The 60948-nt window shown below is 33.7% G+C and overlaps 3 protein-coding genes across 3 annotated transcripts; 2 read left to right on the top strand and 1 right to left on the bottom strand.

The window, feature by feature from the left end:
- The first annotated feature begins 419 nt into the window (after positions 1-419).
- Positions 420-2208, top strand: LOC123545999 (prothoracicotropic hormone-like). Its single transcript, XM_053550434.1, has 2 exons — positions 420-431; positions 1741-2208. Exons 1-2 carry the CDS (start codon positions 420-422, stop codon positions 2206-2208), a joined length of 480 nt encoding a protein of 159 aa, XP_053406409.1.
- An 8857-nt stretch (positions 2209-11065) lies between these two features.
- LOC123547795 (prothoracicotropic hormone-like) lies at positions 11066-17650 on the bottom strand. The gene is made up of 2 exons (XM_045335053.2): positions 17594-17650; positions 11066-12046 (listed from the first exon to the last, which is right to left on the bottom strand). Exons 1-2 carry the CDS (start codon positions 17597-17599, stop codon positions 11579-11581), a joined length of 474 nt encoding a protein of 157 aa, XP_045190988.2. The 5' UTR covers positions 17600-17650; the 3' UTR covers positions 11066-11578.
- Positions 17651-18190: 540 nt separating this feature from the next.
- Positions 18191-18697, top strand: LOC123545998 (probable myosin light chain kinase DDB_G0292624). Its single transcript, XM_045332185.1, has one exon. It carries the CDS (start codon positions 18191-18193, stop codon positions 18695-18697), a length of 507 nt encoding a protein of 168 aa, XP_045188120.1.
- The last annotated feature ends 42251 nt before the right edge of the window (positions 18698-60948 follow it).

Raw genomic sequence — 60948 nt, 5'->3', positions numbered from 1 at the left:
AAAGAAAAATAAAACGTCTACACATGTAAAAAGACTGAAATCAAATGTGTCACATCAAGAAAATCTCCTTAACAATTAAACAAACAGAAAGTCACAGCCTTTACAAAAAACCTTATCCACCAAAACTATATTCAAGATTCCAATTGAGTTGTAAATGACTATAATTAGATGTCACAAGTCTAGTCATATAACTTGTTTTATTAAAAAAGAATTCAACAGAAAAAGAATAGAATGATTTGTTGTTTATAAATTATATAGAAATACAATATCTGTAATGGAAAACATTTTTTTTCTTAGCATATGATGTTCCGCAATTTGTATGTTCATGAAATAAAAATGAGCATTTAGATTAAATTTATTCCCGTGTCCTCCATAGAAAAGACGAATACACCTTGACAATTCTCAGACCTTTAACGAATATGAAATGTAAGGTAAATTTTCTCAACAATTACGGGATTAATATAAAAACATTCTTATATTCTTGTTTGAATGCTCTTATATATTATGTTTGAGTTTTGCCAATTGTGTAGATGTATATGTAATTTCAAGCAATATGGTATTTGACAGGGGGATTTGAAATTTTCCAAATATTTATGATAAACGTATACCATCTGTGACAAGAATTAGTTGTGTGTCCGTTTTGTAGTTGGTGAGCAGTCAAAAGTGCATGAGTGTTCAACAAAATGTTAAATAGAGATAAAATATATTACTTACTATCAGAAACAGGAACATTGAAATTGTTTTAGGCCTCATTGTAGAACATGATTGTTGCATTTGTCTGTTGAAATCACTAGAACGAACTATCCGTAATTTTCTTGCTCAGAGTACACATATTCAACATGGAAACTGTGAACAAAGCTTTTTACTATATTTGTTTACTTGCTCATCAATATTATCAGGCTGATATAAGCAATTCAAATGACCGTATCAATTACCGTATTGCTTCTAAAGTTAATGAAATGATACTATATCAGGCTTTTAAAGTGCATATCACCTATACCTCGGAATTGTTAGGAATAAGGCCAGTAATTCGCTCGAAAATGTGCTTCCGTAGTGAAGTCGAGAGAGGTCCCTAATTTTCCTATTTTTTTGCGCAGTCGTGTAGAACGAGTGCTTAAACACACTCTTTCGCTGCTAAAATACATTCTGCATGGAACGAGAGATAGATTTAAACCGAAAGTAGGGGTTTATTGTGCGGGCAAGAGCAAATATGCGCTATTTTAGGGTAGTTGACCACAACTGACTTGCATTTCACTAGGAGCTGTTCAACCCCCTATTTTCTTTTCCCCTTTTCGTCAATTTATGATAGAAGTTTCATGAAAATAGGTGTAGGAAGAACCGATGTTCTATAAAGATACGTAAAGACGACCTGAAGTTGTCGTTTTTTATATGAAACAAAAAGGATTTGAATTAATTACTAATTTTCAACCTGTGAATATCTTTCTTTTCTCGTTGACGACTGATTTTGATTTATTACAGTTTTACCGTAAAGCATGTGCTATCTGTCATTTAAAATTCACCTTATATTTGTGTATATTTGTATGAAATACCAGCTTGAGGGCATCTAACGTGTCATGCATTAGGTCCTAATTTAAAGGTAAAAAGCACTTCTGATGATTAAATTGTTCATGAAACTAGTGGTCCCAAAAGACAGATAGCCTCTGTTTAAAAATGCTCATTAGCAAATATTTGGCTTGCAGTCAGTGTAATATTTAAAATTACCCGTATGACCTTTTTCAGGTTTTTGAACTGAGTGTCTTGGCTGCCATTGCTGTTCTCTTCAACAACCCAGCTATAGCAAAACCAACAGAGTTGCAATCACATCAAAACGAAATAAAACGAACGATTCAGTCTAACTTGGCTACAAGCAGACTATATCTACAGGGTCATACATCTAACAGAACGGTACCGGAATCTGACGCAGGATATCCTTTGCCTACTGACTGGCATTGTCTTTCTTTAACTCGATGGCGTGACCTGGGAGAAAACTATTACCCAAGATTTATAAAGCAAGAATTATGTACTTCAAGGCAATGTTACAACGATTTCTACACGTGCTTTCCGCAGTATTACCCATTAACAGTACTGAGAAAACGTCGTGATAATGAGGAATCACGTGAAGAAACAGCCCTTCCTCTGCAGCTCAGAGAAATGTGGGTGTTTGAAGTAATAGATGTGCCAGTGGCCTGTATGTGTGGAACAGGATAAATGCATTCCTAATCACCCTCTGGTCTTTAAACTTCTGGAATTTTAAACAAGGACACGTTAATGCTAGCGTCTTACATAGACAAACAGAAAACAGAACACCTATATAATGAAACAGAGAAATATGGTTTTCGAAAACAGACCACTATAACTGTACAGCAAAGTTTAACACTGCCGTGCACAAACATTTGGAACATTGTTAAAAAAATACAGAACTATTTATAAGTACTGATTATACTGTCTGGTCAAATTGCTTGTAATATTGACTATTTGAGTAAAATTACCATGGCGACAATAAACCCGAGGTTGAAAGAAACGTAAATTGGAATTCGGAAATTTTTTATGGGCAAACTTCTGAATTTAACGATTTCTCCTTAAATTCTGTCCCTTTTATCACTTACCTCATATTAGGTAGAAGTACCATTTTTTTTTGTTCAGGGCCAACCGCCATAAGGTCAAGGGCACTGCGGTCAGATAGCATGGTCATATTGGTAAAACTTTTATGGCAAACATCTCAATTTTATTATGCTGACATTATAATTATCAATTGAGCCGTGCCATGAGATAACCAACAAAGTGGCTTTGCGACCAGCATGGATCCAGACCAGCCTGCGCATCCGCGCAGTCTGGTCAGGATCCATGTTGTTCGCTTTTAAAGCCTATTGGAATTAGAGAAACTGTTAGCGAACAGCATGGATCCTGACCAGGCGGCGCGATGCGCAGGCTGGTCTGGATCCATGCTGGTCGCAAAGCCACTATGTTGGTTTTCCCATGGCGCGGCTCAATTAGTCATTGAAAGAGACAACCATCATTTTGTTTAAGAGGTCAAGGCCACTGGGTTCAGGTTTTATTAAAGTGTTCAAAGTTCATTCACTGTTTTCTGTCATTGGCAAACAGTTTTGAAAAGTCATTCACGCTCTGATTTATTTTGCTAAAAGACCATTGTCATGTTTGTTTGTTTTTGTTGGGTTTAACGTCGCACCGACACAATCATAGTTCATATGGCAACCTTTCAGCTTTCATGGTGCCCCTCCGTGCATTACCTGGTAGAACCACCGACCTTCTGTAAGTCAGTTGAATGGCTTCCTCACATTAAGAATTCAACGCCCCGAGTGAGGCTTGAACCCACATTGGTGAGGGCCAAGTGATACCAAGTCAGTGACCTTAACCACTCGACCATGGAGACCCAAGGATGGTCATATTTGTATGGAAATTCACGTGTTAAGTACTGCTTAGGTAAAAGATTGTAAACGTATCACAAATTTCAAACTTCCGTAACTGTTACCGTCGAAAATTATGGTCTAAAATAGATAGTTCATTCACTGTAGGCAATAACTTGTCATTCGAATTCCTTACATAAAACGTTTTCTGCAGACCAAGTGCAGTGTTACCTAAAATAGGTTTATTCGTTTTAAACAACGTAGGCAATTTTATTGTTTTCTATAATGTCGCAACGATATGTTTTTTACCTTTCAAAATCAAGTAGACCTTACTTATTTGGCTATTTTCTTATTTCATTGTACTGGTCCGTATACATCAGTTGGCTGAGTTACCTTAGACTTTCTTCTTCATAGTTTATTTCTGACCTGATTTCATCAAATAACTGATAAATACTTATAACTTTATCTTGTATAGGTTTTTGGCATTTTTAATGTCAAAGATATGTTTTGGTTTTCAATATAGGAAATAGTTCGTTATAAAGTACACTCACTATTCACATTTAGTCATAAATGATATAAAAAGGATTGTCGAAATTATATTGGATTCTTCCAGTAACTTATGTTTATTTTAGTTAAAGATATATAAGACCCTGAAATTCATAACTAAAAATTTAAAAAACTACTTCATAGCCAAAAACTAACACGCGCGTATGTATAAACAGAATTGTGTGTTAGGTTATAAAAAGTATGCACCTTATACGTATATGAAGAAAAAATCAAATATATACACATCGACATGTATCAAACTGATATTTGTTGAATTGTGCTCCATTTTGAAAATAAAATTCAATTATATACTCAGTGATTTACGGTTCCGTATATTTATTTAATTATTAAAAATTGTTATAACTTATTAAAAATACCGAACACTCTCTCTCTTGGCGTTTTTGTATTTATTATTATTGTTATTGTTCAAGAAAATAAAAGAAAACCCAAGTATTATACTAACGGTTCTAATAAACTGACATCTCTTTTAATCTAAGATATGTCACAAAACGTTATTGACCGGCTGTGATGTATGTCCAGGCGGCAGGTTACAGCATTTTTTTTTCTGTTTTCGAAGCGAAATAGAAAAAGGTTCGAGGTGTCATGTGACCCAAAAATTTGATTTGACTGTCCATGGATATTTTTTCAAATTAAAACACTCTCATGACGTCACTCCTTTGTACTCGCAGTACTGTAATTTTTTTTATATTGGACTGCTTTCAATTGGGCTCATTTGACTGTATTTTCCAGAGAACATGTCTTGGTCCATTGTGTTTATTCGTGGAAAACTGGATACTACTAGCAAGGTGTCCATTAAAACTAAATGACTACCGTATGTAAATGCAAAATATGAACTTTGACAGAATTTACACATTTGGTGAAAGATAAGATAAGATAAAGATGATTGCAGATTATAGTTAGCTCTTATAAGCGTGGTGCTAATGATACCTTCTGATACATCCTCTAGAATCAAACTGCATATAGTTTGCAATCCTCATATAAACATTATTATAGTTACTATCGCTGCAGTGAAATACTAAAATACTTTCACTGCAGTGTAAATATGATTGCCCTTGGCCAGTGATTGATTCTTATTTAAATTCAGTACATTATCATTGGATCGTGATAGTATCACTTTTGTAGACATAATCAGTATCTAACATTCACTCTTTCCCGTTGCGAGGTTATCGCTCTTAGGAAATGGTACAATATGGTGTTCAATTTATAAGTATAACAGGGATATATTAATGGAAAAGCATCAACAATTAAGAGTTAACCTGGGTTTAATTGATGAATACCATTTCTTAAGCATCATCTTTACAGTCAAAGAGGCATTCACATTCTAAAAATTAATTACTTCAGTATCTAATTAAAGCACATTTGCAATTATCGGATAGCGTCAATCGGAACGTTCAGTTTTTATCCAAAATATGAGCTGCATGTCACGTGCTCCTTTCTTGCCCGTGCAGTGCACGTTTTAAAAGCAAAAAGACCAAGAAATAATTCCATGATCAATTATCAGATTTAAATCTGACTTTAGTAACAGAAACAGTTCGTTAATTTATCATTATCGGATAGCGTTAATCGGAACGTTCAGTTTTTATTTAAAATATGAGCTGCATGTCACGTGCTCCTTTCTTGCCCGTGCAGTGCACGTTTTAAAAGCAAAAAGACCAAGAAATAATTCCATGATCAAATATCAGATTTAAATCTGACTTTAGTAACAGAAACAGTTCGTTATCATATGCTTAAAACATATGAAAATGTAACTCAACAGCGCGCACGAACGTGGTCGAAATGTCTGAGAAGGTAAAGTTCCGAATACGACAATAACGAATACAAAAATCGGTATTTCTTTCTATTTTAGCCAAATGAATATTCGAGATAGGTTTCAGTTATGCTAAAACATCAATGCATTTTATTGCTTGGTGATAAAATTGTGCGCTTATTAGGTGGAGAAATAAAATGCATTCAAAATGGGGCTGACTTGATCAATCGCACCGTAACAAATATGTTAAATATTTATATGGTTTTAACTTTCTTTAAAAAGCTGTTGAACATTACGTTTAACCTTAGTAATATATTACCAATTCGCCTACCCGGTCTCCAGCACTTTCAACGATTATAAAATAAAATGTATTATCGAGTATCGGACCGGCACTGGAAAAGTTAAGATGAAATTACTTAAGGTATCCGATCCACAAATAAGCAAGTTCTATATAACAAAGCTATTAAAATATATCAAATATTGATGCCTATTAAACTCATATAATTTGGTATCATTTTAAAGTGTATTGTCTACTGAAAAAAAATTACATTACAAAAATACGTTATAGATTTTTTTTATTATATTATAGTCTTTAATGATACTTCAACAGAAATTCAGTTAATACAGTGCAAGATTTATCACTTCGCAGTCAGAAAGCATGTCTGTAGCGATTCGTGCATATTATTTATAGTCATCTTATTTACTAATTCTTGTTCAGCTGACACAACACTTTCAAATGATACCTAAAACACATGGGGTCATCGAAATTTACTAATGCATCAGAATGTTGAGAAGGTATTTCAAAACTTGGTTTTTACGGGGATGTGGTTTACAAAATTCGTTAGATTTTGGGTCATGGTAATTTTCCAGCTGTATTTGGTAAAAATTGTAAAACGTTTTATTAAAAAAGGTTACGACCCAACTGATTTTAGACACGCCGTATGTTTAGTATTCAACCCGTTTACAGTTGGACACTGCGCTTGCCTCTTTGATTGTGTCTGACGGAAGAGGGGGAGGATTCTGTGATAAGCAGTTTTTAAATCCCACACCAGAACTGAATTGTTTTCTGGCCTCTTTCGTCGGGCCCATAAGTGTGTTTCTTTTGATGCTCCGTCTTCTGCAAAGGCATTAAGAGATACGTTTTTGGTTCTTAAGGTTTGTTTTTTTATATAATTATAAAGGAAAATTTTTTGTTTTACATGTCATGCCTTTTGTTTCCATTGTGTGTGCCTGAGGTTAATCTGGAGGGGATTACTTTTATTTACACTGTCACGTGACTTTTGAACATGGAGGGGGTAAGAGTGACGTTGGGTGCGCACCATAAACCGGTTTAAGCTTCCCAGAGGGGGATTTTGCCACTTAACGTTCCAAGGCGGTGCCCCACTGTGTTCCTTTATTTATTTGTTTTGTCATCGTAGGTTTCCTTTGTGCTGCGTGCTATGAGTTTCTTTTAGGGGAGGCTGCGTTCTTGGAACGTGACATTCCCTGTCTGATATGTATCCTTGCTTTTTGTCTTCCATTTTTATCTTTTCCTTTGTTGCTTGATCAAAGTATGACATATGTATTAATGTATGTATTTTAATTTTGGGAATTAATATGTTTAAGCTAAATTGGACACCTAATTACGCGTATATCGAGAGCCGAGCGTAAAACTATTGTATCTTGTTTTGTAATAATATACGGCTACAATAGTTTCGCGCTCAGCTCACGATGTATTGTAAATTACAGTATTTTTTTAGCTAAATCTGAATATCAGTAAGGCATGCAATGACGGAAAGTTTATTAAATGTACTAATTGATATCAACATTCTAGAATCCGGCATTAGTAAATTTCGATGACCCCATGTGTTTTTGGTATCATTTGAAAGTGTTGTGTCAGCTGAACAAGAATTAGTAAATAAGATGACTGTAAATAATATGCACGAATCGCTACAGACATGCTTTCTGACTTCGAAGTGATAAATCTTGCACTGTATTAACTGAATTTCTGTTGAAGTATCATTAAAGACTATAATATAATAAAAAAAATCTATAACGTATTTTTGTAATGTAATTTTTTTTTCAGTAGACAATACACTTTAAAATGATACCAAATTATATGAGTTTAATAGGCATCAATATTTGATATATTTTAATAGCTTTGTTATATAGAACTTGCTTATTTGTGGATCGGATACCTTAAGTAATTTCATCTTAACTTTTCCAGGGCCGGTCCGATACTCGATAATACATTTTATTTATAATCGTTGAAAGTGCTGGAGACCGGATAGGCGAATTGGTAATATATTACTAAGGTTAAACGTAATGTTCAATAGCTTTTTAAAGAAAGTTAAAACCATATAAATATTTAACATATTTGTTACGGTGCGATTGATCAAGTCAGCCCCATTTTGAATGCATTTTATTTCTCCACCTAATAAGCGCACAATTTTATCACCAAGCAATAAAATGCATTGATGTTTTAGCATAACTGGAAACCTATCTCGAATATTCATTTGGCTAAAATAAAAAGAAATACTGATTTTTGTATTCGTTATTGTCGTATTCGGAACTTTAACTTCTCAGACATTTCGACCACGTTCGTGCGCGCTGTTGAGTTACATTTTCATATGTTTTAAGCATATGATAACGAACTGTTTCTGTTACTAAAGTCAGATTTAAATCTGATAATTGATCATGGAATTATTTCTTGGTCTTTTTGCTTTTAAAACGTGCACTGCACGGGCAAGAAAGGAGCACGTGACATGCAGCTCATATTTTGGATAAAAACTGAACGTTCCGATTGACGCTATCCGATAATTGCAAATGTGCTTTAATTAGATACTGAAGTAATTAATTTTTAGAATGTGAATGCCTCTTTGACTGTAAAGATGATGCTTAAGAAATGGTATTCATCAATTAAACCCAGGTTAACTCTTAATTGTTGACGCTTTTCCATTAATGTATCCCTGTTATATTTATAAATTGAACACCATATGGTACCATTTCCTAAGAGCGATAACCTCGCAACGGGAAAGAGTGAATGTTAGATATTGATTATGTCTACAAAAGTGATACTATCACGATCCCATGATAATGTACTGAATTTAAATAAGAATCAAACACTGGCCAAGCTCACTCATATTTACACTGCAGTGAAAGTATTTTAGTATTTCACTGCAGCGATAGTAACTATAATAATGTTTATTTTGAGGATTGCAAACTATACGCAGATTGATGCTAGTGGATGTATCAGAAGGTATCATTATCACCATGCTTATAAGAGCTAATTGTAATCTGCAATCATCTTTATCTTATCTTATCTTTCAGCAAAATGTGTGAAATTTGTCAAAGTTCATATATTGCATTTACATACGGTAGTCATTTAGTTTTAATGGACACCTTGCTAGTAGTATCCAGTTTTCCACGAATAACGCACAATGGACCAAGACATGTTCTCTGGAAAATACAGTAATAAGCCCCCATTGAAAGCAGTCCAATATTAAAATTACAGTACTGCGAGTACAAATAAAGGGAGTGACGTCATGAGAGTGTTTTAATTTGAAAAAATATCAATGGACAGTCAAATCTAATTTAAGGTCGCGTGTTACCTCGAACCTTTTTCTATTTCGCTTCGAAAACAGAAAAAGTGCTGTAACCTGCCGCCTGTACATACATCACAGCCGGTCAATAACGTTTTGTGACATATCTTAGATTAAAAGAGATGTCAGTTTATTAGAACCGTTAGTATAATACTTGGGTTTTCTTTTATTTTCTTGAACAATAACAATAATAATAAATACAAAAACGCCAAGAGAGAGAGTGTTCGGTATTTTTAATAAGTTATAACATTTTTTAATTAAATAAATATACGGAACCGTAAATCACTAAGTATATATGTATTGAATTTCATTTTCAAAATGGAGCACAATTCAACAAATATCCGTTTGATACATGTCCATGTTTATATATATTATTTTTTCTTCATATACGTATAAGGTGCGTACTTTTTATAACCTAACACACAATTCTGTTTATACATAAGCGCGTGTTAGTTTTTGGCTATGAAGTAAATTTTTAATTTTTAGTTATGAATTTCAGGGTCTTATATATCTTTAACTAAAATAAATAAGTTATTGCAAGAATCCAATATAATTTCGACAATCCTTTTTATATCATTTATGACTAAATGTGAATAGTGAGTGTACTTTATAACGAACTATTTCCTATATTGAAAACCAAAACATATCTTTGACATTAAAAATGCCAAAAACCTATACAAGATAAAGTTATAAGTATTTATCAGTTATTTGATGAAATCAGGTCAGAAATAAACTATGAAGAAGAAAGTCTAAGGTAACTCAGCCAGACTGATGTAATACGGACCAGTACAATTGAAATAAGAAAAACTAGCCAAATAAGTAAGGTCTACTTGATTTTGAAAGGTAAAAAACATATCGTTGCGACATTATAGAAAACAATAAAATTGCCTACGTTGTTAAAACGAATAAACCTATTTTAGGTAACACTGCACTTGGTCCTGCAGAAAACGTTTTATGTAAGGAATTCGAATGGACAAGTTTTATTGCCTACAGTGAATGAACTATCTATTTTTAGACCATTCGACGGTAACAGTTACGGAAGTTTGAAATTTGTGATACGTTTACAATCATTTACTTAAGCAGTACTTTACACGTGAATTTCCGTACAAATATGACCATCCTTGGGCCTCCATGGTCGAGTGGTTAAGGTCGCTGACTTGGAATCACTTGGCCTTCACCGATGTGGGTTCAAGCCTCACTCGGGGCGTTGAATTCTTAATGTAATGAAGCCATTCAACTGACTTACAGAAGGTCGGTGGTTCTACCAGGTAATGCACGGAGGGGCACCATGAAAGCTGAAAGGTTGCCATATGAACTCTGATTGTGTCGGTGCGACGTTAAACCCAACAAAAACAAACAAACATGACAACGGTCTTTTAGCAAAATAATTAAGAGCGTGAATGACTTTTCAAAACTGTTTGCCAATGACAGAAAACAGTCAATGAACTTTGACCAACACTTTAATAAAACCTGAACCCAGTGGCCTTGACCTCTAAAACAAAATGAAGGGTGTCTCTTTCAAAGACTAATTGAGTCGCGCTATGGGAAAACCAACATAGTGGCTTTGCGATCAGCATGGATCCAGACCAGCCTGCGCATCCGCGCCGCCTGGTCAGGATCCATGCTGTTCGCTAACAGTTTCTCTAATTCCAATAGGCTTAAAAAGCGAACAACATGGATCCTGATCAGACTGCGCGGATGCGCAGGCTGGTCTGGATCCATGCTGGTCGCAAAGCCACTTTGTTGGTTTTCTCATGGCACGGCTCAATTGATAATTATAATGTCAGCATAATAACATTGAGATGCTTGCTATAAAAGTTTTACCAATATGACCATGTTATCTGACCGCAGTGCCTTTGACCTTATGCGGTTGGCCCTGAACAAAAAAAAATGGTGATTCTACCTAATATGAGGTAAATGATAAAAGGGACAGAATTTAAGGAGATATAGTTAAATTCAGAAGTTTGCCCATAAAAAATTTCCGAATTCCAATTTACGTTTCTTTCAACCTCAGGTTTATTGTCGCCATGGTAATTTTACTCAAAATAGTCAATATTACAAGCAATTTGACCAGACAGTATAATCAGTACATGTACTTATAAATAGTTCTGTATTTTTAACAATGTTCAAAATGTTTTTTCCACGGCAGTGTTAAAATTTGCTGTACAGTTATAGTGGTATGTTTTCGAAAACCATATTTCTCTGTTCAATTATATATGTGTTCTGTTTTCTGTTTGTCTATGTAAGACGCTAGCATTAACGTGTCCTTGTTTAAAATTCCGGAAGTTTAAAAGACAAGAGGGTGATTAGGAATGCATTTATCCTGTTCCACACATACAGGCCACTGGCACCTCTATTACTTCAAACACCCACATTTCTCTGAGCTGCAGAGGAAGGGCTGTTTCTTCACGTGATTCCTCATTATCACGGCGTTTTCTCAGTACTGTTAATGGGTAATACTGCGGAAAGCACGTGTAGAAATCGTTGTAACATTGCCTTGAAGTACATAATTCTTGCTTTATAAATCTTGGGTAATAGTTTTCTCCCAGGTCACGCCATCGAGTTAAAGAAAGACAATGCCAGTCAGTAGGCAAAGGATATCCTGCGTCAGATTCCGGTACCGTTCTGTTAGATGTATGACCCTGTAGATATAGTCTGCTTGTAGCCAAGTTAGACTGAATCGTTCGTTTTATTTCGTTTTGATGCGATTGCAACTCTGTTGGTTTTGCTATAGCTGGGTTGTTGAAGAGAACAGCAATGGCAGCCAAGACACTCAGTTCAAAAACCTGAAAAAGGTCATACGGATAATTTCAAATATTATACTGACTACAAGCCAAATGTTTGCTAATGAGCATTTTTAAACAGAGGCTATCTGTCTCTTGTGGGGGAAGTGGGGTGGGGGGAGGGTGGGGGGAGTTGAAGTGCTTTTACCTTTAAATTAGGACCTAATGCATGACATGTTAGATGCCCTCAAGCTGGTATTTCATACAAATATACACAAATATAAGGTGAATTTTTGTAATGACAGATGGCACATACTTTACGGTGAAACTGTAATAAATCAAAATCAGTCGTCAACGAGAAAAGAAAGATTTTAACAGGTTGAAGGTCAGTAATTCAAATCCTTCTTTGTTTCGTATAAAAAAAACGACAACTTCATGTCGTCTTTACGTATCTTTATAGAACATCGCTTCTTCCTACACCTATACTCATGGAAGTTCCATCATAAATTGGCGGAAAAGGGAAAAAAGAAGATAGGGAGTTGAACAGTTCCTAGTGAAATGGCAGTCAGTCTACTACCCTAAAATTGGTAGATTTTCGCTCTTGTCCGCACAATAAACCCCTACTTTCGGTTTCAATCTGCAAAACTTGCCATATGGGTTATATAATTACGAAAACCCTCTAATTCCATGCAAAATGTATTCTAGCAGTGGAAGATTGTGATTTAAGCACTCGTTCTACACGAATTAGCGCAAAAAATGGGAAAATTAGGACCTATTTACTTTGGACTTATCTCGACTTTACTATGGAAGCACATTTTCGAGCGAATTTCTACCCTTATTCCTAACAATTCCGAGGTATAAGTGATATGCAGTTTAAAAACCTGATATAGTATCATTTCATTAACTATAGCAATATGGTATTTGACACGTGTATTTGCATTGCTTATACCAGCCGTATAAAATTGGCGAGCAATTAAACAAACATAGTAAAATGCTTTGTTCATAGTTTCCATGTTTTCTAAGCAAGAAAATTGCGGATAGTTCGTTCTAGTGATTTCAACAGACAAATGCAACAATCATATTCTACAATGAGGCCTAAAACAATTTCAATCTTCCTGTTTCTGATAGTAAGTAATATATTTTATCACCATTTAACATTTTGTTGAACACGTATGCACTTTTGACTGATCACCAACTACAAAACGGACACACAACCAACTCTTGTCACCGATGGTATACGTTTATCATAAACCTTTGGAAAATTTCAAATGCCCCTGGCAAACACCATATTCACGAGGGAGGAACTGTTGCACGAGACTCGGTTGTGGAGGATATCATGTTACAGATTTAGGATGCTTCTGTTACAGTATTCCTGGATAACGTTACAGCATCCGGAGGATAATAATAGCTGTCGGTATTTTGTTTGCCAAAGATGTGGTAAAGATTTATCTCTTTTTCCAAAAATAATTTTTTTTCTAGATCAGTGATATGCACGTCTGTTGAGACATGGCTTAACCTGCGAAACACAGTATATTGATGTCAATCAAGCGTTTTATGAAAAATTCGAAATTTTGATAGAAAAATATCTAGAAGAAATTGATTAAAAGATATTCCAACCGTATTTCATGCAAATTTGCATTGATTAAAACCCTCTTCAGGCATGGACTTATAAAACGAGGTAGAATAATTACTGTTGATCTATTATTTCGTGGTTTTATAGAATGTTGCAGTTTAGCCGGATATGTTACAGTTGTGGGGTGCTGCTTTTGAATGTGTTACAGATTTAGGATGATACTTTTTCCTTCTTCAGGATTCTGTTGTTAGATGTAAATACTGCTAAACAACATTTATTTTGTCATTTGAGGCAGTCAGACATGTACTAGAGTGGCGTTGCTGTAACGACGTTTAAAAAAAAACAGGAAAGTCCACCTAACGGGAGAAGATGTCGGTTGTGATATGTCAAGAACCACATATGATGAACAATTGATGATACAAGTTATGCAGAGCAAATCTCCCATCCCTTTTTCATGCAAATTGACCGATCGTTTGAACAATCTCTAAATACATCGGTTGTTAAATGTTTTCCATAACCTCTAAATAAATCACCAAAGATATCGCGGAGCGAAATCGAGAAATGTTTTAAGTGTGTATTTATTTATACTCACATAGATTAGTTACTTTCGTTCAAATGTAAAAAGAGAGTGAGTTACTATGTTTATAAGGTAACTCCTTATTTTTGAACAACCCGAATTTAATGTGCTCGTGTTCGCGTTTACGCAATGCCTACAGTCCTGAGACATGCCTTCTAATGGCGCACAGTCCTGAAAAGCCCTTGCCACCGTCATACACACAAAGACAAAGACGCATATACTTTTAGATGAAAATCCTGAAACATTATCCATTTTAACTATGAACTGCGTATAAAATCCTCTGTTAAATGATTTACGCTCCTAACTGTGACCAAACAGATTCAATGCTTCAAATTAGCCTATTTGATTGTGCATGCTTGCCAAATCTTCATTGCGCAGATGCAAATCTGCTTGTAGGCAGCTACGTACCTGCAGGCAGACTATGATTTGATGGTTGTTCCAACAGTAAACACGTATACATGTTTAACAAAAAAGAATCTTTTGTTATTTGAAATGAAGTTTTATTGCACATGTGCGAGTTGTCGTGAGAAAAGCCAATTAATTTCTTAAGTTCTCCTTTACTGATTCCGACAGGATATTTTCTTTTAAGCTTATTAGTAATTGAAATCGTTGATAAAGACACGCATTGCCAAGCATAAACAGGTACTATTTATGAAAGAACAGCTTATTAAAGTGCAAACGACGATTCAATGCGAATTGGTGATTATGGTATCATATACATTAGATATAGAACAATAGCTTTCCATTGAAAATGTTTATATATCATTTTATTATATATAGCTGTTGAATCAGATTTAGAATTTCAAAATTAGAAAAAAATGCACTTGGTATAATATATTTGTTACATCTTACAAAAAAATCCCGCATAATTCATGGTATCAAAATTTTATATGCTATCCTGGTATTGTATATTGTCAAAATGTATTCCAAAAAGTATCATCCTAAATCTGTAACACATCCAGAAGAAGCACCCCACAACTGTAACACTCTATAAAACCACGAAAAATTAGACCCACATTGATTTTTCTACCTCGTAGAGGGTCTTTATCGATGCAAATGAGCATAAAATATGGTTGAAACATATTTTAATCAACTTCTTCTAGATAATTTTCTATCAAAATTTCGGATGTTGTCATTAAACGCTTGATAGACATCAATATACTGTGTTTCACGTGTTAAACCATGTCTCAGCAGACATACATACCATTGATCTAGAGAAACAATTTTTACTTTTGCAAAAAAGAGATAAATATTTACGATTTTTTTGGCAAACGAAACTCCGACAGTGATTTTTATCCTCCAAATGCTGTTACGTTATCCAGGAATACTGTAACAGTAGCATCCTAAATCTGTAACATGATATCCTCCACAACCGAGTCTCGTGTAACAGTTCCTCCCCCGTGATATTGCTTCAAATTACATATACCTCCTCTAGACAATTGGCAAAACAACGTTTTATGAGCACTCAAACATAATATACAAGAGCATTTAAACAAGAATATAGGAATGTTTTCATATTAATCCCGTAATTGTTGAGAAAATAAACCTCACATTACATATTCGTTAGTCTGAGAATTGTCAAGGTGTATTCGTCTTTTTTATGGAGGACACGGGCGGGATTAAATATATCTAAATGTACATTTTTATTTCATGAACACACAAATTGCGGATCATCATATGCTAAGAAAAATGTTGTTGTTTTTTTCTTTTCGACTACAGAGATTGTATTTCTATATAATTTATAAACAACAATTCATTCTATTCTTTTTCTGTTGAATTCTTTTTTAATAAAACAAGTTATATGACTAGACTTATGACATCTAACTAGTCATTTACAACTCAGTTGGAATCTTGAATATAGTTTTGGTGGATAAGGTTTTTTGTGAAGTCTGTGACATTTTGTTTATTTAATTGTCTTTGGAAAAGCAGATTTTCTTGATGTGAACACATTTGATTTCAGTCTTTTCAGATGAGATGTGTAGACGTTTTTTTTTCTTTCTAAACTGAAACGAAGCCATGCCGGAAAATTTGAAAACAAACTGGTTAAAATTGATTGTTATAGAAACAATTTACATTTCATATTTTAAAATCCGGTGGTACATATGTGCCAGAATGGAATTAGTCAATGAAATAAATTAACAATATAATAAATGTTGTAAGCTGATATAAGATACTCGAAGTTTGAACGTCTTCGGTAGTGTTATTATACGCATCTTGTTATTTTTAATATATTTTTACGATAAATTGTTGATACACCTTTAAAACCTTTTAAGAGAATTCAATAGTTCCTTACACTTTTCTAAAATTCTTTAGGCCATTGTACCGTAGTAACCGATGATGCAAACCATTTTACAGACAATATGATGGAGAAACTTACTGAATTGTTAGATATAGCAAATATCAGTAATTTAAAGAAACTACTTTTATATCGTATAGCAGCATTCAAACAGAGGCAAAATGAATGTATAAACACTTTAAGAGTAACATAAGTATTAATTTTATTATTTTGCTGTAAGCCAAATTTTTTTTTTAAATATGTATGGTATAATGATTTGCATTTATGCGTACGCATGTACATTGTAATTTGTTAATTTGTCGTTGAACTGTTATATTGAAGTCTATTTATGTAACTAAATTTCTGTACTGTTCTGTTAAAAAAACGAACTACTCTTTCTTGTACTCTTTAGTGCTGTTGCTACTGCATAAATGTTTCAAATATGGCGAATAATTTGCAGCAAAAACAGACATTTCCGTTGATTTAATATATACTCGGCGTCACTGAAAAGTTACCACCCTAATGGTCCTGATATATTAAAAATCGCATTTGACTTGTTAAAAGCACCACACGATTACATTTCTGACGCAACTGAGACGTCACTGGTGTAAAGTTTTTTAAATTCGATGAACTCTATTTGAGGCACGGGCTGCACGTGCAAAATGATATTTTTTCGAGCAATGTCGACATGTACGAACATTTTATCGCAAATCATTCATCGCACTTGAAAGTTTGTCGACAGACTAAAAGAAATACGTTAAAAAAGAATATCTTTGCTTAAATGCCACGTTTAAGGCACGATCAACGCGATCGGGCCATTGGCATGGTTGACGCCGAACTATGAAAAAGTGACCTCGCTGTTGCATAAAAAAGTAAAGAGGTATATATTAAGTGGTAATTTTTTCAATGACGCCCAGTATAATATTTGGATGTTAACCATTATTCTAAATTCTTAATTAATTCGCTGGGATGTGTAAATCTGTATCCGAAGTATAAACCCTAACTATCAGTAAATTTAATGTTGCTACTAAAATAAAGACTAAAACGTATATATATCTAACATTACTGTTGTTGTACATAAGTAGTAAAAAAAAGTGTTTAAACTAAAAATATAGTGTTTAAACTAAGTGTAAATTTGGGTTTAAGTCGTGAGTGAAACAGTTATATAAGAAAGAAAAATAGTACCTGCATACTGTCGATATTACACACCTCCTGATATGTGTGGCGACAATTTCATTCTGCAGGCACATTGTCGTCAACGTTGCTTATATACTACGTTCTAGATAAAAAAAAATCTCGTTCAGCTGAAATTATGTGAAATATCAAACATCTATAAGAAACTGTTGAGGTGAAAGGTGTAAAATAGCAATATAAAGGAGAATATTACTTTCCAAGGATATTATTCGCTATTATGAAGGATAAAAAACCAGAGACAGTTGCTTTAAATTGGTTACGTCTGGAATAATTTTAATGAATATTATCCTGAAAAGGAACAAATAAATAAAAGTACAGATTAATAAAAGTACTTTACTACGGAAGCCCTGGAGGGACATTTTAGTTACTTCTTATGACTTATTTGTTATGACTTATTTGTTATTACTTATTATTTATTTGTTACGTACTTAAAACGCGGGAATACATTCAAAATGGAGGAAGAGTCCAGCTTTAGGAACCCACCCGATTTAAACATAAAGACAGAGTAAAGAAATAGGAAAGGGGGCATTTGGTACTGTAAATGAAGGGCGTTGGAATGGGACTAAAGTTGCTATAAAGGAGATTGTTATGAAGAGAATAGAGATTGCAAAACCATTCATTGACCGTGAACTTTGTGTACATAGAAATTTAAGGCATCCAAATAGTGTACTGCTGATGGCGTATGCCTTAGCAAGTGATCAGCTATACCTGATTTCTGAACTTATTGAAGGATGCACATTGGATAACTGTCTCTTCTGTAATGAAGAAAATGCCATGACTATGTCAGTGACATTGACTGTTTCATTAAAGGTATCACAATCCATTGTGCACTCACAAGATCCAATAATCCTTCACAGGGATATAAAGCCGGAAAATATACTCGTTTCACAAAATTTCCATGAGGTAAAGTTACGTGACATGGGTTTGAGCAAGCTCAGGAGCATGAATACTGTCATGACAACTATGGCTGGTGGGTCCTCACAGCCTGGCACTCCTGCTTACCAGGCATCCGAGGTGATGCTGGAAAGAAGCAGCTCAAATTTCAACCACAGATGTGTGAGCCTTGCGTGTACTTTGGTAGAAGTGATGGTTTAAGTACCTGTCTGGAACCCCTCAGAGGACCAAGTGCAGTACATATTAAACAGAATGAAATTGAAGGCAAAACCTGGATGGTTTAGATTTACTTGCAAACATTGTTGATGTTGATGATATCATGGGGAAAATATACACCATCTTGGATAAGAGGTTAAGTTACAGTGCTAGCGACAGACCACAGACACTTGAAAAAGTTGATTGTTTTCATTGTTTGATATTAGACCCAAATTAAAGTTACTGTTGAAACAGGTGTAAAACCCCAAGAAAAACATATTATGAATTGGATTGCAACTTTTATGCTACAAATGGGACTTTTCTAGAAAAACATAAGACTTCATTTTCGCAACAACAAACAGTTGGCAGTGGCATAGCGTTTAAAAATTATAAAATGATTTGTTTGTACAGATATATTGAAAAGGGTAATTTGTACGCAAATACGTTGAGAACACTAACATTTTTATAAATGTATAAACATATTTATAGATTCTGTCAAACGTTTTCTTTTCTCTAAATAGTTAACGCAGCTGCATGGTACTCAGTTCTAATAACAGGCGATATTATCAAACTGATCATAAATAATCTTTTTCATTATCAATATGTTTTTTTTCCCAGTTATTTTATATGTGAGGAATTGTCATTTCAAATAATTCATTTTGATCGGAATAAATTTTTATTGTTCCCCTATCTCCTACTATTTTAGAGCACATTTGCGAAAAATTGATATAGCGGTTTATCAATATGTTTAGTTTTATAACTTTGTTTCGATAGATCTCTAAATCTTTAGGAAAAGGAAGATCTACTAATGTTCAAGGTTATTGGCCTAACGCTACGGAAATGATCTATTTTAGTCAAAATGTATATATCATTTTTTTATGTGTTCCAGACCTAAATGAAAAACAGGAACAGGCTTACGTAAAACATGAAAATGCCACTTTAACTGGAAAAAATCAGAATTCTTTTCCTATCCGCCAATACCTATTTAAAACTATTATATCTATTGCAAAGGAAGAATAATACATGCGTATCAAATACGTATTTTATAAATAATATAGAAACGTTGAAAATTATTTGCTCCGAAACATGAAAGATAGAAATTGTTTATTATTAGTGACATGTGTGTTCATATTACAGTTATAATTTACATATTTGCAAAAAACACCCGGTCCAATAGACCTATAAGTCAGCTTACTTTATTAACAATATAAAAACAGATCTAAGTACTATTAAGTGTATTGTTTGTTTAAATATATGTTCAAATAAGAAACGAATCATTAACTGTAGTCATTGTTGAACTTTAATATGATGCATAAACCATTTACTGACGTATCTCAATTGATGACGTAACCGATAAGAGTAAACACCGTCTTATAACTGAATCAGAATTCTGCCTTTGAAATGTATCGCAGGATTAGTAAATTCCCACCATACCGGTCTGCAGTATACGCTTGATAAGTCTCACAGAAAAAATCTATTTTATATAACCAAACCAGCCAAGAAGACATACTTTTTGGTTGTACTGTCAACTGTTATATATTTGGTCATTCCAGTATATTTGACACAAAGCGATATTACCTATTAGCATTAATCATAGTATTTCATTTTGCAAGAAAGAATTTTGTAATTATTTAACAATAGTTAGTACAACATTAATGACCTATTATAATAATATTTCTTCATATTTTTATATTAATATAACACTGGCAGATTAAGTGACAATGTGTTCAATATTCAATGTACATCAACAAGAGCAGTATCCAGTTTGCATTGTTTTCCGTTTAAACTGTATCCAGAAAGCGTGGGCCGATACTCGTAATCTTGTTTTATGCAGCAAATTTTAGCCGCAAATTGTATGCAGCAAATTATTGTAACAAAATTGGCATCTTGGCCTAATCTGTAACTTTTAATTTTTATGTATGGCATTTTGGCCTACTCTGTAACTTTTCTTACATCAAAATCATTCTATAACCTTGGGCAAGGAGTTGAAACATTGTAGTATATAGACTGCTCTTTAGTTCAATAAAAGTGTCTTTTAAATGAAAGCAAAAATGTTTTATTAGCTGCAGTGTACAGACTGATATTGTTTAAGAAGACAAGCCTTAGGCTCTGTGATCGGTTTCACTTGTCATTATATAGATTCTAAGCTTGATAAGGATTCAGATGGCGGCAATTATTACACATTATCAGTTGAAATTTTCATTGGCTGCGCAGGGTTGCGCAGGTTCGAGCCTTTTTGTAACATAAATTTTCATTGGTTGAAAACACTTTCGGCATTTTTGTAAAAGGATGTGTCTTTCCTGCGTAAGGTCACTCTTACTTTGACTTTACGTGTTTAACCTGTTGTTTTAATTCATACTTTTGTGAATAAAATTGAAAAGGAAAGGACACTTATATCTTCTTGGTTTTTTAGGTAAGAATATTTTGTTATTTTGTTTGAAATAATGCTTACTTTTTAAGGCACTGGAATATGTTATTACTGAAGAAGTCAATATGTAAGTTATGTTACACATTTGGATTTTGTATAAGTAACCACTTTTTAATATGGTATAATGTTGCAATGTGCTTAATTTTGTAGCTTTTGTTCAAAGAAACATTCTTATTAAGTGATAATAATGTATGTAATATATTAAATCTATTTCTAAGCCCTGAGAGCTTTATTTTGTAAAAGAACTGAACTTTGGTTTGAATGGAATGCGACTTAGCGATTATCTACCTTTGGGTTCTTATCGCTTTAGCTTAATTGATGGTTACCATTCGGAATATCTCTAAAAATTTATCCAAACCCGGAAATCAGTAACTTTTTTAGAAGATTTTAGTTAATTTTGTAAAGAATATGCTAGAATTTTGTAGTACAGATAAATTATAAATGTTGCAACATTGAACAGTTTAATGTAACTGAAATGATGTTAACTGAAGCTACCTGATATAGCAGGTTGCATGAAATTTGGTACATATTATGTTGATTATGATGGTTTAAAACTGTTTAAATTATATATTATGTATCATCAGACTCTTACTTTGACTTTACGTGTTTAACCTGTTGTTTTAATTCATACTTTTGTGAATAAAATAAAAAAAGGAAAGGACACTTATATCTTCTTGGTTTTTTAGATACCTTGGAAGAGGATCATTGTGAAGGTCGGTGCAAACCGCACAAAACTTGGTGGGTACAGAGGTTCATCCTGCCCTCTCAATTAGCGAGTGAGCGGAATGGTATTGACGACAAGACCATCAGCCGTCAACGTTGTTCAAACTAGATCGCACAGCGCCAGTTCATCAGCAGCCAGTTCCACCACAAACACAGACACAACATCGCACAGCGCCAGTTCATCAGCAGCCAGTTCTGGCACAAACACAGCTTCAACATCAACTAATACGACAGTTTCAACAGCTGCGATAACACCAGTACGCAACATGGCCGCCAGTCTACACATGGAATATTTCAATGGAGAAAATGGGGAGGATATTGAGAAGTTCCTCAAAAGGTTTGATCAATATTGTACTTGTACAAACATTAAAGATGATCAAGCGGTAGCACAGCTAGCGTGGCACTTAGGTGGCTTTGCCAGACTTTATTACGAAAGTCAGTCACCTACACCAGCAGCCCTAGACCAGCTTAAAACCTTGCTGACAAACAAATTTAAATTGGAAAAACCTGTAAATCTGGACATTTTTAATATGAAGCAAGAAATTAGTGAAAATGCCGAACAGTTTCTAACTCGTCTGGAAGCAGAAACATTTAAGACAAATATCAAAGATGACTTGCAAGTGCAAATCGCATTGAACGGATTACACCCAAGTGTAAGTTCGACAATATCTACACATGGGCCGAAAAATTTATCAGATGTGAGAAACTTAGCTAGACGTTTGACTAATGTTAGACATACAGCACCAGTCGCTCCGGTGATCCCTAATGTCGCTGACCTGGGAAATACAATGAACATTTTGACAACCGCTGTATCCCAGCTATCGACCATCATGACGAATTCGGAACGATTCCAGCAACCGAGCCAGGGAAACAGTCCACAGCATCGCCGCCAGCAAGGAGACTCGAGTGAACAAGCCTGTTCAAGATGCGGAGGTAGGTGTACTTCAACTAAATCTTGTAAGGCATGGGGTAAAACTTGCAGTAAATGTGGCTGTAAAAATCATTTTGCTAATAAATGTCGCACTGGTCGCGACAAACTTCAGAAAAATCAAAATGGTTCGAGTTAGGGACTCACGCCTATCTGCAGGGGAGATAATCTCAAACCAGTGGATGGGCACAATGATAGAAAGTCTGTGGTCAAATCACCAAAATGTTCTAAAGATGTACAATGTCAAACTGACTTTTCTATATAAAAATGTGCTTCGCTACATAAAACAAAAACTGGTACAAATTCTATGAAAAATAAAAGTGCTAAAAATGTGAAGCCCCAGCAGGCTGAGGTAAATGCAAATTTTTCTGTTGAAATGGTGAAAAATACAGTGACAGCATCTGTAAATAATTGTAACACTAACGCCTTAATTGACACAGGTGCCAATGTTTCATGCATTAGTAAGGTATTTCTTGATAGGGCTTTTGTAAATATGAAACCTAAGTATGTCAATCAAACATTTCAGTCAATTAGAGGTGTAGGTGGCACTGTACATCCTGTGTCTGGGACAGTAAATATTGATGTTGCATTTGGAACTACAAAATTTTCACATTACTTTTTAATTGTTGAAGACTTACATCATTCTTTGATACTTGGACATGATTTTGTAGACAAATACAAGTGAAATGATGATTTACCTTCAAAGTTGTTAACCATAGCAGATATCAAAATTTGTAATCTAAAAACTGACACAGGGTATGCTAGAACTATTAGACCTGTCAAAATTGCTCGCATTAAGTCTGGTACTGAGGTATTACTGGAACCATTTAAATGTCTATCAAATCATAACATTGTTGGTGCCAAAAGTCTAGTAACTGTTGAAAAAGGAAAAACTGCCATTCAAGTAATAAATCCTACTGAAAAAGATGTTTATTTAAAAGGCAATAAAGTTTTAGCTGTAGTCACACCTTTCAAAACGGAGAACATTTTTAATGTATTCGAAACTGAAAACATAGTTGTTGAACAAAGTCAGAACAAGGATAGAACAAAAAATATTGAACACCATGAAATTTCTTTTGATTTTTTTTGTTCGAATTTAAACAAAAATGAAAAAGATATATTATTGAAAATTTTAAATGATAACAATGATGTGCTTTCTAAAGGTCCTTATGATTTAGGCAAAACTCACTTACAAACACATGAAATACATACTTAAGGAAGTAAGCCAGTGCGTACTCCTTATTATAAACGTAATCCAGAAATGCGTCGTAAAGAAGAAGAAATGATAAAAAATATGTTAGATCAAAATCTTATTAAAGAGAGCAATTCTGATTGGCATTCTCCAGTAGTCTTAGTTAAAAAATCAGATACTAAAGACACGGGAGAATATCGTTTCGCGGTCGATTATAGAAGATTTAACAAAATCTCAAAACCGATAGCATATCCTCTTCCTAGACTTTCAGATATGATAGATGCTATAGGCGAGGCAAACCCGCAATACTTCACTTCGTTAGATTTAGGCAAGGCCTTTTGGCAAGTACCTTTAAGTGAATCCAGCAAGCACAAAGCTGCCATTATCACTCAGAAAGGAATTTACGAGTTCCAGACCATGCCTTTTGGTCTATCTGGAGCTACTGCAACATTTCAGAGTTTAATGATGAAAATACTAAAACAAATAGCATGGAAATATGTATTATGTTATGTCGATTACGTAATAGTTTACTCAAGTAATTTTGATGACCATTTAGACCATATAAATGAAGTTCTTAGGCGTTTAAAGGAAGCCGGTCTTAAACTTTCACCACATAACTGTAAATTTGCTCAAGAAAAATTACATTATTTAAGGCACAACTTTAGTAAATCTGGCATTGAGGCTGATCCAAAGAAAGTTGAGAAAATTCAAAATTTAGTTCCGCCAAAGGATCAAAAAGGTGTAAAAAGTGTACTCGGTCTCACAAATTATTATAAAAAGTTCATTTTAGGCTACAGTAAAATTTGTGCACCCCTTTTTGAATTATTGAAAAAGGATAAAACTTTTGTTTGCTCTGATGACGGTCAAAAAGCACTAGATACATTAAAAACTGCACTAACAACTGCCCCAATTTTGGCATTCCCTGATATGGAAAAACCATTTATTTTAACATGTGATGCCTCAAAAACTGGGCTAGGATATATTTTAGGCCAACTTGATGATCAAGGACGTGAACGAGTTATAGAATATAGTGGTAGAGCATTGCATGGTCCAGAAAAGAATTATTCTGCAACGGAGTTAGAGTGTTTAGCAATTATTGAGGGTGTAAAAACATTTAAGGCTTACTTATCAACTGACAGAAAATTCACTATAGTAACTGACCATAAAGCATTAACAACATTAAATACAATGAATACATCTACGAATGGTAGAATAGCCAGATGGTACATGTTTCTTATTGGGTACCGATGTGAAGTTGTGTACCGAAAAGGGGAAAATAATAATGCCGACCCGCTTTCACGTTATACTGTAGAAGCTACCGCACAATCTAATGACACTGATAGAAATTTGGAAGTGAAAGATACTAATGTACGCCCTCAGGCGTTTGCATCAAACTGTATGAATGATAATGAAATTAAGCAACAATCAGATTTAGAGCTTAATGGTAGTGCATCTGAACCAGGGGATGGTCTGCGTTGATGTGATAAGAATTCACAGCCGCGGTCTAATCTCACTGGCACTGAGAGTGTGTGTCATCTGAGTGAAACAGAGGATAGTTTGCGGCTGTGTGATGATAATTCACAGTCACATTCTGATCCTGCTGTCACTAAGAGTGTATGCGGATTGAGTGAAACAGAGGATAGTTTGTGGCAGCGTATTGAAAATCTGTTGCCTTATCCTAATCTTGCTGTCACAGATAGTAAAGACTGTATGAATGAGCTGGAATGGGACAGTTTGGGACTGTGCACTGAATTACAGTCACATTCTGCTCCTGCAGCAGTTGCAGACAGTGTGGAGAGTATATCAGAGGATCTTTTAGAATCTTACAATGGAAAACTATGCAATCAGGAGGATAATATGTTAAATAATGTAAATTTAATGGAATCTGCTCCATCACCTTGCTCTGCTGAAACTGAAAATAAGGAATGGCTCCAAGTTACCATTGAATATGGCATGGATGAAAATGTCTGTTCATTGGAATTTGAATCTCCTGATAAAAAGGATAATCCTGATTCAGAAACAGCAGATGCATTTACAGACTTAATAGATCTACAAAAGCACTGTCCTGACTTTAAACATATCTATGAATATTTGGCTTCAGAAATCATACCTGATGATGCAAATCTTGAAATTCAGAAAGAAAACTTTCACCTTTTAGATGGAGTTTTGGTTCATTTCTTTCAAAATAGAGCAAAGAAAAAACCTTCAGATGAACGTTTTATTATGCAAGTGGCTCTTCCTAGAAAGCTTAGACTTAACATTTTAGAACAAATACATGACAATAATGGTCACTTTGGGTTTAAGAAAACTTATGGAGTCATTCAATCTAGATATTTCTAGAAACATATGTATCAGGATATTGCGGATTATATTAGGTCATGCGACATATGTCAAAGGGTTAAAAGGGATCCTACTGCATCAGCAACTCCACTAAATCCGCTTCCTGTTGTAGGACCATTTGAAAGACTTCACATGGACATCCTAGGACCTTTAACGAAAACTTCAGGAGGACATGTGTATGTTTTGGTTTGTGTATGTAGTTTTACACGTTGGGTAGAAGCATTTCACCTTAGGACACAGAGCGCTGCTGAAATAGCAACTGTACTTCACGATGATATATTTTGTCGCTACGGCGCAAGTAACACCATTGTAACTGATAGGGGTCGCAACTTCTTATCGAGGCTTTTGAATGCGATATGCGAGATATATCAGGTATCTCGACATAAAACTGCAAGCTATAACCCACAAGCGAATGGTTGTGTTGAACGTCAGAATGCAACCATTGCTAAGGCCATCGCCAAATACATTGACAAGGACCAAAGAAATTGGCACAGAGTGCTGCCTGTTGTTTTGATGGGCATGAGGTCTCATCCAAATACTGAAACATCAGGATTTAGTCCTTTTAAAATGCTCTTTGGAGGAGAAGTGAGATAACCTTTTGATGTTAATCTAATTCCAAAATACATTCTAAAACCTTAAAATAAATTTTTTGTAAATGAACTTTTAGAAACTTTAAAACTGATTCATGGCACAGTAAAAGCTAATTCTGAAACTACCCAAAATGAAAGTAAACAAAGACATGATGTTAAGGCTAAACCATCTGACTTCAGGCTAGCAGAAATGGTCCTCAGAAAAGTACATAAGCATACACCAGGGCTTTCTACCAAACTAGAGGAGAAATGGGATGAACCTTATTACATAGTTAATATAGGTCCTGGAGATACATACAAATTAGCAGACTATAGGACAAATAAAGTCAACAAATCCTTTGATTGTTCCCGTCACCTCAAAAAGTATTATGATCCAGAAGTTTATAGGCACTGCTTTAAGATGGATACTGAGGAAAACAATGATATGGAACTGGATGATGATGGCAATGCTGCTGGAAGTGAGGATCAAACTAATGATCCTGATCCCAAAGTCTCAGAAGAATCTAAGAAAGAAGAAGAAGAAGAAAATAAAACTTGTACATCACAATGTGGTGAAAATGAGGCTGATGGCATAAGTCAAAATACTGTTCTCAATTCCCCAAACCAGAATAAAAATAATATGTATGATTCCCCAAATCAAACTAAAAATAATGTGCAAAATTCCCCAAATCAAAATGAAGATAATGTAAAAAATTTACCAAATAAAAATGCTATTGAAGAAATCTCAGATCATTCTAAAAATCAGGATCAAAATTCTCAAAATCCAACTCAACGAGATAGTAACAAATGGTATGATGTAGATAGAATCATAAGACAAAGAAAAAGAAATGGGAGAAGACAGTATCTTTTACAATGGAAAGACAAAATATATCATGGCAAGATGAAGATGATGTCTCTCAAGAACTAAAGAGACAATTTTACATTACCCATACAAAGGATGGGAAAAGGCGAAAAAGACAGTATCAGTACTTTCATAAGCCTAAATCTAAAGTTCAACACACTTCAAATGAGTAAAAGTAAATTTTACATGTTTAGGAACTTTAATAGATTAAAATCAGCAAAAGTTAGTCTTGTGCTTTATATAAAATGTCATGACAAATAAGCCAAAACAACTGGTTCATAGCTGTTAAGAGCTCTCAGATGCTTATTGTTTCATACGTAGTCCTTAATGATGTAAAATATTATGTTTGGGACTTCTTTCAAAGTATTTTACATTTTTGGATCACAGAATTATGTCATACAGATAATTGAAAGAGTACTAAGTTCCACTAGGATTTATCCATTCTTGCTAAATATGGCTACTGTAGCTGTTTAAATATAACATTGTGTCCCTGTATCAGTGAAATATTGTTGTAGTATGTGTGAGTGTGAGTTAGTGTGTTGTGTGATTTCTTTTTCTCCTTCTGTACCTTTCTTACAACAATCTTTCCTGGTAGGATGTAATATTGTGCGCAGATATTGCTTCCATGGGTAGATAACACACAATTTCTTATATTTTTAGTTGAATGGACTAAACTGCTGCTGTTTCTGGTCTCTATTGTTCTGTGTCTCCATACGGTATCTGGTAGTCTTCCAAAAGAGCTGCAGCGACCGAACTATGGTGTTGTATTTGAGCCAGTCAGTAAAATGCAACAAGCCACTGAAAGCTGGATACATACTTTTGCATTAGAAATGCCTAATGGACACAATAAAGTGGACTTAATTGATTGTTCAAAAAACCATAAGACATGTAAAGTTATAAATGAAGTGTTGTTGGAACTTAAACAGATCAGACGTTCAAATGAAATCATGATAAACAATGCTGTTGATACTATTGAACGCTTGATACCAGAAAAACCTTTGACTCATAGTAGATCAAGGTCCCGTAGGGCTTTACTTCCTTTTATTGGCAAGTTGTCCAAATCTATTTTTGGCACTGCGACTTCTGAAGATGTAGAAATGCTAGCAAGGCATATAAATTCCTTAAATAAGCTTACAAGAAACATTGTAAATAATATACAACATCAGGACAACAGTCTTGCATCTTATATGCATACTGTTGATGACAGAATATCTAATATAGTGAATGGCTTGGAACAAAATGAGCTAGCTATACAAAACATGCAATCTCAAATATATAATTCTTTACAAAATCTGGAAAAGACTTTTTCTTCTATGAATGTGTTAGTTGTTGAACAAATTGAAAAATCTAGAAAGCTAGAACATGCTTTTGATGAACTTTTAATGGGAATTTATGATTTAATCAAGGGAAATTTATCTCCGCATATAATTTCGCCTTCACTTCTTAGTAATACCCTGTCTAAAATTCAAGAAACCTTAGATGATAAGTATAGAGGTTACTCTTTGATTTTTACAAATCCTGATGAAGTGTATAGGAATGTAGGTACCATTTTCACACGACAAGGCTCAACCCTGTATATATCTGTAAAGTCCCCCGTTTCTTCATTTTATAAGCCTCTGTCATTGTTTAAAGTTATATCTTTCCCTGTTCCAGTAAACAGTACATCTGATCATGCAACACAATTGTTAGATCTGCCGGAGTCTTTTGCAATTACTGATAATTTACAATTCTATGGCACTTTTAGCACTGCTGAGTTAAATAATTGCAAAACTGGCAAGATAATGCTGTGTAAATTCAATAAGCCTTTGTTTCCTATTACTTTTGATAGCTGTATTTCAGCACTTTTCAAAAATGACAAAACTCTTATCAAGGATAAATGTGATTTTAGATTTTTGTTGAACCATTTATCCTCTGGAATAAATCAGTTGTCTCATAGCACTATTTTAATATACAATGTAGATGTCATGGAATTTGACTGCAAATCTGACAAAAGAATGCAAGAAGGTTGCAAATTTTGCATCATGCATGTACCTTGTGAATGTTCTGTCACTACAACTACTATTTATATACCACCTAGACTGTCTGCTTGTCATAAGAATACAACTAGTCTGCTACATCCAGTAAATCTTGCACTGTTGCAGCAATTTTTTAATGATACCCATTTAAAAACAATTGATACTAATTCATTATATGAAAATCCTTTGTCTATTGATGTTCCATAGTTCAAAATTTACAATCATTCAATGCAAAATATTATTGCAAATGACAGGAAAACCCATCTAAGTCTTCAAAAGATGGCACAGTCTGCTAAAAACAATGCTATGGTTTTTCAGTCATTAATAGATCCTTTGCTGACTGGAGATATATTGTTAAATAACAACTGGCCAACCACAGATGACATAATTTTGTACTGTACTGCTGGTGTTGCAACAGTTTGCTTTATAATTGTGATATTATTATCTATAGAATTAAGAAAATTATTGATCACTGTGTCAGTACTACAAAAAAACAACTGTCCAACAGGTACATGCTGCCACCCTACCTTCTTTTGTGTACAATAAGCTAACCACAGAAGCACCATCTCAGTCTATTTTTGAAACTTTAGAACTTACTTTGGATCATTACATTTTAGCCTTTAGTATTTTAAATACAGTTTTAGTAGCTATTTTATTAATTAAGAAATGTACATTCAGGCACAGTGGCACACTGAAGTAACTAATGGTATAGCTTGTGTTCAGTTTCCATTGTACAATCTATCATTGTGCCCAAACTACTGGAAATTTGTGGTCCCAAAAGATATATCTTGTGTCCAGGTCCAAGGGTTATGGAAACCAACTGTAACATTTACATGGGACCAATTCCACATTGTGAATAAGCTAAATGAACAAGTATATTTTGTTGCACCACAAGTTAAAGAGACAACATGGCAATGTAAACAACTGCGGCGTATTATGAAAAACACATATACAGTGCATTTCTATGTGAAACACAAGAATCTATTGATTCCTATGTACTAACTTTCAAAAAAAAAATAAATAAAAAAAAAAAAATATAGAGATACCCATGCCTTGCAAATGTTGAAGTTGCACCTACAATGTAATTTATTTGTGTGTATATACATGTATATAATATGTACTTTTACAGTTAAATATAAACCTGTGTTATTAAACACTAAGTGAAATAAAAGCTGTCTTAAGCATCTACAGTGAGCTGCTATATTTTCAATTAACTGTATAGATCAGCCACCTGCAGATAAAGAGCACTTTTCATATAATGTCTGCTTAAGACAAATTTATAAATATGACTTATGAGTTTGTTTCCAGTATTATGAACAATACTGGAAGTTAACATGTTTAAAAGAAAAATTCAATGGTGGTTTAGCCATTAATTTATTGCCACTTAATGAATGAAAATTTGAACATGTCTATTTATATAAAATTTTTAGAATTTTTTTTTCCATATATTTCATTGTTTTTGTTTATTTTTCTTGTACATAATAGTTTGTATTGTAAGTCACTGAATGGAAATCTGAGGACTCCACTTTATAGGAGTAAAGTAAAATAGAGGAGGGGAATTTTTATGCAGCAAATTTTAGCAGCAAATTGTATGCAGCAAATTATTGTAACAAAATTGGCATCTTGGCCTAATCTGTAACTTTTAATTTTTATGTATGGCATTTTGGCCTACTCTGTAACTTTTCTTACATCAAAATCATTCTATAACCTTGGGCAAGGAGTTGAAACATTGTAGTATATAGACTGCTCTTTAGTTCAATAAAAGTGTCTTTTAAATGAAAGCAAAAATGTTTTATTATCTGCAATGTACAGACTGATATTGTTTAAGAAAACAAGCCTTAGGCTCTGTGATCGGTTTCACTTGTCATTATATAGATTCTAAGCTTGATAAGGATTCAGATGGCGGCAATTATTACACATTATCAGTTGAGATTTTCATTGGCTGCGCAGGGTTGCGCAGGTTCGAGCCTTTTTGTAACATAAATTTTCATTGGTTGAAAACACTTTCGGCATTTTTGTAAAAGGATGTGTCTTTCCTGCGTAAGGTCACTCTTACTTTGACTTTACGTGTTTAACCTGTTGTTTTAATTCATACTTTTGTGAATAAAATAAAAAAGGAAAGGACATTTATATCTTCTTGGTTTTTTAGGTAAGAATATTTTGTTATTTTGTTTGAAATAATGCTTAATTTTTAAGGCACTGGAATATGTTATTACTGAAGAAGTCAATATATAAGTTATGTTACACATTTTGATTTTGTATAAATAACCACTTTTTAATATGGTATAATGTTGCAATGTGCTTAATTTTGTAGCTTTTGTTCAAAGAAACATTCTTATTAAGTGATAATAATGTATGTAATATATTAAATCTATTTCTAAGCCCTGAGAGCTTTATTTTGTAAAAGAACTGAACTTTGGTTTGAATGGAATGCGACTTAGCGATTATCTACCTTTGGGTTCTTATCGCTTTAGCTTAATTGATGGTTACCATTCGGAATATCTCTAAAAATTTATCCAAACCCGGAAATCAGTAACTTTTTTAGAAGATTTTAGTTAATTTTGTAAAGAATATGCAAAATATGGATACAGTTGGTTAGTGTATACTTTATTTATGTAAAATTTGAATGAATTAATGCAGATTCCATATAGAATTTTGTAGTACAGATAAATTATAAATGTTGCAACATTGAACAGTTTACTGTAACTGAAATGATGTTAACTGAAGCTACCTGATTTAGCAGGTTGCATGAAATTTGGTACATATTATGTTGATTATGATGGTTTAAAACTGTTTAAGTTATATATTATGTATCATCAGACTCTTACTTTGACTTTACGTGTTTAACCTGTTGTTTTAATTCATACTTTTGTGAATAAAATAAAAAAAGGAAAGGACACTTATATCTTCTTGGTTTTTAGATACCTTGGAAGAGGGTCATTGTGAAGGTCGGTGCAAACCGCACAAAACTTGTAATGAAGATAAATTAAGGCAAAACATCAAGGTAATATACATTCTGCTCACTCACGTTGTTTTTGTAATAGAAAGAGCATTGAAACTCGAGGGTAAACGATTTGTACGAGAGGCGTAATTATGAAACAGAATCTTATGTTAAACTTAATTTATCAAGAAGAGCACGCTCAGTCATGGCACAGTTCCTTTGTGGAGTCCTAGCCCTTAGAGTGGAAAGTGGCCGTTTTATTGACGAAGACCTTGATAATAGATTATGCAAATACTGTACAAAAAATGAGATTGAAGACGACGAACATTTCAAAGGATTATCTAAGACTTTTAGCGAAACTCTTTTTCAGATGTTGATTTAATAAAAACATTATTAGTTAACTTTCCAAGGAAAACGGTTTTCTCCATGGAAACTTTTCACAACCTTCACTCCATACACAAGTTTTATCTCTCTCTCTCTCTCTCTCTCTCTCTCTCTCTCATAGTGTATTTGAGGATGAATAATACATGCGTACTAATTACTTATTTATTAAATAGTATCAAAACTCTGATAATTATTTGCAGTTTGCACCGAATCAAAGTGAGATAAGAAATTATTTTTATACGTGGCATGTGCATACTATAGTTGTAACAATAAACAAAAGTACAAAAAGCATTTGGCCTAATTGGCCATTAAGGCCTCGGTAGCCAAGTGGTTAAGTCCTCTGACTTCGAATCACTTGTCCCTCACCGATGTGGGTTCGAGCTTCTCTGGAGGCGTTGAATTCTTAAAGACATCAAGATGGCTTACGAAAGGTCGATAGTTCTACCCAGGTATCCGCCCGTGATGTAATAATGCACGGAAGGGCATCTGGGGTCTCCTCCACCATAAAAGCTGGAAAGTCTTCATTTGACCTATAATTGGTTTGGTGCGATGTTAAACTCAACAAAAACATAAACGCTTTGTTAATAACATAAAACTTTAATAAAACAGATATAAAGTTAGGTTTACTTCACAAAAGCGGGTGTTAAGTGCTGTGTGGCAGCCGTAAAATGTCGCCCGGATTTCATCTCAGTGTTGTTATATTTTATGGTCCTTCGGGATCATTGATTTCAACTCATTTAGATTTGAAAATTCAATGCTGCTTAAGCCGGTGCTAGGGGACGTTGACAGTGTTGCATTTTCCATTACTGCTCATGAACAGTCTCAATCAAACCAAGTCTGCAATTTTCACAGTTTGCCTTGTTCGCGGAACTTCCGAGAGATCTACTTTTCAGACTTCATTATATGTTTAACTTATGGTCATATAAAAGTCGAATCTGTAAGTGACGACAATATATCAACTGTAATACAATAACCTATAACATTTACTGACATACCATACTAGCACGACATAACAGAATAGAAGATTTAACGTCTCATATTTTGAAATAGCAAGTTTGATTTACGCTTAATTTCCTGTAATTTCTTTTTCCTTATTTGTGTTAATTTATACCTTAGTTTTAGTCTTTCTTGCCAGCATGTCAGGATTGTAGTACACATTATGTTGTCTATTTGGTCATGCTCGCTCTTGACTTTATCTAGAAACAGATCATGAAAGTGCGTGTATGCTGAAACACTTGAAAGATTTCAAAGTATATATTCTATTAAAATTCTGGCTGTTAAAATCTTTTATAAAACAAGTACATGTTAACATTTTGTTTTGTCAAATTTATGGTAAATTCTTATTCTCTACCATTATCATTTGTCTGGTTATTTTGCTGATTTAGTAGTGAGGATATCAGGTTTTTGTGTGTCTGTGGAATGCCAAGCATATGTTGAGTGGAAACCAGGGCTTCTATACATATCACGTTGTCTGCATGTTCATCCGGGCTCACAACAATTCATTTGGTAAGAACGTTATTTCTGAAAATACTTACCCGTTGTATATTACACGGTTTACATAAAACTGTAACGATGCCATCTTTTTAAAGTTCTTATAATTCCCACGAAAACAAGCACCCACCACTCACAAAACAAATGTTTGTTAATGTATGCGTACAGGCATCTGTTAGTGCGTGCGTAAATATGTGCGTACGTGCGTGAAATCTATAGTAAAACAAATAAACAACAAATAAAAAAGAAACATTAAGCTACACAGTGGGAAACCGCCTTGCAAAACACCAACGGAGAGCTTAATCAGCTCGCATTGTGTATCCCTTCCATGTTCCAAAATTACAAAACAGTATTAATAGAAGTTATCCCCTCAAGGCGAAACGTTTACATATGTATTTGAAACAATTCGCATAAAATGTAAAACACAAAAACGCTCATGTAACGATACATAAAGGAAACCTCTGGCAGACTGCTTTCATGCGTTTCAATTACATTCTGGTCATCAAGACAGTTTTAATTTACGTTTTCAAGGATCCAGTGAATATATAAAGAAATTTTATCGATTGATTTTGTAGTATTTAGGCAGTTATTAGGTGCTTTGAAAAACAGAAACAAAAACAGGATTTTCACGACCATGCCTAATTAGCAGCATGAACTGGCACATGAATAATTCCACTTTTCAAATATACGCCTAATAAACAGTTACATTTCAAACGTTTCCTTCAGACAAACATAAAGACCTGGTAATGTAATAGAAAATTCCCAGACTATGTTGGTTTGCTGCCAATTTTTTTCTGAGATTCTTTTTTTCCAAATAGGATAAACTTTTGTGAATCACAGTTTTTGTATATCATTCAACAATCTATTTATATATGCAAAAGAAATCCGATCATGATCTAAATTGTTTGGCTTATCTGAGCAAATCAAATTGCTTTTGGTCTTAAAGTTACAGTTTTTACTCAACTTACGTATTAAACTGAAAACATCAAAATTAATGCTGTGTTGGAAACAATATTTTTGTCTTTTATAATTATATACTTCGATTTCCCACAATCTAAAGAACGTCTGTCAATTGTTTGCGAATTAATAACTTAAGGTCTGAAATCATTAGTCCTCCACCTCTGATTTATGTGGGGAAGTTGGCAGTTCCTTGCGGAGAACAGGTTTGCACTGGTACAGAATCCAGGAATACTGGTTAGGTTAACTGCCCATTTTTATACGCCCGAAGGGACGTATTATGTTATGGTCCTGGTGTCCGTCTGTCCGTGCCCGCGAAATGATGGTTAAGTGACTTCATAACGGTACTTTCTCTTTGATGTCATTCATTCCGTTCTGTTTATGTGACTTTTTTCTCTTTATGTGACTGATAGAACAATAGAGAGAACAATGGGGGTGTCACATAAATACCGTTTCGTTAGAACGTCCGTCCGTCCGTCCGTCCGTTAGCAATTTCGTGTCCGCTCTGTAACTCTTGAACCCCTTGAAGGATTTCAAAGAAACTTGACACAAATGTTCACTACACCAAGACGACATGCAGAGTGCATGTTTTGGATGTGTCATTTCAAGGTCAAGGTCACACTTAGGGGTCATAGGTCATATGAGTGTGTTTCGTGTCCGCTCTGTAACTCTTGAACTGCTCGAAGGATTTCAAAGAAACTTGGCACAAATGTTCACCACACTGAGACGACGTGGAGAGCGCTTGTTTCGGATGACTAGCTTCAAGGTCAAGGTCACACTTAGGAGTGAAAGGTCATATGAGTGTGTTTCGTGTCTGCTCTGTAACTCTTGAACTGCTTGAATGATTTCAAAGAAACTTGGCACAAATGTTTACCACACTGAGGCGACGTGCAGAGCGCATGTTTTGGATGACTTGCTTCAAGGTCAAGGTCACACTTAGGGGTCAAAGATCATATGTGACTTTTCTTTGTGTATATTGCTCTGCATTGCAGTTCTCTTGTTTTTATTTTGCAGATCAATGTTTTTAATTACTTCCCATTTTTGTTACTATAAATAGCTTATTTTGAAACTTTTTTATCATTGGCCGTAGGGAAAAACCGAGACCACTTTTCCGTGGTACAACATGGATGGTATATCCAATTTTAGATGTATTTTGACATAACTTTACCTGGTAAGAATTTTTTATGGACTTAGAATTTTTTGTTTAGGAATTTCTTCTTTTTGTTGTTCCTGTCCTTTGGGCTTCAACAGTCAAGTTCTTTAAATTTTGCTCCCATCCTCTGATGTAACCCATCGGGCGTATATTGCCCCGCTTGGCGGCGCTCTTGTTACTTTGTGTTTTATAATTGTTTACCAATAGTTTGATGTTTCTTTTATTAAAATTAATGGTAAAATGAGTTCTCTGTAAACGTTTTGGATAGTGACTATCACTTTGAAATTTGTCTCTACTTGAGCTTGAGGAGATAACATAAGTTATACAAAATTTATAAAAAAGGCACGGTAAAAGTTGTTTAAAAATTGCAAAATAGTGCAAAACATGGTTACCTTTCAGAATATACCAAGCAAAGGCCAATTTGGAAACATTACTATTAGTGATCTAATACCTTAAAGTGAGGACAGGAAACCAAACACATGTATACTATTAAGCTTTAAAGTGAGTCCATTGTAAAAACGAGTTACTAATTTGTCATGAAAAGTGGTGACAAACTAAATAGGTATATATAACTCAGCGACATTTTGAGGAATGAAACATTAATATTGCTATTTTTATTATTACAATTTCTTTTCGTTCTAACTTATATCGTTTTATATGGTTAGAATAGGTTTAAAACATGAAAGCCCCATACTGGTGGCGCTGAACCGGTTCGAAACATGACATTCTCATACTGACGGAGCGGAATGGATCACAGAACGATAGCCTTGTAATGATGGCGTAGACTGGATTCCCGACAAACTGGTTGAGCAGTATGGTAGCATCATACTTATGGCGCAGAATTTGTAACAACTTGACAGTCTCAAACGGATGGTTTTGAGTGGATTCACAATATGAAAGCCTCTATCTTATGGCACGGAAAACGTCATACTGATGGCGCAGTAGGTTCACACTATGGCAGCCCTATACTGATGGCGTGGAATGGTTTCACAAAATGTTTAAACAAATCCCATCAGACTACATATACCGCCGATCCTGAAAACAAACAGAACATGTTAGAATATTTTATCAAGATGAAGAAAAAAACTGAATAAAATAAAATTGAAGAATAGAGAGAAGAAAATATAAAGTGGATGGTTTATAAGATATTCAGAATGTCTCTCTCATACTACACAATAAGACCTGACATGGCAAATTAGTATATTGTCCAGTCAGTTTCAATATACTGGTATTCCAGACACGAAGTCTAAAAGAGATAATCTTGATATGGGTGGCATCAAATTAAATAAGTGTAAATTAAAAGATATCTAACTATAAAAAAAGTGAAAGATATACATATCTGTGGTTTTACAACCTAAAACATTTTACCTTCTATTTCCTGTAATTTCTTCTTCCCTATCTACAGTAATTTATACCTTAGTTTTAATTTGCTGTATTAATGATAATAGTCATAATAATGATATCAGTCTTTGTTTGCAGCATGTCAGGTTTGTTATACATGTCATGTTGTCTATTTGATATCAAGCTCGCTCTTGAATTCATCTAGGGTGAAAACAGTAAATTAGGCAAGAACATTAATTTACGAAAATGTTTATCAATTACATATTACGCGGGTTGCAGAACATATTGTCTGTGCATTCATTTGTATGTTTGCTCTAATTGAAATATGACAAGAATGCTAATGTGCATTCTATTTTAAGCAGGTGTTATGCATTATTATTTTATGCTAACTGATGTACTGTATTCTATCAGTGAGATATAATCCATACCACTCACTGTAATTTTCCGATCTATTTGTACATTGTGTATAAATTTTAAATCATTTACTTAAAACAGGCTGAAAATTGTAGTCACACTTTGTTCTTTATAGTAGATTTCTCAATTCAAATTATATTACTTTAGAGAACTTCATAATGTTCTGCAGCAAAAAATACAATCAACTTTATTCGTGTGCGTCTTTCTAACGTCACAACACTTAAGTTTTAGTACCACTAATGTAATAAAGCTTTAATGCTGACGTCGTTTTAAATTTAGGAGTCGTTGGCCGAATTTGACATAACCTATAATAGGTAAAGAAGAAATCTGATGTTTTAGCAGGAAATGCTAACATGTGATAAAAAGAACATTACAGTTTTGTCTTTTCACATTTATAAACTTCATTGAATAAAATAGATAAAATTCTCGACAGAGCCTCGCATTTTATTACTTTATTCGACTCGTTTAAAAATTCAATATAGATATCCTTAATTCATTTATGAACATTGTGATATCATTCATTTATGATATCATAAATTATTTTTGGATCTCATTAAATGCATCTAAAGATGCACAAAATGAAATATTTATATCTATAATTCGATAAATGGATGTCCTAAAGTCAATTTTACTTTATTAAATCACTAATCACATAAATGATTTTTGGATATCTCAAAATGAATTTAGGATATCACTGAATCGAATTAAGGGTATGAAAGTTTGAAAATAATATTCGTACTTAGAGTTATCCAATATTGTATTTAGTAATATCCTTAAGTAAATTATTTTACGATATCTTTAAATCATTTTAGGAATACATTTAGTAATATCTGAAATTATAATTAGTTATATCATTAAATGCGTTTAGATATCACAACAATTAATGATACCATAAAACGAATCCAAGATATCACAAAATGAATTAAGGTTATCACAAAGTACTGAAAGTAAATTGTAACCCGTAGGCATTCCAGGAATAAATACTAATCTAGGACCACAAAGACAAGCAGATTTAGATAAAATCGGCGAGATTAATCAATTAGTTTTCGAAGCGTTTTGATAAACAATGGATGTATTTAACATAGATTTAAAACATTCAGCATAACGATATCTCTAATCTTGATTGGGAGAGATTTCCATACTCTTGTAGTGGTGTACGAAAAAATCCGCTGGTCGTAAGTCTTTGCCATAGCTAATGACTAACTACCTATCTTCTACACGGGAAGTTAAAACCACATGTGGTGCAACACCTAACTACCGGTTTTATGAAGAAATGATATCTGCATAGTTTGCCCTCGGCTCGTTTAATGTACATTACTAGTACTAATCCTTAATACACTATTTCAGCAGAGCACGTATCGATACTTCACAATCAATACACATTTTTAGCATCTGACAACATCAGTGCATGCATTTTATGACTCCAAAATAGTGTCCGAAAACGATTTAAGTCAATGGTGTGTCAAAATCTCATGACAGATCAAGTAGCAAAAGGAATTCTACATAGTTTTTTGTCAAGAAACTGGAGATATCATTCGAAACTTTCATCATAAATTGACTCTTGGAGGATTTGGTACTTGTGACCCAGACATGGTGCACTGTTAAACATGATGTAGTTGTTTTTAAGGCCTAAAGCTATAAATTGTAAAGAATCTGCATTCAGTATCAAGCGGAAGATCATGTCTTATAGAAGCTCTTACATTAGTCAAGGTAAAAACATAGCATAACCATTTGCAGAATTTTCAGGGGAAAGTTGGGCGAATTTATTGACGATAAATCTTGGCTGAAAGACACTTTAGTTTAAAAAAAAATGACCTTTAACTTTTTCGCAAAGTTAGGAGTGATATATATACGGAGTTATAGGAAACTTAATTAGGCTTTAATTTTTACTCAGGTCTTCATATCTTCCTACATACTTGGGTCGCAATGACATTTTCTATAATAAAACATTACAATTAAATGTGGTTCTTTTCGTTTGATATCATACATTCTTTAAACCTGATACTGGATCTGGCCTGTGGAAAAGGACAACGTAGCACGAAAAAATTGCCATTTAATTAGTTATATCCTTATAAACATTTGATATTCTATAGTAACAGAAACGCGTGTTTGTACGTGAAACTTCCAACTAATGTCATAAAATTATCATAACGTTAAGTTTATTTGACTGAATATACAAATTAATATAAGATCGCTGCGCGATACCTCTACAACAAAATTAATATTATATTTACAAAAATACAGAAATTTTAATGTGACATTTAGACTAGTCAAAATATTTGTTTTTGACTACTTTAACAAAAGAGTAATCAAGCATGCGCCTTTGTTCGTATGAGCTAATCTTTTAAAAAGAAAAAAGTGTATGTCTATATCCTACGTTCAAATGCACTTTACAAATTAATTTGAATTTGTAAATTAATGAAGATGACAATACAGTATTCGTTTTTTATTTTTTTTATTTTCTTGAAAGTATACTTTACTCTTTATCAAATAGATTTTTGTATTCATTCTTGGGTGCTAGACCCAGCCTGGCGCTTAATCAACCATGGGACACGTATAGATCTACTATTTAAGCACTCATTTTGTCCTTTGAAATAAATATTGAATCCATTTTTTAATTTAGGTTCTTCTGTAATATCTTCAGATTTGTATGCTATTTTCAATTACAGTGCTGAATCGATTCATGCTTTAAGAATGTTTCAGTATGTCTACAATTAAATCTAATGAATTAAATGGAGGCATACAGTCTAGTTCAGAGATATATGAAAAACACAAGAAATTTCCTTTCATTAGATGCCATAAATTTAAAATTGATACTTCAGATTTTGGTCAAGTTATGTATTTATCCAAAGCTTTAAAGTCTGATCATTTACGCTGATTTATGTTGACAGAATGCTTAACTCACGTTAAACTTTTACTGGACCAGAATAAATGAATAGTTAAACTTTTCCCGGTGTTTGACGTGTGGTCCTTCTATCTTTTTGTATTTATATTGTTTCACTGGAGCTATTTAGAATGATTTTCCTATCCTGGTTTCCCTACCATGTTAAAGTTATTTTAAATAGAGTATAAAATTTTATGGACACACTTACCCTAGGGAATAATGTGACCGTAAGAACAATTGTATTATATTTATCAAAGAGTTGCATTTACAGCTTCGTATTAAGCCGAATTTCATTTAGAAGTACAAGCATGTCCAGCTGTCCCATCCGTTTGCCTGGCACAACCAAGACGGACTGAATAGAAAGTACTTCAAAAGCTTCGTGCAGTTTAAAATCTGGTACTTCGTTGGTATTTTTGAAATATCGCAATGTCAATCAAATGGAAATTTAAAATGCAATTTTAAAACAGCTTTTGAAATTTTCATAACAAGTGAGTAATTACAAAATTTTACATATATAGTAAAGTATGAATTTCTAACAGGGAACTGACCATAAGTAACGGGTCTCGTTTCCTTAAATAAACCTTGAATAGAATATACGGAAAGTGAACAAATTCACAAATGTTTTATACTAGTTGCGCCCTTTGTATGCAGTTACTTAGTTCTGCTAAAACAAAACAATAAAATTACATGATAAACATCATAAATTGCCCTGTAGTTGAAATTCAAATTAAGCAATAGCACCGAACACCGGATAATGTCATAAAAAGTATAACTTCAGACTTTACTTACCAGAATACCTGAGGAATCAATGGAAATTTCATTAAGATTTGCTTCAAGTGTATTTTTATTCCGTGCCTTCTAAAGTATTCCCTTTCATCATTAGACAATTTCGTTTGGTACATTTTATATACCATGAAAGTTCTAATTCCGTACCAGGTCATTCAATGACGAACCATTCGTTTAATTCATATCAATTAGTATTTGTTTCATTCCGCAGACCATTACATCTTTTAGACCTATTGACGTTTGTGAACGCCATGTAAGGAATGAATGTTTTTAAGCGTATGCTTATAGGTACACGATCACTATGTACAAGATTGCACTATGTTTAGGTATTTTTTAGAATTTGTTTTCGGTTATGTGAGTCAATATTTCATTATATTCTAGATTTGACGTCTATTGTTATATGTGAAACTCTTACACATGGGAATGAGATATAAAAATCTGTGACGCTTCGTTGTAGGATCGAAATAGACAATGATACGTGAGGGATGCTACATATGTCGTGAAAATGATAAATCTTCGAAACGCTTTGTCGTCGGAACGAGATAAAAAGCATGATACTATGTATAAGGAACTATCACACAATAATGGAAATGCTATGACATATAGATTAGCGGAATTCTATATTTTCTTAATGTACTTACATCATACATAAAACGACTTGTGAATTACATGTATATTTTTCATTAAATAACAACAATTTGATTCTCTCCTTTTTTTGAAGATGTAGACAAAAATTATTAAATGATAGAATTAATACACTGATCCATTCGTTATGTAGACACCACCTGGCATTTAAACATTTCTTACTGTGTTCAATCAAGACCTTGCACACACTTTGCAAAATGCATACTCTGAAAGACGGAAATAAATATTTGTATATTCTAAAAGAAGTATTTATCCTACCAAGAAAACAGATTTGGAATACATTCAGAAATGTAACGAACTTCAAGAGCAACAAAAATAACCAGTGTGGTCTGAGAGAATTCGTAGAATAAAACAAATTTTATCTTGAGCAAGTGAACAAAGGACGATATCACCAAAAGTCTAATTAAGATTGAGTATATTTCTAAGTATATACAATGATGTTATAGGAATCAATATATTATTCTTTTAAGATGTTTATTACCTACCATGAACAACTTTATATGTCTAGTTGCCCATTGATCGTAATGATATACCAGAGTGTCCCTCATGGTAAACCAATTTGTTCTTTGTATACTATGATTGTTCTTCGTGATATACCGGACTGAATGGTATTCGGGACTGTTCCTCAAGGCATATTGGATTATTCCTCATGAAATACCAGATTGCTCCTAATGCTAAGCTGGATGTTTCCTCATAATAATGTAAAATCGTTCCTCATTTTATATCAGATGACCCTTCATGGTATACCAGATTGTTCGCTATTCATAAAATACTGATAAATCATTTAATTTCCCTGACAGGAACGTTTATGGGTTTATTTTGGGAAAATTGACTATTTCGTGGGGATATGATTTCAATCTTTAAGATAAAACGAATGAGAATTTTATTTGTTCCTTGAGATTTAATTTGATTGACACAATCACGAACTCCACGGAAATATGTACTTAGCGAATATTAATAATTTCACAGCATTAATTTTACTTAAGAAATAATAAATTCCCAAGTGTGGTTTATCGTAGAATAACCCCTGTTTTGAGTTCTTATTTCTAATAAACGAAGGTAGGCCTGATTGATATATTGTTTCGCATAAGAACGAAAAACTCGTGTTATTCTACGATAAAACACACTTGGGAACTTGTTATTTCGATTCTGACACGTCATACTAGTATCAACAGTGTTAGAAAAATTGGTAACTATACCTTTTACAACCGTGCTACGCACCTGGATCGGATGACGTCATTGCACGCGCGTGGGTTATTCCAGAATAACCCAAGATAGATTTTGTTTACATGTATGTAGGTTATTTGCTAGTCGTAATAGAATATTAAGTCATAAAATAAAATACGTATCGGTGGTTATCGGGGAAATACAGGTAAATATAAAATTTTGTGGATCTGGCAAAGGTGATATTCACATTGAACACATTCTAGGTATCACCTTGGTCAAGTCCACACGCTTGGATACACACTTCGTAACCACATAACAACTGTTCAATATGTGCACATAGGTTCGCTTCTCCTATAATGGAATAGTGGCTCTGTTGACAGAAAGCATTTCAGACAACGTCGCTTAACAGTAGATAAACATTATCAATAGAGTTTACTTAAGATGTTGCAAAGGATTCTAGAAATATACTACTGTAACACCGATTAACGTACATTTCCATTAACGCAGTATGTGTTCTCAAAACCAACACAGTATAAGAAGCAAAATACCTGATAAATAGCATAAATTACCCTAGAGGCGGCAGGCAAGAAAAGAATATTAATTACCAATTACCACCAAATACTAGTAAATGTCATAACAAATAAAACTTCACTTTTCTTACGAGCATATCCGAGAAACTACTGGAAATGCAATTAAGATTCCACATACAAGATCCGTTTGTTGCCAGATTTTCTTACACGATACACAGCTAAAGAAAATGCCAAAATGCTTTTTACAATATGAAAAACGAAACAAGTCTACATTTTGCAACACTATGCATGTTTTCAGACCAGGGAATAATGTCGACAAGCATTGTAATCAGTCTTTGAACTCTTTTTTCGGGAAGTGTTTCTCTCCTTTCAGAGAAATACAGTTTTCATCATCATATTGCATAATATACCGGTATACCAGTATCATACCTGCTTTATATTTAATAAGCAAAATAAACACCAAGAGAAGGACAAAAGCCTAACAGGAACAAGACACGTTTAAGCGTTCCCTTACGAAATGGTCAAAAAGCTGCGAACATGCCGCGAACATACCTATTCGCAAGAATTATTCGCGGGATATTCGCTGCTACCGCGATCACGCCGCGATTGGTTTGATACTAATTCGCGGGATATTCGCAGAAAGACCAATGATCGCGGCATGTTCGCGAGAAGAAGTTAGAAGATTATAATCCATTGGTAAACTGTTACTGAAGAGCTTTTATAAGAGCAGGTAATCGTAGATCAATTAATTTGTAACATTATCTGTAGTGATGGTTTTCAGCTAGTTCGCGGCATTTAGTTCGCGGGATGATCGCAGCAACTTGTTCGCGGTGAATTTCGCGGCAACTTGTTCGCGGCAAAACTAATTTGTATGTGAAAAGTGAACACCAAACGAACATTCCGCGAACAATTTTACTAATTGTATCAAAAGTGTTCGCAGCCAGCCCACTTATCTCAGTAGGTAGAGCGTTGGTGTACGGATCGCGGTGTCGTGAGCTCGATCGTCGGGCGGTGCATATGTTCTCCGTGACTGTCTGATAAACGGCATTGTGTCCTCCACCTCTGATTCATGTGGGGAAGCTGGCAGTTACTTGCGGAGAACAGGTTTGTACTGGTACAGAATCCAGGAAAACTGGTTAGGTTAACTGCCCGCTGTAACATGACTGAAATACTGTTGAAAAACGTCGTTAAAACCAAAACAAACAAACAAACAAAAGTGTTCGCGGCATGTTCGTCGGATATTCGCGGCATGATCGCAGCAAGTGTTCGCGGCAAACTATAATATTTCCGTAAGGGTTTGTAGCAAAGCAGCAGGTTGTATTTTGCAACACACCCTCTCACACATTTCTCCGTCATGCCGCTTTCCCCGTTGAAGCGCTTGTTTGCTCGTACGGTTTACTGTAGTGTATTGCTTTATATGGGCTGCTATCAGTTGAATGTATGTCTCTGGTTTTCGTATTATAGAAATGCTAACAACAATAGTAATAAGAATAATGATATGAATAAAAACAAGAGTTGTCGAAAGACAGCGCGTTTATCCACCAGATAGCAGCTTACATTCAAAGCTTTAGCAAAATTGTTAACACTGATCTGTTCGCTATTCAGTCAGTAAATTTTCAGTGAACACCCCTTTGAATAATAAGTGGTATGGCCCAAATTGAATGATGGACAGTCCATTCTAGAAATTTAGAAGGCTAAGTGTTAAACAAGAAATATCTTTAAAAATGATGGTCGGCGAATTGTAATAAGGAAAGAAGTTTATGAATTTTTCATCTAACATTCATCTTTCATCTAACATTTTTCAAATTGCAAAACTAAACACCACACTTTAACAATTTAAATGGTTCTCTTTTAATTTTTCGCAAAAGTTTCGTAGGGTTGCAATTTTTGTTTCGTTTATCCTTAGACGAATAATTACAGCGGTAGTTTGATGAAGATTCATGAAGCGGTTCATGAGAAGAGGTCATTAAACGTGTTTGTATTTTTAGCTAAATTGGTCCCTATCCCCATTTGTAACAAAATAGCAGGAGACCTTACGATATTGTTACACATCGAGTTTGATAAAAATCCATTATATTTTAGTGGTTAATGCGAAGAAAGGCATATCTACTTTTAGCTATAGTGGTCCATAATAGGGCCCAAGTTCCTATATAAATAAATTTGGAAGAGGACCTTATAATGATGCTCCAGACCAAGTATGACAAAGATCCACCAAGCTGTTCATGAGACGCTGTATAAAGGCATTTCTAGTTTTAGCTCTAGCAGCCCCTTAAAGGGGTCAAATGTCCCAGCTGAACAAAGTTGGCTGCGGGCCTAATAAAGATGCTACAAATCAAGTTTGATTAGAATACATGAGAAAAAATCAATTAAAGGATTTTTTTATTTATTATTCTTATTTATTTCTGAAATAGGCCAACTGATCCCGCTTCAACAAATGCATATTCGCTATTCGTGAATCTTTGGACAATGACGTCACACCTATAAAAAGTGAAGGTCAAGCAAAACATACAATTGTAATTATTTCAATATTTCATATATAAACTGTATGCAACGTACCTTCATTTCAGTGTAATGAGATTCAGTCATTATATAGCATATATATAATGAAACAGATTTCAACTGAGTTCAATATTTGCATACCATACTAAAGAAAAATATTCATATATAACAGATCAGTTAGATAATTTGTAACAAATATATCAAAGCAAACAAGTACTCATTTGAATATGCAAACTGAATAAGTCACAAAAGCAAGAAACCTTTTCATATACAGACGGCAATTGTAACAAGGAAAATCTTTTAAAAAGCACTTCTCTACATAAAAGACTCTTATCACACCCTTATTCATGTGATACGCAGACCGTATTCAGCTCTTTCTTTAATTTGATATATGTTGGTATTTGAACAGGTTTTTATCATATTTATTAAACTTACTTATTATTTTGAGATATATCAATATTCTTGCTAAATATACTGAGCCAAAGTTAATTTAAAACTGTGAGCATAGGGGATAAAAAAATTAAAGATTTATATTAGGTATTTTCCGTCAGTATGTAGTTATAGTCCTTGATTTGATCCAGATCTAACGAATTTAGATTTTTTTATTACTACACTTTCATCTTTTTAAAAAGGAAATGTCCATTAAAGTTCCTAAGTATATTCTTATAGATTTTAACATACTAGATATCGCGTAATATGTTTATTTTTGATTCACAAAACAGCTCCCCCACGTGATATATTAATTCAAGTGCGTTCGTATTATGGCATTGATGCCGAAGTCACATCAAAGCCATCCTATATGCTTCAGTAACTTTTATGATCCGCCCTAATTAGGGAACATCCTCGAAATTATGTTAGAGTCTTGATTACCTAGGTGACCTATGTTTTATCATGTTATTTGCATAATAGTTACGTAATAATTTCCGTTATATAACTTAAAACAGCAACTTCAGGGACATGGAAACGCGTCCCCTAAGAATGTAGATGTCGTTCAAGTTGGAGAAAAATATAAACAAAAACTATTTGAAGATGTTGAAAAAAACTAGATCAAATGAAAGAAAATATGACATTTTTAAATGTAAGGAACAAATATTATTATTTGTATGATGTATGGAAATAGACTGAGGAATGCTTGTTCTTTTCTGACGAAAATAAGATAAAAGCCGGCTTTTCAGATAAGATATGATTAATAACATAGATGCCTTTAATCAAAGCATACAGTATAATAAATTACTTGATTGAAATCATCTTTATAAAGGCAAAACAATTCGTAATATGATAATAATTTTATATAGGTTTACTTATTGTTGAGCGTTCTTTTGCCACATGTAAAGAGCGCATGCGGGTTAAAATCAAAACATCCGGGAAATAGCATAGCAACCGACAGCTTTTGTAAAAAGATCTATTTCAGCTTATATCATTTAAAAGCAAATACCTACCAAATAAATAAAAGTGTTATTTTTACTCTCATCCAAAATCTAAGCCTCTTTTACATGTAGTATGTCACAGTCTGTCATGTGAACTGTACTGAAAACATGAAATTACGTTGCATTTTCTCCATGTAAACAATGTTGAGGCAACATGTATAAAACTCCTTCTGTATATCGGTTCATATTTTCTTTTTCAACAAATACTGCTTACATACACTATAAAAAGGTAAGGGTAGATTTCCAGAAAGCACAGAGCACCCAATACACAGCCACAGAGCCATGTATCGCGAAATAAGCCCGCAACAAAAAGAAAATTTATTAAAAACAACTACATTTTAATTATGTGCAAAATACACAAAATGGGTGAGGAGTAGAGAAAGGGGTCGGAGAATTTGGGGAATGATGAATAGTTACAGTACATTGCTAAAAATTACACCAGGCAAATAGATATTTAATATTTCATTTTATTATATGTAATGTTATTTTATTTACTCACAATTCGATTGAGAATATGTTGATAAATGTAGAAAATAAATCAAGCATCCGATAGTTGCATGGCAAATTTGCGTACACGATTTCAGCAACTGATGCAGAACGAAGTTTTAACTTTTGAAACCAGTTTATTACCATAATGTTTTCGAGGCCGCGTTTATATTATGAACAGAACAAAACAAAACAATAGAGTAAAATTCACTAATACAGTCATATATGACTTACGTAATATCTAATAATACGAAATCTACAAGAAGCACAGCGTGCAAGCAAAAATTCTTGCTTATTCATCCCTCTTGTGCATAAGTTTCGACATGAAATAATTGGAGTTATCACACCGTTAGGTTACGAACACTCAAACCGCTCGAAAAATATTTGACACTCACATTTCTCACATGCCCAAAACCTGAAGAATAGGAGAATAGTCTCTACAAGGGTGTGACTAAAATATGATTTGTGAAAATATGGTCCAACAGTACCCTTTATGCAGCGGTGATTTTTTTCCCAATTTGATTTAATTGAGGATTGCTTTATATCTCTTTCCCACCAGCCCAAAACGGTTCAATATAATAGGGTTATTATAACAGTAGCTTGATCTGGGATGCAGTATTCGGCTAGAGTGGATTTTGCCAGATCGGATCTCACGAGGCGCGCAAGCGCCGAGTGTGATCCGACCTTGCAAAATCCACGAGAGCCGAATACAAAGTCCCAGATCTAACTACTGTTATAATGACCCTTTTATTATATACATTTACCAGTTTGATTCTTGTTTTGTTCTTGAACAAAATCTTCAATGTTTATCGATATTAAATGGAACTTAGTGAAGTTTTTATGTGCGCTATTTATAGAAATGTGCCGGGTCATGCATATTAATGAAAATAGTCCGGCAGAATACAATACGGAAGGTACAATACGGAATTTAAAAGGTACAATACGGAATTTTTGTCTGTCTGTTCATATTTAATTGTGAAATACAAGCCGATTTTTTTACAGAATTTATATAGGTATATAATAAAAATGATTATAACTTAATGCAAACGAACATCCTTCGTAAGCATTTAATTCAACCAAGCAGACTTAAATTGATTAGAACTGTTTATCAAAATAATTAAAGTAACTGTCTTAATCAAAACACCATGTTTTGTTTTCTCTTCCTGCATTACTGTTTAGTTAATATTCGTATCTCTTGCAGACACGGAAATGGTTGCACAGTTTAACATTGAACATCAAAATCTATCGGTAAACGTGCAATAAAAGCCTGAAGTGCTTTATAAATCTGGATATTTTTTTACAAACATCGTAAAACCGTATATTTTCTGCACAGCCTTGGCCGGCTTGTCGGATAAATACGTTTACCTGTTATTTCGAAATTTGTATTTTGTAAACTGTGTTCTATCTTAAGGAAACTAACACACATAAAATACAAGTGGATCTTGTTATAATTGTTACACCTTTATTTGACAGCAAGTTGTCTTTAAAACTTCTATATTTTACATAATGTCAATGACTTTGGGTATTTAATCGGACCATAGGCGGTTACACATCCCAGGGTTTCTATATACAAGAACATGTACATTCACAATTCCTTTGAATATAACTGACAACAGGACCAGTAATCCACAAAACATAAACATGTTGTCATTTTTGCGAGACCTTTTTGCCACCTCTTTTTAAATGTAATTTAATTAAAAGATTACAGATTTGATCAGTTAAATCTGCGTCATTTGTTTACATATAATGGCCCTGCTAATTTGTTTCTCAAAACTGAATACCTGTACATTAAGCAGTAGAAGCAATTTTCCATTACAATATTCAGCACATCTTGACAGGCTTCAGACATTAAGGAGATCCCAGGTGTATAATGAAAATATGCCAGGTTTCGTATACATATCTAGATGTTCGTTGATGTATTCCTTGGAAGTTCAAAACAATATTTTGACAGGAACGATATTTCCGAAAATATTACTGCTTTTTGTTTTGCTCTGTGTTCGATTACAATAATTTTCTTTTCATTTCCTGTTTTTTTCTACAGATGAAAAAAATCTTTTATTTTATTCCTTAGAATTTAAAGAATAACATAAACTTAAATTCGTCCGAGGAAGAAAATTGTAGGCCAGTATTTACGTATTGTACATGTCATGAGCATTTAGTAGTTAACGACAATCTGTTCTTCTAGTATTTTGAATATTAAAAAAAATACATTTGTACTCTCGCCAGTACATGTAGACTGAGTTTATGGAAGCAAGGGTGGGTCAAGGCGAGCGTACAAAACTGAAACATAAGTAAATGCAGATGAAATTTTCGACGCATATTGCTTGCAAAAGTTATGTCAGTATTTATTGGAGAGACCTGACAATTACCAAATTGAAAGTTATTACTGGGTTAATTTACACTTTATCCAAATGGATGAGATTGTGTTTGATGTTTCTGGTTTTATATATGTCAAATATACGTCGGATCGTCTGAGGTTTACCTCTCTTAGGGGCGTGCCTAGGGAATTTCAAGCTCACACCAGAGCTAAGTATTAGACGATTTGGTTTTAATGAATCTGTTTATGAAATGTACAACATCCCTCTTGCCGCTAGCAGTGGCTCAGACAGACCTTTATTATACAAGGATCTACTTAGTAAGGGTGTTGGTGGGTGACCGACCAGTAGTAGTATACTGGAATAGCAATATTTTCCTCAGCCAATTGTAATAACGATACGTTTCTGTAGTTTTCAGTAAATTATTATTAAAGTTGATCAGGTTTGGATCTGATATTTTTCTGAATAATGTTTAATAAGCTTAAATTCGAAATAGCACTTTATATTATCTACGAAGTATAAATTAAAACAAAAGAGAACTAAAAATATCAAAATTTAATTTTTAATGGTTTTTTTTCTGAATATATATCTATCTCTTAGATGACAATGAACGCAACATTTTTTTCTTTTTGGAGCACTTTTGTGTGTCATTAAAGCTGCAAAATATTTTTAAAACCATAACAGAAGAATGTTTAAGTAGATAAAATTCGTGTTTTCCATTGAAAAAGTGGGTGGGGTAATTATGCCAATATGTAAAAATGAAAGAGATTCGTTAGTCACAATTATCCTTATAAAATAGTGATATCACTTGGTATTCATAGTAACTGTAAGACCTAAAATCCCTATAACAATAAGTGATTAATAAAGTACCGCAATTTTTTCATTTTTATTTAATTTCAGAAATGCTTAATGTTTAAATGCTGGTTAAGATTTATATAGTCTTGGTTTCCTCCTCATTGTCTGTTTGATTTGCTTTGTTCATGTTTGTTCCGAGTCTGCAATTTTCACTGTTTGCATTGTTCTCGGTGCTTCCGAGGGATCTACTTTCCAGATTATATTAATCAGTGGAGGAATGAAATGCCCTATAAAATAAAAATGAGTGCAGTGACCTGTACTTTTTCTGCCCTTACCGGTTTTAGAAACTAGTGTTCTTCAAACTCACAGAGCATGAAAAAAATCTTAACTGTAGAACAAATCTGATCCTACATCCTTAAGGGATACAGGAAATAGGTCGGAAGACAGATATCAAAACAGCTCTTTAAGAAATACTTCACCGGTTCCGTTGACACAATAACGGTGGAAAGCGTTGCGTACAGCTGTAAAAGTATTGAACACGACTCACGTTCTTAAGATCAACTGAAGACGTTATAAACTGCTGATAGGAGTACATTTTTATCTCAGTAAAGTGCGATCTTAGGATGGCGGGGTAGTAAGTACGATCCTCAGCCGAGGTATACGTTCTCTGGTGATGTTTGATAAAAGACATTGTGCCTGAAATCATGCGTCCACCAACTCTGGATTCATGTGGGAAGTCGGCTGTTACTTTAGGAGAACAAGTTAGTACTGGTTCAAAATCCAGGAACACTGCTAAAGTTACAAAACTGAGTACTGTTGTAAAATGGCATTTAGCAACAAAAAAAAAAAAAAATGAAATAAAAAAAAAACATTAAAAAAAAAAACATAACCACATTAAAAAATTTAATAAATTAAACTCTGGTCACCAAATGAGTGAAAAACATTTAGTGCAAATAACACGAACTAACTTTCCCAATCATTGTAGGGATATTTTTGTGTGTATCCCAAACATGACATTACCCATTGTTTTGCATATTACTTTAAAATTCGGTTAACAGGAACACAGTTTCAAAAAGAATTTTACATTCGAGTTTTTTTGAATACGAACACTTATTTAGTGCACGGATTAGTACGACAAAGTTTTAAGATTTATATGAATTCTATGAGAAATTAAGTAAAAACATACCGACTGATACTTCCCAAAAGCATTGCTTTAATTCCTAAAAGCAAGCAATCGCACAAGTTACACGCGATTTATGGGGGCAAGGGACAGTAAATTTGAAAACTCTGCAAATCTACGCTGAAATCAGTGCAAAACAATCATAAAATCCAATTTTGAGAAATTTCAGGGAAGTGTTGAGCGGATGAATTGCATGTATTTGGCATTTCATCATGTGACATTTTCAGCCTGCCGATTCCGTTCTGTTTCTATGATAAAAACGAGTAATATCCGGTTTCATGACACTTAATGTTTAGGCTAAAATGGCCAAAAATGCACACCTTGCGTGACCTGTACCGTATTATCTGCAAATGACTGACCTAAAATATATGTATAATTTTAAAGCATGTGACCTGACAAAGACAAAAATAATGGTAGAAAGAAAAGTGTTCCATAACCGTTTACTTGGTTACTTTTTCTGCAAATTTGAGCTGAATCTGGATGGATGAATAAATGACCGTTTCCATTTCGTTCGACTTCCGTTACATCTGGTACGATTATAGACCAGGGCCCAGGCCGTCTACACGGAGCTAGGAAAATCGATTCAAGGATTATATTTATTGTGCACAATATGTTTTTGTACGTAGAAATCCTTAGTTCTATAAATATCATAAAAAACCAGTCGAATATAAATTCCTTTAAAGTACATCTAAAACGAAACTACAGTCACAGCAAAGGTTTGTAACTGATACAGTAAAAACCACCTTTTATGCTACAGAAAGAGGTTATAATGAAAGAAACAAGACACAGATAACAGATGCCCATCTGTCATGAAAACAATGTTTTATCAGCACGTGGATTGCCTTGTTTGTTCACGATTTTTCACATGGGCGGATCCTGTGATAAAAAATGACCTATGCAAGAACAATGTACCTGGAATTATGTAAAGTTAATCTAGAACATGTTGTAATGCACCCATGATACGAACCCGACAAGGAGCAATGTCAAACTCTTAGCAAAAGCCTTTGTTGGCTAAAAAGACAGGAGCTACTGACGGGTATCTTTTAGTAACGATGGATTATTTCATAGCACCTGCTTTTTGCACCAGAGGGTTAAAAGGCTACTTTTAGGACCTAGTATTGACCCCTAGGTACACTGTATTTCATCAGCATAGGCGTCGATAACGCCATCAATGTACACCATTTTAGTTGTCATTGTTGATAGTTCCAGTCATTTCAGGTTTCATTAATATAATATGTCCTACCCGCATATTCTTAAACACCTTTGGTACATTACTTAAATCCATGGATGGATTGTAAATATATTTTTTGTTATTTATGTTTCAAGTTCATCCAATCAATTCTTATAAACCTATGTATGCACCTCACCTTCTGTTCACATGATGTTCTGAAAAATTTGAATCTACCTGATCTGATCTAATTGACTTGTACTGTGTTATCAATCCCTTCTGTTTCCAATTTTTATTTGATTGATACTAACTCAAAGTATTAACAATTAATCCACATTTATCAAAACAAGGTTTGTTAAAGATCTTGTATATATAGCTTCCGCCATTAAAACCTTATTAGCGCCATTCGAAATTAATGTAAGTGACATGTCACCGAAATCTGAACTTTTGGTAGTCAGTCTCTTGTGTCCGGCTGATTCTTCGTCAGAAGTTTTTTTTATTCCTCCAATAGTTTGTCACAATTCTTTTAGCCTGTTAGTCAGACAATGACGTTTTACCGCAATATAAGCTAGTTATGCATGGGGGCTTTGCATACTTGAGGTAAACACGACTTTATAGTCTGCAAATATAGGTGTTGCAATAGTTTACGTCTGTTTCTGTCAAGGTTGATATCTTCACAGTGTGAAGTTTTGTAACAATTTTCAACTCCTCGGTGTTGGTCTCAAGCTAGGTGACTTGCAGTATTTTTTCTTCGTGTATGTTTGCATCTGTGTATTGTAGCTGTGTTCTCTTTTTGTAATCCCATAAATATTTTGGCAAAAAGTGTATATGGTATGTGTGTACATAAGTACATTTCCATTAGAGGGGTGAATTGCCGTCTGCCTTCTTCGAATGTGACATACTGTTGGACAATTGTCCTTGATTTTCATAATAGAGAATAAAATGAAATTGGCAAAATAAACTGTTATGTACGGCGCTGAAGAATGCAAATCGGCATACTTTTGATCAGCATATTAATGCGAGCCCGACAGAATGCAAACCTATTCAGTTACTCGAACATTCTTACGCTTGTAAGCACTGAAAGTAGATTCTTCCAAAAACCATGACGCCTTTATTTGTCATTACGATATTAGCACTTTCAGGCTTCAGTATTTACAGAATCAGTCGCTTTGGCTTTTGTTTGTTTTGGGTTTAACGTCGTTTTTCAACAGTATTCCGGTCATGTAACGGCGGGCAGTTAACCTAACCAGTGTTCCTGGATTCTGTACCAGTACAAACCTGTTCTCCGCAAGTAACTGCCAACTTCCCCACAATGTCGTTTATCAAATAGTCACGGAGAACATACGTTCCGCCCGAGGATCGAACTCACGATCCCGCGATCCGTAGACCAACGCTCTTACCTACTGAGCTAAGCGGGCGGGCGCTTTGGCTTCGCGCCGAATATCCAACTCTAATGTAACATTGAGAGGTTATATAAATTTAAACATAATTCATTTAACAATCATTGCAAATAAGTTTCCTTTAATGGAAATTGTCTTTGACGATATCAGACTATGAGCCACGCGAAGGCCTTGATAATGTCAGTAAATGGCATTTAGTTGTCTTTATGATATGATATTATTTGCTGTGTGTCTCAAAAAGCCAGTAATATTCATACGTTATTTATTTGTTTACAAATGACGGTTTATCAAGAATTTTAGCCAAACCCTGCTTTATTTATTCTACAAAGCAGTCAATTTTACTTGTGTAAATAATGATTCTGTTTTTATGCAACATTATGTAACGTACTTTTATTATACCTAAGAAGTAACTACTCTATCTAACTGAGGTTGATTAATGATTTTAGACCATTTCTTAAGTTTGGCGCATCGGAACTTGATTTCAAAGGAAATTGTGTTGTCATATTTTTTAAAATAGATTTTGATACTTTAGGTAAGTATGTACATATTTTATTGATGTATATTGTGTAAAATACGAGATATATATGTATTATTTTACTGTTGTATATATTTTCTAGACACAAAAAAGATATAATTCACATGTTTTGTCGGACATTCAGACATACCTTTATAGGGATAGTCCTATGTATATTTGATATAAAAATCTTTCTTTCCAGACACATAAATATTTGTATATGCTTATTTTATCCTTCACATCTGCGTATCCCTCACATCTGTCTGCGTGAATATTTAATGAAATAGCGTGTGTGATTAATTTAAATTTTACGATTTTGATAAATGTCATCATTTCTATATGTTTTCTTTCTTAAACCATAGTAATAAATAAATACTGACCTTGTCACATCTGGTGTAGGTTCTGAAGAGGAGATTATTATGAGGTAAAAAAATTGATTGAATTATAATGGTGATAGACAAAGTGAAATTGCACAAAAACCTTAAATTCTAAATAAAAAGGGACATTTTTGATGTCATGTTTTTGCCAAAGTCGCGGACCGTTTAACAATTTAAATTTGAAGAATTAAATTCATTAGATACAAAGAGTAAAACAATATAAGTGAACCTGACCTATAAGCGGACGTGGACGCCGAAAACGTAGCCGAAACTGACACCGACACCGACATTGACGCCGGCACCGACATCGGCGCCGACACCGACATCGACGCCAATACCCACCGATGCAAACACTGACACCAACACCGACACATACCCAAACACTATCACCGACACCAACACAAAAGCAAACACCGACATCGACACCGTCATCGACGCAAATACAGACATCAACACCGACGCCGACACTATCGCAAACAACGACACCGAGGCCGACGCCAGTGTTGGATAGAATATGATACCGGGCTAAAGAAACAAAAAGTAGTACTTGTGAAACTCAAACTCAACTCAAACTCTTTTATTCTCTCAATTCATGGCATACGTGAAAACATGAGGTAAAACATGTAACATTTTATAATCGAGGCTCTTTATATGAACAGTTATATTAATGTGTATTTAAGTAAAGAAAATGTACACTACAACAATGATTATACTCACTAAGCAAAATCTACATCTATAAATTGGTTTCCAACAATCTACTTTATCGAAGTATAATTTATATCAGACATGATGAAATACCTTGATATTTTTGTTTTTAAATAAAATAGTAAAATATAATATAATTGTGGAGGGCCACACAGAAAAATAAACAAACAAAACATCTGTGAGCATTTGATAGTCTGTTAAGTTTGACAGTAGGGTATAGGTAAGTCAAATTAATTGATATAGGTGGCATGTGTGGTCAAACTATTTGTAACATGATTCGGATTGAAATTGGGAAATAAAGTGGAATTTCAGATAGATCATTATTTAAAAGCCCACGAAACGAAACAGAAGACTGAATCAAATGCAATTCATTAAATTAATGGACAAAAACACGTCAAATCAAAACAGTTCAATACTTGTCAAGGTACAAAAATGCGTTTGAAGTATAAGTCGTAACTGCTATACAAGTTCTATAGACTTACTTCTAAGTAGTCGACATGTGTTATTATGGTATTGGAATATGGCACAAAAGTGATCATATTCACATCTTGATTAAGATACTTTTGTTTCGAATATGTATAGCAGTGAAGAGCAATAAAATTAGACACAAGTAAAAGAATAGTCTATAACTTACATAAAAGATATAATTTAATCAATGTACAAACTTAGAAAGGATGTATTTCATGAACTTACTCAGTTTCGTTTGTTCAGTTTTGTTTTCAGATGTCATTAATTGGGACAGTTTAATTGCCCAGTTACCTGTTTCTATTGGCATTCGGTGGTTCCTAGTTCTAAACTTTGCAAAGGTTAAACATAAAGAACTTGAGTATTTTGCTAGGTACTTTTCAAATCCAAATTCTGTTTTGAATATTCTATAAAATGAACTTTTGGATGAATTTTCAATGCTGGAGTGCCATTCGTTTATAAAAAGGTCTTTAAGCTTTTGTCTTATTGTCAATTTAAGCCATTTAATGTTCGGTAATGTGTGATCGTTCCATATATTAAATGTACCACACTTTATAAAGATTTGCTTAATATCATATAACCATGGGTATTGTTTTTTGAAATTGTCACCATTTAGTGTTCTTGATGTTGATATAATACCTTGGTATACTTTTGAAGATAACTTGGACATTGGATTATTATTGTCACTGTTACATATTCGCGCCCAAAAACTTATTATTCGTTCTTCAATATCTAATCGTAACGGGGGGCATCCAGTTTCACCATAGACCATATAACTCGGAGTTGACTGTTTCATTTTAAGAATGTGTTTCAAAAATTTTAACTGAACCCTTTCTATAACATCTATGTTCACAAATCCCCAAATTTCAGAACCATACAGTAGAACTGGCTTGATTGTTTTTTAGAATAGTTCAATTTGCATATCTATTGGCAGTTGTAAACGATTTGAATTTCTCAATAGACTGTACATAGCTCTTGTTGCTTGCGATGCAATATGTTTCTTACATTTATAGAAAGACCCGCTTCTACTGAAATATATACCTAGGTATTTATATTCATTAACGATTTCAATTGGTTGATTATGATAAGTAAATTTAAAGTTTCGCTGTCGACCTTTTGAGAATATAAGAACTTTTGACTTCGAAGTATTTACAGTAAGTTTCCAATGGTTACAGTATTCTGCATATGTGTTAAGTGCATTTTGCAGTTCAGTTTCTGAATCAGACATAATGACTGTGTCATCGGCGTATAAAAGTATAAATAATTTTATTAGATCTATTGTTCCATCTTCATGTGCAATTGGTATATTTACGCCGTTAATACTTCCATTAGTACTAAAGTATTCATGTAAGTCGTTTAAAAACATAGAAAATAATAAGGGCGATAAATTTTCGCCTTGACGTACGCCGATGTTACTTGGGAAAAAAATTGATAGTTCAGAATTTACCCTTACGCAAGACTTTATATTCTTATACAAATTTTTAATTAAGTTAAGACATTTTCCATTTATATTTAAATTTGCAATTTTGAACCATAATCCATCTCTCCAAACTGTATCAAAAGCTTGTTTTAGGTCTATAAAAGCACAAAACAGTTTCTTTTTGTTATTATTTAGTGATTGTATGAGTTGATGTAGAATAAACATGTTATCTGATGTAGAGTAGCCTTTCCGGAATCCTGCTTGAGTGTTATGCAAAAGATTATTGCTTTCAACATATTTTGTGATTCTTTCGTTCAATATACACGTAAAAAGTTTTCCTAAACAATTCAGTAATGTAATGGGTCTGTAATTTTCCGGTTTACTTATATCACTTTTATTTTTGTAAATAGGATTGATAATTCCAATGGTCCATGATTCTGGAATAACACCGGTATCTAAAACGAGATTAAATAATTTTACATAAATATGTTTCATTTGGGAATACGTATGTTTAATGTGTTCATTGACTATTTTATCATATCCGCTAGCTTTGTTTGATTTAAGAGTCTTTATTGATTTTTCAATTTCATCTTCTGTAATTATTCTATTTATTTCTACATTTAATATCTCTTCAGTTTCATGGTTATTTGTATTATCTGAATGCATATTTAAATCATTATTTTCAATATTGTCAGCGTAATTCACATCTCTAAAGAAATTATATAAATCGTCGATGGGTGCTTCAGTAGCAGTTGCTTTCTTCTCATTCAATATTTTCCAAAATTGTCTGGGATCATTAGTTTTAAGTCGTTTCAGTTTTCTAATATTTTTAGATTTTGATTTGTTATGAAATAATTTTAATGTATCTTTATATGTTTTGCTTTTTGTTTTCAGATTAGTTTTGTTTACTTCTGATTTTCTTAGTTTATATAGGTATTTGGCTCGATGGAAATCTCTTCTAGCCTTTTTGCATTTAAATCCGAACCATTTCGGTGCGTTTTGGTTATTATTTTGCTTATTTTCAGTTGTTTGTTCATTTCGATATCCAAATACCTTGACAGATGTGTCTCTGAATAAAGAAGCTATATCGTTAACGATTTCATCAGCTTCAGTTTGATTAAAGTCATTTAAAAGTGTAAATGTTAAAAGTTTTTCATTGATTTCACGTATTTTGTTATTATCTAACGTATAAATGTAGTCGTTCTGTTTAGATTTATCCCATAGCTTTATTGATGGATTTTTATTTATTTTGGGTTTCACTACTGGACTATTTTCAAAACTAAAACAAAACTCAACCGGGTTGTGGGCATCAGAAAAGAGCGGACAAAAGTCGAGTACACTAACTGAACAAATATCTTTAAAAAGAAGTGAATTGCAAATGACATATTCTATCGTACTTACACTTTTACATGTTGTTAAGCCATTCTTGTCACCGTTTATTCTTCCATTCATTATATACAAATTATTAGTTTGCAGAAGTTCTATTAATCGATATCCGTAATTATTAACTGAATTGTCGCTATTGCATCGTATTTTATTTATGTTTGGCGCGATATCAAATTTCGACATTTCTAAATTATATTCATCGGAAATTTCATCTAAATGCAATATCTCACTTAATTCATTGTCGAATATAATATAGTCATTAAGGGATTTAGTCCTCGAGTTAAAGTCTCCAAAAATACAATGAGCAGAGTATTTGTTGACAAAACTATTAAATTCGGTTTGAATTTCCAGAAAAGGATCAGAAGATGCA

This window comes from Mercenaria mercenaria, chromosome 9 (genome assembly GCF_021730395.1).
Source record: "Mercenaria mercenaria strain notata chromosome 9, MADL_Memer_1, whole genome shotgun sequence".
NCBI classification, from domain to species: Eukaryota; Metazoa; Mollusca; class Bivalvia; order Venerida; family Veneridae; genus Mercenaria; species Mercenaria mercenaria.
Note: the sequence above shows the minus strand (reverse complement) of the source record. Positions and strands in the feature narration are given on the sequence as shown.

Excerpts from the sequence above, each read along its gene's own strand:
- LOC123545998 (XM_045332185.1), top strand. The coding sequence starts at position 18,191 with ATGAAGAGAATAGAGATTGCAAAACCATTCATTGACCGTGAACTTTGT.